Genomic DNA, 72089 nt, shown 5'->3' on the forward strand with positions numbered 1-72089 from the left:
GGAGGCTTCATTTAAAATCTTTCTTACACTTTGCTTATGTCGGGAATTTCATAGTGCAACAGTTAAAGTGCTAAGTTACATGTTTTAGTGTTTAAACTTTCAACAAAGAGACAAATCTCTTTTGTTCAAATATTCATACAATACAGGATCCTTGTAGACATTAGGTTCATTCAATGTGAAATCAGCTGAAACTTCCCAAAGTTCCCAGATTCATGATTGGAGCTTCTAAAACAAAGAAGTACTGCCAACGTTTTACTGATTTTCCTGCAAGTTGAGGTTTCAAGATTTTTACCAGATGTCCAACAATATAAATGAAGTATAACATATTTTAATAATAATAATTTAAAAAAATTATAGAATTAAGAAAAAAACTGTTCTCAGCCAGTTAAGATTTGGCCACAAAGTCAACAAAACTTCCACATAGACCTCAGTAAAAAGATATGTGCATGTGATTGTAATCTTCGATGCAAATTCAACACAATTCTGCAATATTTGTGTGGGTTAACAATTATTTTATAAATTTGCCAGTTTTTCCACATTAAACTATTTTGTTCGATGGGATTTGAATGTTGTCTGATTGAGCTAAACGTCACCTGCAAACCAAAGTAATGTAAAAGTTGCTTTCTTTTGTCACGACCTGCCATTAACTCACAACGAATGGCTTTAAAAACACAGCAGTTCATTTTGGAAATTGTTGTTGTTTTTTTTTTTACTGTCTATTCATTGACTGCAGCACTCACACAGACACTGAGATTCAGGGGGTTTGTTTGAAAGTAAAAATTAGTTATACAGATAAACAATCTTTGGAATTTAAAGGTTACCATAAAAAGTTCAACTACAGTATATCAACCCTGGTTTTATCACATTCTGAACACAAGTTTTTTTATTTCTTAGTTGGAGTGCACAAACTCGCTTACATTTTGTGCTTTTAGAAGATATATAGCAGATTTTCATATATCTGTTATTTAGACGCCCGCAGATATATGAGAGAGGGTCTAAAGGAGAGAATGTAATAAGTGAAAAAAAATTAAAAATCCATCCAATCACTCATTTTAATACCAATATACTGAGTAAATGATAAAACCAAACACCAGTGAGGAACGAGAGACATGATATGAGAAGGTTAAACATCCGCATTAGAGAAAGTTTCATATATAATTATCTGTTCCTTCACGTTCACCTTCACAAACTGAAGATAATTAATTGACTCCCGATGAATGCACAAGTACATCAAAGCTTAATACATCATACGCTTCACAGATATTATTTCCTGAGATGAGAGAGCACCTCTGCAGACATACATTAAACAGAAAAGCCATTAAACTGCAACTGATTAAAATTTAAACCTCGCTTTCAGTGTCTTCACACATCTTCTGCAGCCTTGAGATCACAAGCCTTTGTTGTCGAATGATCATTTCCTTCACGTGATTCATTCATACAAATGTTAGGAAATTACCAAAAGCTTGTTATTTCCTCTTTTTTTTATATTGTTTTGTTTGTACAAACACACACAAGAACTCTACCACCGCTCCCTTATTTAGTAGGACAGTGCTGCATGATGGAAATAGTCACACAGAAACTGTGCAACATAGAGTTACTTCAGTGTCTTTCATTTCCACACCTGCCGGGTGTTGATTTCCTCAAACTGCGTTGTGTTTGGACCCGGCAGATCCGGCGCTGGACGTCATGTGGGTGGCCAGCGCTGAGCTCCCCTCTCCGTCTGCGGCCTCGGCCCCGATCAGGCCCTGCCTTTGTAAGTTGAGGATAGAGTCGGCGATGATGCGGGCCGTTCTCTTCTGGTAACCCCCAGACGTCACCATGAGGATGGGGATGCCCCGCCGCCTCGCTGCCCTGAACACAAGCTCGTCTCTCTTCACGATACCCTGCCAGAGAACAGTTGAAAGACTCCGTCAGTCTGTTGTCACCTGCAGGTGAAATCGTATCATACGTTCTGTTAAATGGCTGGCAGCTCTCTCTATCTTCTTTAAACCTCTTTCCATTGACAGCTTCAAGCTGAGCACAATTGCAGAAACAGCCACTCAATCTGAATTCATTCGAAACAACAGAAAACCTGTCCAAACACTGTATAAACCACAGAACACCAGCCTAGACCTGGTCCAACACTACAAAAAACAGTAGAAACCAATCCAAAGTGACAGAAAACCAGTCTAATCCCAGTCCTTACTCAAGAAAACCAGTCTGAACCCAGTCCAAATCTAAATAAAACCAGTTCAAGCCTCATCTATCCTCCTGAATACCAGATGTAACTTCAGAAATACAGTCTAAACCTGATCCAAATGAGAGAAGACCAGCTCAAACCACAGCTAAACTCCAGAACACCAGTCCAATTCCAGTCCAAATCTAAAGAAAACCAGTCCAAGCCCAGACTAAAACTACAGAAACCCAGTGTGAACCAGGGCCATGTTGTAACATCAGGACTGACTTCAAACATTATCAGGAATCACATAAACACATGTTTCACTACAACTTTAAACAATTACCAAAGCTGCACTGTGTTTTCTTCTTTTCAGACCATTTAGCAGCGGAGCATCATAAATTAGCTTGACGCCACACACTGATGTACCACCCCCAACAAACACACTCTGCAGATTCACCTTCTTCGCTCCGATAATTTCCTGGAATTTATGGGACCGCTGGCAGGAAATCTCTGCACACGGTGAAGCAATAAATCCACATTTGGCTCATTTGGATTGGCTCTTGAAGCACATTAGCTGTGTGAACTGAGCAGCTGAACAGGCTGGTTTTACAGTCAGAGATGCTTCTAGACTTAAATTAGCATTGAATAGACACTGCAACAAACTGTATTGACAAATCATCAAGATTGACATCTTTATAGAAACATGAAGTCAAGGATATATGGAGCAGAAACCTGAGGCGTTAACTAAACTATAAGTTGATAAACACTTTAGCCTATTTCAATGTGTGGGACACCAAACAGTCTTTAAAATGGACTCTAATCTAGACGTTTGATGTAATTATGTGTGACGTGATTATGAAAAACAAAGTGAGACATTGACAGCTAAACAGTCTGTCAACTAAAGTCTGGTTCACCTGAACGTTGCCTTTCACCGAAGGTGATCAATGTAATAAATCTCAAAACCGCGAATGCAGCCAAACACAATGATGAATGAATGAATGAATGAATGCTTTATTTCGGTTAAAATTTTAAAATAAAAACAAAATCATGTTTTTACAAAATAAACAGACAGCAACCGAAAAAGGAATAGGCTGAAGCCTCAAGGCTTATTTGTGCCTATCCTGTAACATCATAGGATTAACTGAATAATTCACAATAAAACATCACTAATACTCCATTACTACTGAAAAATCAAATTCAATCAAATTTCATTGTAACCTTTGATAATTTTAGACTTTAAAGTCTTCTTGAAAACATACATAGAATTACACATCTTTATTTCATCATTAAGTCCATTCCATAATTTTACACCCAAAACTGACACACATCTGTACCTGATATTAGTTCTTACTTTGTGAGTGTCAAACATTAGCAAACCCCTTAGGTTATAAATCCCCTGCCTTAGTTTAAACAATGTTTGAATACAACCTGGAATTGTCTTATTTACCACTCTAAACATAATTTCTAGTGTTTTTGAATATACAATGTCCAAAAATTTTATTGTATGTGATCTTATAAACAGCTGATTTGTGGAATCACGATATCCAACTTCATTTATTATCCTAATAGCTCTTTTTTGCAGTTTGATTATTGAATCTAGGTTTGTTTTATATGTATTACCCCAAATTTCAACACAATATGTCATGTATGGCATCACAAGTGAAAAGTACAGCAAATGTAGGCAGTTCTTATTCAGTAAATGTCTTGTTCTGTAAAGAATAGAAATAGATTTGGATAATTTCTGTTTTACATATTTTATGTGAGGCTTCCAACAAACTTTATCATCTATTATTACTCCCAAAAACTTAGTTTCATATACTCTTTCAATTTCAACATTGTTTAAATTCAGTTTTACCTCAACATTAGGCCTTTTACCACCAAACAAAATGAATTTAGTTTTACTTTCATTTAGTGACAGCTTATTTGAAGCAAACCATTTGTTTAGATTCATCAATTCTATTTCTACAGTTTTTAACAACTCCTTTATGTTCCCTCCTGAACAAAATAAATTAGTATCATCTGCAAACATAACATATTTTAATGTATTACTGACTGTAAAAACATCATTTATATAAAGTATAAATAACTTTGGTCCCAACACTGAGCCTTGTGGAACTCCACAAGTTACACGTTTAAGATGAGATTTAATATCATCAATGCTCACATATTGAAGCCTATTATTCAAGTAACTTCTTAACCAGAGATGGGCTTTCCCTCTTATGCCATACCGTTCACATTTCTGCAGAAGTAAAGAGTGATCGATCGTATCGAATGCTTTACGCAAATCAATAAAGACACCTACTCCAAACTGCTTATTATCTATAACTGTTGCAATGTTTTCCACAAATTCCATCACCGCTAATGATGTTGAGCGATTGCTCCTAAATCCATGCTGATGGTCATTCAATAAATCATATTTCTCAATAAAGGAATCAAGTCTCTTTACAAACAATTTTTCAAGAATTTTAGAAAATTGAGGCAGTAAAGAAACTGGTCTGTAATTTGAGACCAACTGCTTGTCTCCTTTTTTATGAATTGGGATCACTTTGGCTGTTTTCATCTTTTCTGGAAAAACACCAGTTTGAAAGGATTTGTCACAGATATATGTTAATGGCTCATGGACACAATAAATAACCTCTTTTATAATTGACATATTGAGGTCATGGCAATCAGTAGATTTTTTGCTCTTAAATTCTTTTACTATTTCTAAAATGTCGCTTTCAAGTACTCCCCCAAGAAACATTGTGTTACATTTATTGAAAGTTAAATTAAAGGTTTCCTTTTTTCCATCTATAAGGGGAATCTCTTTTGCTAAATTAGGACCTACATTAACAAAGTAATCATTGAACTCATTAACCATGCTCTCAATACCCTCAGTCACTGAATTGTCACCTTTAACAATGTTTGTTGGAAAACACCTGTCGTTACGATTCTTGATCACCTCATTCAATACACTCCAGGTAGCCTTAATATTTTTTTTATATTTTATATTTGTATATATGATGAAAGTGCTAAATGTAAAAACAGGCTTACATTCCTGGAACTGTCTTAATTGCTTCAATGATTAAACTTTGAAAAATGTATCAAATGGATTAAAAACGGCTAAAAGTAAGGATGGAGGATGGATGGATGGATGGATGGATGGATGGGTGGATGATGGATGGATGGAACATTACAGGTTCACCAAGAGCTTAAAGAAACTTTCTCAAACTGCTCATCAGAATTTGAGTTTTACTGCACATTTTAATTTTGACCAGTTAAATCAGTTTTTGCTCGAACTTTGAAATCATATAAGGCCATTGATACAGGGAGATTAACATCATACAGGTACAGCTCCATAAATTAGAAAAGCATGAGAAAGTTCAATATTTGTCAGAAAGGGAAATCAAGTGAAAGTGAAATCAAAGCATCCTGGGCTTCCAAGCCAGCTGAGCAGTGCCACAGGCTGATGGCCTCCGGGCCACATTGATGCAGATGTTTTGAATGCATAGAAATGAACTTTGTTTTCAGAAGCCTGACATTTGTCTTTTTATTTAAAATTTATCTTATGTAATATTCAAATTTTTTGAGACACTGAATTTAGTTTTTTCATTATTTGTGAGTCACAATCATCCAAACTTGAAATAATTATTCTATGTGTAATAAATCTGGCTTCTTCACAGGTTGGTGGAGGCATAAAACTAACAAGTGTTTTTTCACTTTCTGAAATGACTGACAAAAAATATGTAACATTTTCATGATATTCTAAGTTTTTGAGATGCACCTGTAAGTGAAAAAACACTTGTTAGTTTTATGCCTCCACCAACCTGTGAAGAAGCCATTGACATAATTGCCCATTTAAACTCTCGGAAAGAGTAAAGACGGGTAAAGGGAAAATAAATGTCGACTTTCATGGATTTCAATAAAAGTTTTTTATGCTCCTGAAGTCTTGTTTTATCTCTCCAAACTTATTGTCTGGTTGAGCGTCGTTCACTAAGGTACAGCTAAAAACACTAAACATTTCTATGGGTAGTTGAATAGTACCAAAACCTTCATGTATTATTTTAGTTACTGTTCACAATGATCCGTGCTCCACTTGCTGGAAGTATTCTGTAAAGACAAATAAAAACTGTTTATTTATCAAATGCTCTTGTTTTTAATTGTATGATTAATTCCTCTGCGCCAGCACTTTAAAAGGAAATAAATAAATAAGAGAGAGAGAAGCCCTCCTACAATCACACAGCAGCAGTTTGACAGGAAAATATATCCACCAATTAGACAGTTCAACAAACCGGCCTGACACCAGTTTTAATGGCGGTGATTAGTGGAATCAGCTACGTTTCTGTCTGCATTTCAAGACGACCTTGACCCGCAGTTATGGGATTCTTTGTGCGAACATAATTTCTAATGCTAATGAAGTGTTTTCAGGAAAGTTCAGAAGTGATGTGAAGAATATCAAGTATCTCAACTTAGACTTTTGACAGGTGGGAAAACAGTCATTGCTAATCTGTTGCAGCCTGAAGATTTGGTCTGTATATATTGTGTTTATATTAATTCATCGATCAAGACAGAAGCATGAAAACCAAAAGCAAAGGATAGAGGAAATCAGTGTCTGTTGCCATGGAGACGCTCCCTGTATTTAACTGACCTACATAGTTAGCATCTATATGAGCTAACGGCTATCATGCTAGCGATGCTAACTCGGTTCCACAAACAAATGTGGCACTGTCGAAGGTCTGCGCTCCACCCAGTGCCGTTCTACTTCCTCTTGTTTTTCTCAATACATGTGGCCATGTTGTACTTTTTATTGACAAGCATTTCCACTCTACTGCTGATTGCCGTGTTTATTTCGCCTCCTTGAAGATGTGAGGAGAAACTATGCTGAAATCCTTAGAGTGGACATCCTGAAGAATCCTGACATGAATCCTGACATTTGATTCATCTATAAAGGACTGTAAATGAAGGATGCTGGTGTAGAGGTTAGGATTCATCTATTTTAAAGCATTTCCAAGGTGTGTCACGGTGCCAGGTAGCATGTGGCAGATTGGGGTGGGAACCCTGTTCCTGCATGTGATCAATCTTCCTCTGCTCCAACACACCTGATTTTAAAGAATGTGCCATGATGAAGCTCTGCAGAAAGCTTGAGGACGAGTTGTAGCAAGACACCCCGGTCCTCTGGGGTTCTCTGCTGCAGACGATCATAGAGACACAGCTTCCAGTTTCACCATTTCATTGAATCCAAATACTGACCAAAGCGGCTCTGCAGGATCAGGACTACTCATCCGTCTGGTAGACTCATTTTACCGTGTTCACATGGTTCCTTCAGTGGTTCTGCTGGAACTCTTGGCTCCTTTTAACCCCACTTAGCATTATCTGTTGCACCTACGGACTCAGCTTGGCTTGATAACAGTGTGAGGAATGGTCTTTGATATGACTTCAAAACAATTTCAGGTAGCGTCTATCTACACACTGCGCTATGTATACTGTAGGAGGAGACTGAAGAACCAGGCTCGCTGTTAAGGAATGTTAGACTTTTATCATGTTTAGCATGTAGCGTCGCTGGTTTGTCAGACTGAGACTCTTTAGCATGTAGCATGTAGCACGGCTCGGAGTAAAATCCTCCTGATCCACTGAGCAGTTGAACCACAGTGTCATCGTTTTAACTCTGCCGGTCCAAATGTCTCTGGTGATGAAGTTGCTGGTGTTGTACCAACTATCTTTCTCTTCCTCTTGATATTTTGTCAGAACATCATTTTCAGTCTGTTTAACATTTGTCATTGTCATCAATATTAAAGATTCTTTAAACTGTACACATCGCTCATGCTCTCTTGTCTCCCTGCGGATGGAAGGATGACGTCATGTAACACCCACCGGTTTGTATCAGGGATCTTTCCTGTGTATCAATATGAGTACTCCATACAGTATCGGGCTGATACCCAATACTGGTATCAGTGCATCGCTAATTTTAGGTAAAAAACAAGCCAAGAAGTTTTGATTGAAGAAATGAAAGCATTTTTCTTTTTCTTAAAGATTTCCTTTTTTTTTCTTTTTTTTTTACTTCACAGTACCTGTGGTGTGATGGAAAGTCCCCCCAGTGGGTCTCCTTCCAGTATGTCCGTTCCAGCATTGTAAACGATGATATCAGGCCGGACCTCATTGAGCGCTCCCTCAGAGTGAAGCTCCACCTTCTGAAGATACTCCGAGTCTTCGGTGCCCCAGTCCAGCTCAACCTTCCTTTTTATGGCTCCTACAAGAACAAAATATAGAAAATAAATGGGACACAGTGAAACCACACAGCATACCTCATCGATAAACCAGTAGTAACTTCCATGAGGAGCCGGATTCTCACAATTTCCCATGAATTGTAATTCTCTCACAATGTTCAGTAATTAACTTTCTCTACCTGTATAAGAATGGGCACATTCTGCAGTGGTGCTTTAATTAATTACTGTGTACATTTGCAATAATTAATGCACATGATGAAAAAGGTTAATTAGGAGACCTTCATGTTTCAAGGTTCAAACAGAATTAAGCTGTAAAAGCAGGAAAGAACAGCGCAAGAGCATGTCCAATGAACGAATGAAGTTCTTGGTGGTTTTTCAAGAACATTTTCAAAAAAGTTTCAAGGTTTGGTCTTTGAAGGTGCTCGGAAAATAAATTTGTGCTATCTTTAACACACCAGAATATACATTTATTAGACTTTCTAATGGAGAGTCAACTGAAAGATGTTTTGAATTGAATAAATTGCAGAGGTGCAGATAAGTGAAGCAGGATTTTTAAAGCGGGACTGTGACATTTGATCTGCACCATGTCGTCGTGTCGGCACTGGCGCTGAATGGCAGGCGAGCGTTACAATATTCACAGATTTATTGGTGAAAGTGTCATTAAAATAGTGATGCGGGGGCTGCATGGTGGATTTCCTGCTGAGTGACAACAGAGCGAGTAAAACACTGCTGGAAAGCACAGCGTAAAAAAATGGCACTAAGAGATGGAAGCACTCCAGCTGAGTATCGGAAAAGCAGACTGTTCACCTGAACCGCACACACTTCTACTGAACACTGACAGCTGAGCGCGGCTCATGTTTTCATTATGGCATTGTGGGATGTAATGGGCAGCATGTGAGCAAGTTTACTCCTGAAGTTGATGTTGCAAAAGCAGGAATCGGAATGTATCCATAGTGGTGCTAGGAAGTGAAATAATCAACGTCAAAACAGTGGAGGAGTGTGTAGAAGTGTCACATAAGGTCATACAACACATGATGTAAGGTTGAGAACAGGCCAAGGACGGATCTAGATGATAACATAGATACTGAAGGAGCCGCATGGAGTGCGCAGCTGTGAGAGCTTTGTAACTGTGTATCCAGTGACGTGTGTTAACATGACAAAATGTACACAAATGTAATTAAATTAGTGACGTCAAAATAACAGATCTGTCAGGCCATCATCACATAGCGGATGATGTTACTTATTTGTTGCCTTAAAAAACTGATATCCTGAAATCCAATACAGCTCTCAACATGAAGAAATAAAGAATGTGCTGATAACATTCTCACATTGAAAACTGAAGACTAGACACAATGTCACACATCTGAATGTTAGAGCTGACGGGTGGGAATGAGTCAGTTAAAGGAGTCGTCACCTGGTATTCTAACATGTCCAGTTTCCTGTAAATTGTCTTTGAATCATTTCTTAAAATTCACTAGGAAAAAAAAAGATCAAACATAGAGCTCTATCAGATCCTTTTTCATACCACAACTTCCTCTCGCTAGAGTACCAGTGAGGTTTTGACTGGTACGGATGTCAGGCGAGTGTTGATTGGCCGCAGAAACTGCCAATCATTGATAGCATAGGATAGCGATGGCATCGCAGTCCTTTGCTGACAGGAAAGATAAAAATAACAGATTGTGGACATCCACGCTGCGGAGCAATAAGCAGCATTATATAATATATATATCAAAAAAAAAATTCTACCATTTTTCAAGCTGAAGTAGGACGGCTAAGATGAAGACTGATGGCACATTCACTCACGTTTGGCAAACCCGTCCCCGGGGTAGATGTAGCGGTTGTACATGTCCATGATGAACACTCGCTTGTCCTCCAAAAAGTCACGCTCGTGTCCGTTTCCCTGAAACAGCAGAGCCACAACTTTGTTTTTAAAAACATGCATGAAACACCTGGATACTGTTTCTTCAAACACAATCAAACACCGTCACAATGGGTTAGGTCACTGCTTTTTCACCTTGGAGGATACTTGTAACAGTGCGCTCTATCACTGGACTGTCAGGGTCCAGGTTGGCGTCACTCAGACCCCTCGGATCTGTTTACGTGGGACTGTCAGTGCCGACTGACGGCTCCACAGGAGGACTAACTAGCCCTGTTGTTTGAAGCCATTAAATGTTGAAAACACTTATGAAGGAATCACAGGGGGTCGATCGTGTCTCATTTCCTTCACTCCATTCGTCATCCAAGCTGTCTGCCGGCTGTCAGAGGGAAGATTAGACTTCATACCAAGTTAAGTATTACTGAAGAGGATATTCAGGCCGAACGGGAGAGGAAGTTAATTGATGTAGGTGTGGCTCAGCACAAAAGAGAGGGATGATTCTCCATGTGAAAAGATTTAAGTGATATCGAAGGAACAATGATATCAAAATCCATAAAATCAAAGTAGTTATTCTAGCTCATCATCCTCCTCATAGCTAATAGAAAACATCACTTAATAAATAAGATTTCAGTCAGATATACAGACTTGTTTTTCCTCTAAATCAGCGGATCTCAATCTTGGTCCTCGAGGGCCGGTGTCCTGCATGTTTTAGGTTTCTCCCAGTTGCAACACACCTGAATGCAATAAGGCCTCGTTACTTGGCTTTTTCACAAGCCTGATGATGACATCAACATTAAATTGAGGTGTGCTGAAGCTGGGAGAGCTAAAACATGCAGGACACCGGCCCTCCAGGACCAGGATTGAGAACCTCTGCTCTAAATGAACAGTTTTCATTATTTATAATGATCACCATGACTGTAACTCACCAGAAGTACAGATACTAATAGGAATAACATCTTGAGATGTACTTGACTTTTAACAGATATCCTTGTTTGAAAAGCTTTTTGGCCTTACAATGCTATATGGTACTGTACTGTACTGTACTGTATTTAATTAAATTTGATTGTATTGTACTGTATTTTATTTTCTGGTACCGTATCGTATCGTATTATGGATGAGTTATGGGGCCCACCTTCCAGCTAAACTCATGATAGACATGTTACATGTTACCTTTGTAATTCATGTAGGGGCGGTCTATGTTTGTTGCTTTTTAACCACTTTTTCTCAGTAAAGAAGTGACATGGCAGGAGATTACATGTGCACAACCTTTTTGGAGATGGGAGAGAGGAAAACAATGTTTTAAAAGAATAAAGCATAAAGAGAGAAACATGTGGGGGATGAAGTGTAGAGTGAACTCACTCCGGAGGTTGAATCAGGGTTAAGGGTTAAAAAAATAAGGTGTAAGAATGGAATAATTCAACTGAGGCTGCGTCATAGACTTCATCTTCTTATTTAGTCTATAAAGGCCTCTTCATACTCCATAAGAACAAGACGAAAGTTCGGCAGTGCGGGGTCCTGTCGAACAAAATGACGTAATTTCCTTCGGACAGCTCCTTCTGGCCGAACAAATTTGTTTCGGCTGTGCCAACCGCCCTGGTCGAACTATGTGGAAGCCGCACTGCCGAAACTTCTGCACTGCCGTGTGCTGCGCATGCGTGTTCTAGTTCGCTCATGACTATCGATAATATTTTAATCATATTTAGCTTGTAACAGCGCTACTGTACGAGCGCCGCAGCTCGTTAATATGTCGGAGTGTAGGCTGACGTGATGCACCTGAACGCATCATGAACAGACGTCAGCTCCTGTAGTTAAAACCGGACTAACATGGCGCTCGGACAAAAACCTTTTCATAACTGAAAATGTTCAGAGAAATGTATTTCTGAAAGCACTGGAGGCCAGAAATAAACTGTGCTGTTGAAAAGTTTAAACGCCGCTTCACAGACTTGTGCCTGCTGCGAGGGGGCGTGGCCTGCGAGTTCGGCAGCTTCTTATCGGAGTATGAACAGTCCTGCCGAAAAAGCTTTTTTTTTCTGCTGCTGGCTGACGTCACTGCCGAATTTTCTTCTTGTTCTTATGGGTTCAAAAGGGAGTATGCAGGGGCCTTAAGCTGATGCTAGTTTCAGAACTAACTTCTTTATAGTCAATCGCGGCACACTGCTCGGCCTGTGACTTGAGGCACTGGAGCAGCAACTGAGACTAAAATGGTACATTCACTGCCAGTTTAGTTTGTAGGCTTAGAATGTCCAGTAAGCACCGCCTCGGCTCGAAGAAGGTATTAAATGACCAGGATTTATAAATCCATAAAAGTATTGGATTTCTTTATAGCAGGGTAACAATGAAAATATATGTCAGTGGCGATTTTTCTACATTCTATTTTCAATTCAGTTACATTCAATGATCATACAAATAAGCTTTCCGCTACTGTGTCATCACTGAGGACAGACAACTCTGATAATTTACAACTGACTGGAGCGGTTAGCTGAGTTTAGTGTCACATTCAAGAGACAATGGGTTAATAAAATCATGACAAATCACCAGAGGAGCATCAAATCAATCCAAGAATGGACTGTTTAAGATAAACTTAAACACCAATGCCAGTGTGTTTGAGCAAATTCTTTCGCCCCTTTGAAATCCTGCTGCTACAATCTGCCATCTCATCAATTTTGTTCCCCGGAACAGATGTGTAGATATTTAATAACCCAGGTGTCAAAACACTCCAAGACGGATTCGGCTTTCTGGCACATTAATCTCTACACACAGCGTCTCTCCCACAGTCTCTGTGTTACAGAGGAACAATACGTGGGAGCCTTCAGGAGCTTTTAGAAAATAGTTTCAAAATGTGGGTGTCAAGGAGTTTTTCTTCCTGTGCAAACCAACAAGAGGACAAGGACATAAACAGGCCAAATGATGAGCATTAACACTTTCATTTATTGACTTCTAGTGGGGCTAAAAAGTACTAGGGCGAACATTAAGCAATCTATTACACGTCAGACGTTGTAATCGACCTCAGAGCTGCATTGCTACTAATGAATTGTTCCATCAAGCTCCATGCAGATATATTCCATCTAGTTTGAGCTGTGGGGCAGTAAAAGTCTTTCTCCATCTCCTTTTATTAGTCAGCAATGTTATTTAGTATTCGTAATCAAGTATCTCATCATCCATCAGCAGCACATATCGCCATAACTTTAAGACTGTGAAAAACAAAAACAATTCACAGAGAGAGAAAAAGCTCCATATGATGGGATTGTGCTGACTCAATTGTCCCTGCTACCATTACTGTGGCAACAAAGAGCAAACATTAAATATTCTCATCACCACAATAACCAAAATATAATGAAATAGTGCTGCTGGTGTCTGAGTTCACAGTATTTCCGGGCTGGATTTAATCAGTTGTAGCAGCAGGGAGTTACATTATGCACTCAGCAGCCTTTTAATTAGGTCCACATGTTCAGGCTCATGTAATACGATTCAGATTGTCCATAAAGTCTGCTGTCATCACAAAAGCCAGTAATGTTCAGTTTGGTTTGAGATCTCCGAGAAGCTTTGAGCTGCTTTGCATTTTATTGTGAGGTCTTGATTATTCTGTCAGTTTGAAGTATGAAACACGGCGGCCAAAATATTAGAGTCACCTCTTCAATGAGCTCCTGCAAAACTGAATGTTGTTATGATTGCAATGGCAGCATTTATGGCAGAGTTGTACTAGAAAAGATCAAGAGTATCCAGTAGGTTTTTACTGAGAGATTTACCTGACTTGTATATGTAGGATAATATCTTAACATCCTGAACACAACGTGTGGAGTGCATGATGTCAGAGTATTGATACATATGGAGATTCACCTTCACTATTCAATGTTCATGGTTTTTATTGTAAACAAGATATGGCAGTACTACCAAGGCTTCATTTTGACACAGTATGCTCAGATGGGAACAAGTACACTCACAGTGGTGTTGAAGCTGGATGGAAAAAAAATAAACTTGTAGTACACTAAACTAGAGTATTTTCTTAGAACAGAAATTGTTCTTGTTGAGGAACTTTGCTAGACAGCGATACACCCGGAGGTCAACAGGTTCCCTCAGAATGCAACAAGCGCTGAGGCTGCTCTTATGCAGTATTTGGTTGTCGCCACTAGTTAACTGAGGCCCAGTCCACATGATCATGGGTAGCTGCAGATCCTTCACGCGACGCAGTTTTAGGAGCCTGAATATGGCGTTGTTTTGAAAATGAGTGCTCGAGTGGAGACATTTTTAAAACACTGCCTCAGTGTTAAGGCATGGGCAAACAAGACGCATATTTGTTGAAAATGATGATGTCATTGCCCCACCTCTCGACCCGATAACCCCGCGACCCCCGCAATGTCACTTAACAATAACAACACGGCGGACTACCTGCTCCAGATGGAGCTGCAGAAGCTACTTTATTAAGGCCAGATGTCAGATTTGTTACTATCTCTGTTTTTGCATGCTCTGTGTCTTCTTCTCTGTCTTTAGTGTATTTCTGTGGCAGAGTTACTGCACCACCTATAGGCCTGGTATATGTATTACATCGGTTTGAGTAGTTTTCATGGTGTCATGTGGATGGGAAACTTTATATGAACGACAGGTAGAAAAAATATCGATTTGGCTTGTGTGGACAGAACCTCAGTTTCTGTTTCCTTTCTATCATTTCCAACTAATCCCATTAAATCCTTTGGCCCCTGATATCAACAAAATATCTTCACCCAGAAAACTGCTGCTTACTGAACAGTTTTTCACTCTGTGGAAACCCGTCAGTTTGTGAACTGAGAAACATGCTTCCTGAGTCTTTTCAGTGATCCTTCTTCTCCGTTCAGATGCTGTATCTTCAGACTGTCTCAGGTTTCCGACATTTGAAGATCAGACATTTGCTCCAAAAAGGAGATGGAGAAGCATAATAAATTTTAAAGCGACACATAGTTTAATACCTGTTTTTCTTTTTAACCATTTCCTTACAAATACTTGTGACTTTTTGGTTTTCGCTCAAGAATCAGGAGCAGTTAGCTTGGTACCATGGTTAGAAAAGCATCTGACTGATATATACGAGCACTGTGGCAGTGATCTTGATCTCATAGGGTGGATGACCAGTCTCATACCATTGTGACCTTTCTAGAACCAAACACCTGATGTGAAGATGTTGGTAGTTCCTTGTAAGTCATTTTTAAAACGAAGCACAATCGGAGCGGCAAGATGAGACGGACATGGACAGCTCAGACGAAGGGAGATGGGAAAAGGAGCAAAGTTCTCACATCATTGTTTGTTATGGCTAATCAAAAACTGCTAATGAGTTTTGTTTTTGAAGGCCACTGACAACAGGAGACGTTACAGCAGCAATTTGTGGATCTCAATCAACATCGCAGGAAGTTAGGTTTTTCCACCGCACAAAACGAAAGACACAGGAACCATTTTCCAAAGCAGTATCTAAAAATATTGAGACTCATGAGGTTCATCTGTAAATCTGACAGTTTGGAGTTTTTTTTAAATAAGACGCAGGGTGTCCTTGTCATTTCCATTGGTTGTGGGGATATTAAATGGTAGCTATAATCATGACATATCACAATCGTAGGAGGGCTTCAAAAGTTTGGTCCTCCAGGAGAGACAATGAAAACTTTTAGGCCGTCATGATGGAATACTGTTCGATTTCAACAGTCTTATATATTCTCTGCTCTCCACACTGTACCACATCAATCTAATACACTTTAGGCCACAACATGTAGTTTGCTGTGAGCAGCACAATGAAAACAAGCTGAATTGCAGCCAACAACGACGTGAGTCGACGTGATTGCTCAAGAATAAAATGTCATAAACATAAACGAAAGGAGCCTCGCCGTTGTGACATTTATGTGTTTGGAAAGAAATCCCTAAAAAACTGGAAAAGGAAGAGAATATGGACTTGTGTACTTGTTAGCATCTAATAGCATTTACGTTAGCATTTAGTGATATGGTCTTTCATTTTCCTCACACACTGGAACGTAGGACCACTGACTTAGAGCAAAGACCAAAGATAATGTCACGATTCGAACACGACTGCCATCTTTCGTCTGCAACGGCTCAAAATCATACTGTGTCGCAGCCTTGGTAGCAACGCTCATCGGTCATGAGACGCAGAACATGCACTGCATGAAGAGCCTTGCTTTATTAACTAAAGTGCTACAGCTCAGAGCGTCCTACACGTTTCACTTTCCTCCAAACGGCCACTAATGGACGCTTGTTATCAGGTCAAATCCCTGCCAAAACCTGGGCAAATAATAATCTAATAATTGGTTATAGTGCTCATAATTTATGATTGTTAGTGACCTTTGTGTCAACAAAAGTAAAGAAGAAAGCTTTTGTATCTTGAAGTTTGCTGAGAGCAACTTGATATCATAATTCAGGAACAAGTTTGTATCCTTCCTTTAGATTTGAGAGCTGTGAAATAATCTACCTTGGTTATTATCGTATTATAGTACAAGCCTTTATTGAACAGTATGTAGCCCTGTCATATGCTGTTGATCGAATCATGATTACGTGTTATTATTAATGTTCGTGTGAACTTCCAGCACTAAAACACCATCTTCTCTCCACTTTCTGTCGGTTTTGTTCTGACTTAGTCCTACTTCTAAAGCACATATGCCATAATATGCAGCACGCTGCAGAGGAAGAAGTGGACATGAAGAGAATCGACAGTATTAGTTTGTAATGTAGGGCTAACACACTGAACTCACACTGCACCAAGAGCTTATTTGAGACAATGACTAAATCAACATGTAGGTGAACGCTCTGTCCCTCTCCAGCTCTCAAGAACAACCAGAGACTATCAATCAGATGATATTCTGCCCGGGCTCCTGCTGTCTGCAGTCCTATTAGCTACGTTCTCGCCCCCGTGTCTCGTACAGCACGATAAAAGACTGCTGCATCGCAGTCATCCTTTACTGTCGGCCCGTATCGTCCCTCACCAGGTGAAAACATCTGTATCCAACATTACAACCATCTATTATCTTTTAGCAAACGTAATCAGAGGAGCAGATAAGAAAAATCAAGAGGTTTGTTTGTTTGTTTTCAGGGTTTTTGCACCCGATGATGAGACGTTACCGGTGAGTGATGATCAACGCATTCACCTGAAAGTCACGCACGGTCACAGGGTTTATGCTCATTTATTATCAGTGTTTAATCCACTCTGTAGTAATATATTTCTAGACAGGCACATGTAGCATATTCAATAAAGAAATTGGTAATGGGGAAGCTTTACAGATGAGTAAACCCACTGTCATCATAAAAGCAAAGGTGGAATGCAAATGTTGTGAAAGCAGTAAACAAAAGAAATAAATATTGAAACTGAAAAATTATGAATCAAGATGTGCTGTAGGTGACACAGTGGTAGAGGTTACCACATGCTTCAGCGCGAGGAGGTCATTGGTTAGATTCCGGGCCCTTCTGTGCAGATGTTACATGCAGGGCTGGGGGGCATATCAAATATACTCCCTATATTGCGGCTTGTTCTCTGTGTGATATAGAAAATGATCATGAATATTCGAGTTTCACACTGTAGCGTTTAGTCGCAGGCATTAAATTGCCGGCCGCAGCTGGCAGGCTCTCAGAGACAAATCGAGCGCTCCTCCAGGCGTCCCGTACTCTCGTAAGAGCTACGTCATACACCTTAGCTTAGCAGAGTGCTAGCAGGTAGCGGAATGTGCGAACAGACACGGAAGATGGTTGAAGACGAGTTAATAGAAGTTAACAGAACAGTGACCGTGTGTATCTCGGTTTACACTTTGATGAACTAATAATCTGTTCAGGGACTTTCAGAACACAAAGTGAAATTTTAATAACAGCCACACACTCCATGTTGAAAAGGATTCAATATATTCAAAAGGACAAATTGGCAGATTTTGAACAAATATGGAAACCTTTCATTACGTTTGTTATGTTTTGAGGGCATATTTTCCACCGTTTTTCTCCCCGTTATTTTTCTTAATACAGTTAATATATATTAAGCCTATTTTTTTAGGTGAGTCTATTTCGTTCACAGTAGTATTTTCTTATTCTCTCTCGCTCACCAACAGACTCGCTCACTTGCTTAATCTCCGCTTCCTGGGTCACGCCTCGTCTCCATGCACGCTCCCGCCGTCAACTGTGCCTTGTCGCTCTGTTCTGACTTCCCGGTAGCCGGTAGCCTTTCTTTGTTAGCAGTAGTTTTGGCTTGGCTGGACCGGCCGTCCTTTTTTCACTTTCATTTCAATCTGGGTCTAGTCTGGGGTTTTACCTCAGCCCAGTGTCGGTACTGGCTCCTATGGCCCTGTACAGGGTTGGCCCAGTACCACACCTGTTTGTTTTGTTTGTATGGCCCGTCACGCCCGTCATTCAGTTTATACTTTTCTTTTATTCCTGTGTTTTGGGGCAGAGGTGGTCAAGCATTTTGAGCGTACTCCTCCAGCGTACATTCTTCAACAACATCACAAGAAGAAGAACACAACCTGAGTGAAACATAATAATAAATTGAAAGTTAAAAATGATCTTCTTGTCTTCCGTGTCCATGAATAGATTCACTCTTCCACTGAGTCATAGCAACGTTTTTAACCGTTGGTTAGTAGATGGATTGAAAAGTTGGTTATGTTATCACCGTCTCCGTCTGTTTTTGTGTTCAAGTTTGGCTGAACGAAGCTATGGCATCATTTGAAATGACATGTAACTATTCCTTGGCTTCTTAATAAAAGCATTTAACACAAAGTGAAGTTTGACCAATACATTTGTTAACAAGTGCTGAAATAATATCAAAGCAAAAGTTTCAACATATTTCTTAATTTTCTTTTAATGTGGAACATATTTTGATTGTTCATGATTGTTTATTCGATTATATATGTCATTTTGGTTGCATTGCTGACCTTTGGCTAAGCCCCGCCCTTCTTAGTTACTGTTGCTAACTCATGTCTTCGTTCAGCTATGAAAAAAGAAAATAGTTGGAAATAGTTGGAGCAAATTAACTGAATTGCTTCAATTGGTATCATCTAAATGATGTTAATGAATTACATTCAGTTTGAAGAACTTGATTCATTTCGATGTTACCAATTGAAGCAATTCAATTAATTTGGTCCAACTACTTCCAACTATTTACTTTTTTCAGTCCATTAGTAAATCATTCTTGGAGCTCCTTACCAACATGTAGAGACAGCTCTACATTCTGCCTTCACATGTAGACTCCAGTCAGGCTTGTTTCAAATCCAACATGAACAGCATTATGGTTTGGTTGTTTACTGGGTGAGTAAGCAGCTGTCGAGGACATATTCTTCATTTATGCGTGGACAACAGAGCTCTGTGTGTCATGTTTCAGGGTTGCAATTAGAATTTTACTGCACATCCACAACATTTTCTCTCCGTCCAATTATCTGCTGAGAGGGCCTTCATGCAGATTTGCTCTATTGTTCTTCTTCATGAATTATTCACTCGGCATCTGTATTGATCCTGTTCTCGTGTCAATAGGTAAAAGTGCATCAACGCCAACAAACCATAGCCCGAAATGAATAAAGGCCTATTCCTGGAACGCGGGGGTGGACCCCAGGGGAAGTCGTAAGACATCATCAACATTAACACAGTTCTCGAGGCTAATTGGTGATGGGTTGATTCATTAAGCTGAAAACACAACAAAAGCCCCGACTATGATAATCAGCCATTCAGAAAGGTTGAGTCATTGTTTTCTGCAGCAGAGGAACTTTCATTGCGTTTGGGCTTTTTGTTCACACGACAGCGGTGCTGGGATCCACTGCAACCGTCACTTTTTTGTAGTGGCGCCCAAAGTGGAACTTTCTCTTCATGCTCCCGATTTGCTTTCACACTCTGACATGCTTTAAAACGTCTGCAACCAACCTATGTAACGCCATGGTGTCACACTGAATTTGTGCTCCATCCAACCAGTGATCGTTCCATTGGTAACTCAAGCAAACAAGCATGGAAGCGATAGTTTCCTCATTGGAATGCTCCTGTTTGCAACCATAAGCACAATCTATTTGTGTGAGAATGAATTTAGCATGCTTTACATAGGATTCTCGCCAATCAGGCCTGATGATGTGTTTTGAAATGCAATTAGTGACGGTTTGTCTTTCAATGAGTTCATTGAGAATCATACTTTAATAATCCTTTTTCCCCACACTGACCAATCCTATTTCTAGGATATAGAGGTGCAACCACATTATGATGCTCCAGGAAGATGATTGGGGTCAAGGGTCATGCTCAGGGAACCACAGCGGTGACCAATCAGCTCTGGGATTCTAACCTCCGAACTCCTGCTCATTGTCAGAGAGCGATACGATTCGATGTTTCCATTATTAGCCCAGGAAGAGATGCCAACGAGCCCTAATGCTGAAACAGTAGAGTTAAAGCCTCTACTGCTGTGATCCCTCATCGTTTATGTTCTTCAGGCTCGACACTGAAGCTGAATGAGCTACCGATGAAGGAAAGAACAGTCACTTTATAAGTGTGTGAATATGTGGATGAGACTGACTCACACATTTGCATGCCTTCCAAGGACATTTGTACTGACTTACATTCATCTGATGTGGATTTCTCCTACACCCAGCTGTAACGACTTGAGTCCTGACCACTAGAACATTTCTTTACCAAACATGTAAACAAACGCCTTTTGGAGAGGCAAGTGTGCTGTTTGTCTCCATAAGGATACAAGAGACTGTACACAGATCTAAGTCCCCACAATATCAATAAATACAAATTCCCTCAACACACATCCACACCGTTCTTTTCTTCAGTTTTTACAGCACAACAGACACAAAATAAGTCCCATTTTACAAAGTGTACAGCCAAAGACAAATATAGAACAAAAGACATCATGAAAGCAGATGAAAGAATCTTTTTAGATTTTATCTTTAGATCCTCACCTGTATCAATGATTAACATCACTATAATCACACAGCACAGACTTTCACAGCAAATTGCTTCAGATATTACTGATAACTTCAATAGTTTGTTTCTCATAAACAATAATTACAAAATCTCACTGGTGCATAAGGTTAGGACATAAAGCTTAGTACTCTCATCGATTAAAGGAATAAAAGCAGCCAGAGACAGATCAATACTCTGCTGAGAACAGACACAAGACGTGTGTGGTTTTGGCTTTTCTATGAAAGAACCAAATTAGCTGCAGGTTCTGTGAGATTCTCTGATCCAGGATTGTGAAACCATGAAACACGTTTTGAGTTTTGCTGGTTACATGTCACATGTTATTGAAGTGTTTGGTTTGTGCAGTTTATTGCAAACTGAAAAGGACGAAAGCTTTCCAGTGAACTCTGATTGTAGCATGAATAACTTGTATTGAAGATGATCCCCCTGAAGTAACTGAATCGCCTCCTGACTAAATATCCTGTGTGTTTCCTGAAGTTAGGTGGGATGTACAAATCTATTAGACTCCTCCTGTGGTAATACCTTGAAGAAAAAGCTTGACTTTAGTGAGATTTCCTAGATTTTACCCACTGTTTTCTTTTCTTTTCAAGCTTGTTTGAATTCTTTGATTCAAGGAAAAAAAAAAAAGTAGAAGATTCACTTTTTTAAAAAGGTCATGCAGAACTGTATCTTCCTGGATTGATTTCCAGAAAAGTCTGGAGAGTGTGAGGTCACCCGGCAGCTGTCTGTGAATGGAAATCGTTTTGAGTCTTTGTGTGCCTTTCAGCTCAGCTGGTTTTGCACATATTGGAGTTACATGGATGTGAGCCAGGATGATTTAATAAGAACTCTATGCAGAGTCCAAAAAAACCTAGAAAACGCTTGCAAACATCAAAAGATTCTTGGAAAGTGAAATAATAGTGTTACACAGCAAGCAAAATGGCTTTGAAAAATGCTTCTTTTTCTGTACGTTCTTGAGCAGAGACCACAGAATACAACGAAATAAATTTTGGAAATAGGAATGAACCTGATATCATCACTCATAGGCTGTTTAGTGTGATTTGACCTGAGAGAAGGAGGTAAAGAGGAAGGAACCCCAGGCTGTTGTGAATCTGAATAATGTAGCCCGAGTGGGACTGCATCAACTTTATGGCCCCAGCAGATAACTGTGTAAAATAATAAAAAAAAACCTGAAAGGATATTTCAAACACCCACATAAACCGTCAACAAGCTGAGAGCCCATCAGTGGCTGACGTTACTGCAGATACCCTGCAGCGAGTCCGATACCATCCGAGCTTCATTGCTCTCAGCTATTTGCTAGTGGAGATGTTTTTAGATACATCACATCGAGTATGACAGTAAGGGCCAATTTCACCCGCGGGGAGCCTCATTGATCGGCGCGGTGATAAAAGGGGGGGGTTATCTTGTCATCAATGGCAGCTCCTAAGCAGTGCTGTGCATTGACACAGGGAGAGGGTAACGGTATTGGCTCACCTGATGAGCATCCAGATCGATGATGGTCGCCCGGGAGACGCCTTCCACCCGCTCAAACAGAAACTGAAATGTGAAGGGCCATCAGTTTGATTCCTCTCCAGAAAAACAAGCAGACGTCTTCACACAGAGGGACACCAAAGAAAAGCTGTCAGCTCTGAGATATAGTGACTTTTAATGAAAAGACAGACGTTTCCAAAACGTCACACATTCACACCTGTTACGTCTTCAGTGGAAAGAAGCCTGGAAAGCAGCTGCAGTGAGGATGTCTGAGGTCATCTATTCGTTTTAATAGTGGAATTCCAGTCAAATTATCCTCCATCAGAGCAAAGTCACTTCAAATGAAGTGTAATAGTCTCTAATCGTGGAAGAGAAACTGAATAAATGACTTAAATGTGTTAAAATCAGTTGAAATTAAATTATTACTGAACCGTCCATCTTTTATTCACAGGAACAAAACTAGGAATCCCACAATATGGATCAACTGTGCTGAGGTGAAGAATCATGTGAGTTCACACTAACACCAGATCTATAGTGACTGGAAGCTCTGCTGAGGTCTTTTATGTCCTACACTTCAGTATTTTAGAGTTTAGATTCTTCATGCACCTGAATTAAGTTAATTTCCATTTGTTGATCATCAGTTTCTCCTCATGAGGGGATTTTCTGGGGAAACCCTAAAACCAATGACTATAAACCTCAGCTTATCAATCCTTTATATTTCAGAACAATGCTTGTCACTATATTGACTATATAATCATCAATCAAGTGAAATAAAAAGATCTATTCCGCCTGACAAATAATTATTTAGGACCTTACATTAAATGAGCTACATAAAAAAGTTAATGCTTGTGTTGTTTCTCCATAATTGTTCCCACGCTCTCACTGATTCAACTATTTGCTTGAAGTAATTTGTTTTGTGTCGACCAAGTAAAAACTAAACTTCAGCCAGTGATCTGCTGTCTTTAGTTCTAAAACTTGTTTTGCTGTTATGTCATGATTTCCTATCATACCTCCACTAAAACATTCAGTTAACAGTTATTGACTCTATCTTTAGCAAACAGCAGAGTAACTCCATCAATATAAGCAACAAAACAATGATCTGTGTGCTTGCCTTCAGCTGAACTAAATATTTGATCAATACAACATTTGTTGGATCAGTTTCCAACAAAACGTCACAAGAGATTAGTGGATATCTGGGAGGTGAACTGAAGGGGTTATTGTAGCTGTACATCAGTAAACACAACTGTGTTTTTCTATCTGATCAAGAAGTAGTAGCGATACATCACGTTAAAGAAAGTAACATCAACATTACATGTGCTTCTAAACTTTTCCGCTCATGGTTGGGTTTTTTAAAAGTATTTCTTGGGATTTATCACTACTAATGTAATCATTTGGATTATTTGTAGAATCAAAGAAACTATAAATGTGAGTAATTGTGTTTTTTTACAGTTATGATGCAAAAATAATTATTCTTTTTTCTCTATGTTTTTCCAGACTCAGTGAAGTCAGTTTCTCATGAGTCTTCTGGAATGGAAGTACGACACTGAACACAAATATAAATCCCTCACTTTTGTTTTTGCTCCCATTTTTCATGCGCTGAAAGGAGAAGTGCTCAATAACACACGTATAAACACACTTGTGAAGAATATTTGAGAGAAATTGTTCTTTGGGGGTCTTCTATCTTTGAGTTCTGTTCATGAAAAGTTGTTGAGTGTAGTTAGACACCAAACGGAGGCCAGCCGTCCTACCTTGATGGCCAGAGTGATGTCTGCATAAGCACAAAAGCCTCCTCCTTTCTCGCTGGAGCAGTGGTGGAAACCTCCTCCTGTTGAGAAGAGAGAAATCCCCCGGCTCAGAGTGAGAGTCGGTACAAACAATGAGCAGGTCACTGCACATCTGAGGAGTCTATTACTCAAAATGCTTTTAATTGGCTATTTCAGAATTGGCTTTTATTGCCCCTTATAAAGATGACAACTTGTTCCCGGTGGTACAACAATGGCAGTATTGACACCAGAATGGGAGCACTCGATTGCTGCTAAAATACTTCAAGAGCAATAAGAACTGACACGGTACAGAATCAGAGCTTTTGTCTCAATTTGGATGACGGGCATTCATTTAAAGCTTCCTCTTCCTGCGATGTTTCTGTTCAGTGGGTTTTTACAGCGACCACAATGATAATAAAGAAGGCAGATTAAATAAAAGACTTCAGAATAGTGAAATAGGATTCTCATCTACTGCCTGTTTCCCCTACAACAACCTTTAAAAAAGATTCTACAGTGTTGAGACACACAAGATGTCAGTGTCTGATTGGCCCAGTCCTTCCTGTCCTCATCAAAATCATGTTTAGTGATGCAGAACAATGTTTTCTCCTGATTCATCAACAGACGGTGTGGAGAAGCTGAGCAAGCAGGACTTACCGTCTGATGCAGCTATTTTTTATTTTTTTGGTTTGTTCCCTGCTTGGCACAAAAATAAAGGATGGCCCTGTTTTTTCAGCCAAAGACCTCCCACTCAATCAGTTCCGGTCTCTGGTGGCAGCAGAGAAAACACTACAGCATCAACCCCCCCGATCTCAACCCCGTCATCCCCCAGCAAAGATGTTATCAACATTCATTATACATATTAATATGCTCTTCTAAACCCTCTCTAGAAAAGTTAAACCGCTCACAATCTAGATGTCCAAGGACACCACTTTTATCTGAACCTGGTGAATCACACTGATAATCAGCTCTCCAGCTTATGAATGCACAGACAGAGATTTGGCGGCGACAATGACATCAACGATTTCCTGCAGAAAAAGACACATTCTGCGATAAGGATGAAGTAACAATGTCAAAGCAGTGTGGTTTGAGGACGAGGGTGTAAGGGTGTATCAGCATGACAGCATAGATTACAGCCGCAGATCTTCTCACTGTGGGAAGGAGCGCTTTGAAATTGGAAATTGTGTGAAAAAACTTGGACTGGAACCGAAACCCAACCTCGACTCCAAAAAATGAAATTCACTCTGAACTGTATGACGCACTGAAAACGAGCTTTTGTTTTTTTTAAAGAGTTCCAGAGTGGAGAAATTTTGAAACACCCCCTCAGCGTTTGACATGTGGATGGACAAGGTGTACATTAGGTGAAAATGATGATGTCATCGGCACACCTCTTGACCCGATAACCACGCAACGCTCTCTGTGACGTCACTTAACAACAACATGGTGGGCGACATGCTCCAGATCGGGCTGCAGAAGCTACTGATGCTCGTTGCTTTGATAATGCGGGATTTTGGATTTGTTGATTTTTTACCGTTTTTGCATGCTCCGGGTCTTCTTCTCCACTTTTGGTGTATTTCTGTGGCAGCGTTACAGCTCCACCTATAAACCTGGCCTATGTACTACATTTTGAGTAGTTTTCATGGTCACGTGGACGAATGGGGGAGAAAAAAGATGGTTTTGGCTCGTGTGGACGAGGCCGTAGTGCTGATATATTAACTCATAATACATTTGAAGGATTACTTTGAGCCTGTATGAACACATTTTACACATACCTTGTGAGAAACAGCGTGTCTTGATGTTGTGAGGCTGAAACCAAATCTACCAAAGCCTCTGACAGAGATTTACTATGTTTAACAAAAACAAAATGAAGCCAACTTTTCTATTAATTATTCAGGCTGAATCTGGTGTTACAATACTTGTCCTCCACAGGAGTTATGATCCAAAACGCAAAAATATATTGGAGTACTGTCAGCTGTGTGATGTATGGTAATGTTCTCAAAATCTAATTTTAGGAAACTCATGAAGAAATTTAAGCTGCAAGCAGCCTTGATCGGGACCTTGCACTCTGGCCTCTGGCCCGTCGGGGTCTAAACATGGCCTCTGGCCCATTTAAACATTGATGAAATATAGATTTTGAAGGTTTTTACAAAAAAATACTTTTATTTAAAAAATGTCCGGGGCTTTCATTTTGAAAGTCAACAAACCTCTAATCTAGCTAATTGCTAAATATCAATTTTTTTGAGTTTTGGTGTCATTTTTAATAAACAAGGACTTTTATTTTTTTTTAAAATGGGAGATTTTATTTTGAAAGTCGGGACATGCAAGTTAAGAGGTCACAGTTTGATTGACATGGTATTGCGTAATTCTTGGTGTGAATGATACAACGCTGATAGACGTAGCTGCAGTTAGTGATGTCATCAGAGAGGAGAGAGGATGGATTTTATCTACATATTTTGGAAACAACTCCTCTGAATTCAGTTTTCAAGCAAATATTTTGAAAAATGTATTATTTCTTGAGAGCAAAATTTGTTGTCTTTCACTCTGTGCGGGTTTCGAAGCAGTCAGACATAAACTTTAGACACTAGGAGGCGCAGGTTGACGCAGACGCACGACTTTGCTCCATCTGACTCAATTATAAATGTCGTTTGAAATAGCGGGAACAAAAAAAAATGACAGCATTGATCTCTTTCATCAAAAAGGTTGCGTTTTATGGAATTGTCCCCACATGTGTTACATCGTCTTGTTCGGCAGGTTCTTGTCGCACTTCTGATCTGCTCCTTTTGTCGATCAGAGTCACGGTTTAGCCAAAGTCGCCACTTGTTCGAGGTGTTCTATCAGGGGAGATTCTTGAGAGTTTTTTTCTTTTTCCCATGTATTTCAATGAGAGGAGGGAGGCGGCGGGAAGCGGCCGGAGGCGGCCGGAGGCGGCCGGAGGCGGCCGGAGGCGGCGGGAGGCGGCGGGAGGTGGAGGGAGGCAGCGGGAGGTGGCGGGATTCTCCGTCTGGAGCTTTGACGGCTAATAAAATCGAAACTGCTCGACTACGTAAAAATATGAACAGAAGTTTTGAGCAGAAGCGTTTCCTCTGTCATTTAATCGTGTTTCGAAGCCAATACGATATTCGCCTTCAGAGGACATAGCGTTTGTGTGAGGGCCTTTTTTGGGTGAAAATATTAATTTGAAAGGCAAATTGCAGACTTCCTGTTGAATTCAGGTCAGGGGTATCAGCGCGTGATTTTTAGGCCTTGATGAGACGAACAATTGAGTTCCAGAGGAGGAGGCCTGGCCTGTCGAGCTCTGTCAAGAAAAAATACATTTGGGTACATATTTTTGTGTGGTCAGAGTATTTATGCCTGGCTTTTAATTTCACTGTCTCTGTCATTTAGGGAAAAGAAAAGGGAAGGTGGCAGAGTTGTGATCTTTCCTCTGTTTCTTCTGGAGCAGAAAGGATAGACCTGTGACAGGAAGTAATGCTGAGCCACGCCGCAGGCAACATCCTATGAATTAAGATTTAAATGACTGCACATATACGACTTCTCCATACAACTTCTTAGTTTGGTCTGTGTGGACATCACATCAACTTCATCTCAAAGCATAATGCATTGTTTTCCATCCTGCAGAGGTTGCAATAAAAAAAAAAACTGATATCATTTACGACTGAAGAACTGCACAACCAAGGTACTCTCTGCTGCAAATACTTTAGTTCTCCCTACCGTGTTTTTTTTTTATTTCATTTAATACATCGCTATTGTATTAAATTTGTTGTGTCCAAGCGACACCATGAAAACTAGCTAAAATGATGTCGTACATATGCCAAGCCTATAGGTGGCGCTGTAACGCTGCTACTAAAATACACCAAAGGCAGAGATGAGGACACGGAGCATGAAAAACCCAACATCTGGCCTTATTAAAGTGACGAGCATCAGTAGCTTCTGCAGCTCGATCAGGAGCAGGTAGTCCGCCATGTTGTTGTTGTTAAGTGATGTCACGGAGAGGGTCGCAGGGTTATCGGGTCGAGAGGCGGGGTGATGACATCATCACCTTCAGCTAATGTACACCTTGCCCATTCACACGTCAAAGCCGAGTAAACTCACTTACTAACTGAAAATTTGTTCGTTTGTAAGCATATATAAACTATCACCAAATATAACAATGAGTCTTTTCAGTACATCATTCCTTCCTTCAAGTATGTAATGAGGTTTTCTGTTTACGATACACTGCATCACATATACTGTCGAACACGTTTTCCTCCAAACTTCTACAACAGATTAGAAAAGTAGCCTCAGCCTTTCGCTTCATGTCCATTTCACTGATACCACAATGAGATATTATTAAGCCAACATCCAGCGCTGATGTCACAGAATAATGAGGAATCAACTTCCCTTTTCACATCTGACATTTGACTGTTTTATGTAGACGGGAGGAAATAATTATGCTGAAAGAGACAGAAAACAGTGACTTTATTCCACAAGCTCAACAGAGAGTGTAGCAGTGAGGGGAACAAGTCTTAAAGTTCAGTCTAATCTTTGTCCTCAAAATAAAATAAAAAAACATTGAATAATCTTTATTCATGTCTCAAGATGTGAGCACCATGCACTCTTTTATTAAAAATTATTTGTAGAACTGTGCAGTAATTCAAAAGTCCATACGGGAACTGCTGAGGCTGCTTTTTGTTCCACCTTCAAACACACACAGGTTCATTGTCTGCAATTTCACTGTGAGATTCTCAAAAAGAGGGAAGAGGGGGGCACAGAGGTGTACTATTTGCATGTCCAATACAATCTCATGGGATAATTGAAGTCTGTGTTTCACTTGAATTTACTGACATTACAGCCTGGATAGAAAGCCAAGGGTGTGCCTGTTGCAAAATCTGCTGTTGACATGTCCATGTGCAAAATGGCTGCTCAACGCAAATAAAACAACAACCAGAAAACAGATAAACAGATGTAAAAATCCCTAAAAATTACCCTTGAATTGGGAGATGAATTGTTTGGCTTGTTTGTGCAAAATATTTGAGCATTGGAATTAAGTGACAACAGGTGTTAAACTAATTCTGTGATCCATCAGATTATGTGACTTGAATAGTTTCTGCAGTATTGTGTGTACTTATAGTGTAAATGTATTTATATAGTGTGGCACATTTTCACAGCTTGCACACATAGCGCAGTGCATAGCACCTATTTACGTACTGCGCTATAAGTACTGTAGACTGTAGACCGAGCTCACTGTTAATGTATATCAGTCTTTAATCATGTTTAGCATGTAGCATCACTGTTGTGTGAGCCTGAAACCCATTAGCATGTAGCATCGCTGGTGTGTGAGCCTGAAACTCTTTAGCATATAGCATGTAGCATGTAGCATGGTTCGGAGTAAAATCCTCCTGATCCACTGAGCAGTTAAACTGAGTGACATCGGACGAACTCTGCTGATGATAAAGTTGCTGGTGTTGTACGAACTATCTTTCTCCTCCTGTTGATATTTTGGACGAATATAATTACAATCTGTCTTACTTTTGTCATTCTCATTAATATTCAAGAATCTCCAAGCTACGGACATCGCTCGTCCTCTCTTGTGTTGATAATACTGACGAATGATGACACATAATACTCTCCGGGTTGAATCAGGGAGCTTTCAGGAGTACGAGTACTAGTATCAGACCTGATACCTGATACTGGTATCGGTGTCAGTACATCCCAGGCTGCAGCCGCAAATGTGGAAGAGAGTAAAGTACTTTCTGGAACTCAAACAAAAAAGAACCAGGAAAGAATCTTTCTTCTGCTCAAACTAATGTAATTCAACAACATGTCTTCAAATACAAAAGGAGCTGCTACTACCTACAGAAAAATGTGAGCGGTTCAACCAAGCTCATCAAAAACATTCATCCTACCAGCAATCAACTCTTACATAACTGTGTGGTTTTTTTTGCTTAAAAAAGAAAAATTACATTGGTTTGATGCAAAAGTTTTCATGTCAATTTAGGGAATTCTGGCATGTTAAGTCGATAATAATTCAGAATTGTGTTTAACACGGAGGGAACTCTAAACTCTAAATTAGGGGTGCTCAATGCCGGGCCTCGAGGGCCAGTGTCCTGCATATTTTAGGTTTCTCCCAGTTGCAACACACCTGAATCCAATAAGGCCTCGTTACTTGGCTTTTTTACAAGCTAGACGATGACATCAACATCAGATCGAGGTATGCTGAAGCTGGGAGAGAGCAAAAACGCGCAGGACACCGGCCCCCGAGGCTGGGAATTGAGAACCCCTGCTCTAAACGGTCCGTATACATCAGAAGTGAGCAACCTGCGGCTTTAGAGCCACATGTGTCTCTTCAGCCCCCCCCCAGTGGCTCCCTGAAGTCCACAGAGAATTATCTGTAAATCCAGATTTTGCTTACATCTTTATTTTATTTGCATAACACACTAATTTTCAAGTCTAATCTTGGCTAAACGTGGCTAAATACAATAAAACAGGTCAGTCAGAACAGCGAAGATTGTAAAAAAATATAAAAATAGCTGAAAATGAAAAACTGTAAAAATGGAAAAAAGCAGTGGTGGCTGGCCACTAGGGGGCGCCAGATTTGCCCATTGCCAGACCTGCTCAGTGATTGGCTTAAAGTCACTTCTGGTTTGTTCTCTTGTGTTTCTATGAGAAGTTGAGATGAAAACAACAAATAGAGTCTCTGATTATTAACTCTGTCACATCTCTTCTATTTTACTGTTTGAAAGGAGAAATTTGGCTGAAAAGCTGCAGGTCCGGTTCAACTTTCTCCAGAATAGTTATTTTTAAATGAACACAAAGAGAAATGTGTTGAGAATTTATCAAATGTGTCCAGGTTTGTTAATGTTTATAAATGTTTAGATGAGCTCATATTTATTAATGAAGGAAAATCTAAGGGCTTGAAAAAAGCACAGTTTATTATGCAATTCTTTTTTTGAGGTTTCAAAGATGGATTGATATGTTCTTTGAAAATATACCTGATATGCCTTTTGTTTTCCCTAAACTCAGACTAACTGTCATTTGAAGTAAACAAGCCCCAAAACACATCCATTTTCTAAAAGGGACTAATGATGCATCTGCTTGTATTTGTTTACAAGTATGTTAATAAAAGAGTCTTAATAAATGCTCTCTATTCACTTGCTGTTTAAAAGTACAATATGTTTCATCACTAAGGCCTCTCTCAATCTAATAAGGACAAGATCGTTATAATGTGGTTTCTGAAGGCACTGTATTTAAAAGAAGTTAACATTAGCTGAAATCAAATAATAATGAAGCCCCACCTAAGAAATGTATCACCAGCCGCCACTGGGAAAAGGGAAAAAAGAATGAAGGAAAGGAAAACAAAGAAAAACAAAGAAAAAATACAAAGGATCAAAGAAAAAATAAGAAAAAGGAACAAATGGAAACTAAAACGGTTCTAACGACGAGGAAACGCACAGCAGCTTTAAGTTAAACAGCTAAAGTTGCTAAAATAGCTATGATACATGAAATAGTTAAATCCGTGACAAAAAAGAGGAAAAAAAACGCAAAAAATGTAATAAAGTATATCTAAACAAGGACACTTTATGAAAATAAACTACATTTTTGTTTGCATAGTAATTTTTTTAAGATCTTTTTTCTTCCTTCATTTCAGAGAATTGACATGTTTTGTGGCTCCAGACACAATTTATTTGGTGTAAAATTCTGAAAACAGTTCTTTTGGTCACAAAGGTTGCAGACCCCTGGTGGACATAGACAGCAGGTAAAAAAAAAACAAAAAAAACAAACAGTATTCAGAATAAAATCTAAGCATCATTTAAGTATTTGCGTGGCGATGGATTGATTGTGATCACTTACCTACGTTAATGGCCCATCCTCGGTCTATGGCTAGTTTTCCTGCCTGTGGAGGACAAGGTATTTGAATTCAGCTTTTACTATCAAACAACAAAAATACAGTAATTGTGACTCTGTGAATATTTCAGCATTTCAATCTATACTTTGTTTTTTTTACAAAAAAACGTATAAAATGCAACAACAATAATCAAGTGTGTTTGCAGTCCCCATGAATGATTCATGTTGACTGCAGAACAGAGGAAAACAGCAATCAGAACCAATCAGAAGTGCGACTCAGGGCAATACATTTAAATGTTGCATTTCTGCAAAGGGCAAAGGCTTTGATAACCTACTGCTTCAGTTGTGAGTATGACCTGCAGCCATCCCAGGCACTCTCTTTGTGATTTTACATCCAGAAAACAACAGACATTACGGATGCCGCGGCTCCGCGGGCGGTTCCGTTAAGCAGCTATGGGCTTGAAAGGAAATCTAATCACTGATTTTAATGTCGCAGCACTCTTTCATTTCCCTGTTCCTTCGGTGGTGTGACCTTTTCCCCTGGAGCCCCCTTCGTCCAGAGATCTGGAGAGCGGCGGCAGATCATTAAAGCACGGCGTCATTTCTCTCTGTCCTGAAATAAATCAACTGAACAGGGCGGAGGTGCGTGTGCCGATCAAATATCGAGACGTAATGTTTAGAAAATGTAGCTTAAGCATGAAATGACCGAACGGGTCAGAGAGTAGCTGCAGCAGAAGGAAAGCCTCCATCTGTCTTTTTTTTCTTTAAAACACAGAGCATACCAGGTATTTGTTGGTGAAATGCATAAAGCCGGACTAAAAAGCTCGGTGGTTGATTTAGTTTGAAAGCCAAGTCAAGAGAAACATCGCCTCAAAACATGTGCAGCATGTTTTCAGTTTTCATTCTTCACAAAACCAATGCTGGTTCTAATCTATTTCAGGGGAATTCAGTCCAGTTTGACAAAAATGTCATGATCCAAAGGTCCGGAAGATCAGAAAGTATTACCATTTACATTTTATAATACCCAAGATATATATACACGAACACTGTGGTTTCCTCCCACAGTCCAAAAACATACTGTCAGATTAGCTGGTGACACTAAAGTGCCTCTCGGTGTGAATGTGAGTGTGTGGTTGTCTGTCTCTGTGTGTTTGTCCTGAGATAGACTGGAGACCTGTCCAGGTGGATCCTGTCCTCATCCAGAATAAACTGGGACTGGTTCCAGTGTCCCGTGACCCTAACTAGTTTGAAACCGATTAGAAGATGGAGGGATGGATATGTATTGAAGTAGCCTCATAGTTCCATCAACATCTGCATGTAATCAACAGCTGAATGTCAAATCAAATGAATTACAAACTGCTTCTTCAGGACACACCTGCTTGGAGGTCAACCACCAGCACCAGGAGAAGCCCAGCATTTACCCTTTGAAAGTTCTGTGTGACTTCTTTTGAGAACCCCCTGATGTCTGTGATGAGAAACGAATCTGATTGAACACAGTGAGCTGCTGTCCAAAGCTGAAGCTGTCAAAACAGTTGATGAAGTTGAAAATCAGCCAAAACAACAACAAAAAGCATCTCAATTAACATAAATGTGTGTTAGGATGCTGGTGAACTGGTCATACTGGACTCTCAGACCACTGTTTCTCATTGGAGTGGGATAGTCTGTTCAAAAGCTTTATGTTTTGTCTCATAATTTCGTGCTGTCAGTGGGAAGAAAGAACAGAAACGACTCCATTCTGGATTAAATGCGTGCTTTTCACTGTCAGACTTCTTTCTATGGAGAGTGTCATCTCGTCCCGGTTTTCCCTCAACTTCCTGTTTCATCCTTTTTTTCTCTCCTTTATTCTTTTTCTCTCACTTTGTCCATTGTAAACTGTCTCCGTCTCTCAATGCTTTGCCCCTAAAATACACAGATTTGATTGGCTGTGTGGTTTCATGTGTGGCGGCTTAACTCACATGCGGTCTGTGCGCTTCCTCATCCAAAACTATTACCATAAAGACTATAATAGCTGCGCCGGTTAAAAACGAAGCGCTCCGTCAGGAACCTTCTGTTTGGGCTGGAGGTCGGTCCGGGACCCTTATCAGTGATGTTGTATTTATGCTGCCTCATTTGGTCTTCCAAGTAACAGTGCTCTTTCTCTTGCCTTTCATTTACGCAACCATTTTTGTGAAATCACAATATGTCATACTTTTTTTTATTTAAAATTCTGCCACTTTTTACTGGCATGAATACACAGTAAACAGAAGCATAATTTATTTAATCCTAAGTCTTCTGGAAACTATTGTGTTTATTGATTTTGTTTTGATTGTAGAGCTACTCTGGAGCATTACATTTAGAAGTGGACAGAAAGTGTTAAAAGAACATCAGTTCCTCTGGTGGGAGGAGCTATTAGTCTCAGCTATTAGCATTAATTCCTTGTTTGGGAGTAGAAGCAAGTGCACTTTATGAAATATATTCAATAGCACAATATCATATTCTATTCGTCACCTGTGATGTGTTCAAGGACGGGTCAAAGCGTCCGTCACCAGTGTTTTACAAAAGATCAAAGCTCAGTGTGCAGTGGTTGAGGATATAGAAAAATTGGCTGCTATCCATCCATCCATTTTCTTCCACTTATTTATTTCCGGGTCGCGAGATCACATTGCACCGATTCAGAACCTCCAGGAGCCCTCGGGAAGGTGACGTCCGGCGTGGGACATGAACCCTCTACCTTGAGATTATGAGTCTCATGCTCTACCAACTGAGCTAGCCGGGGCTAAATTGGCTGACTACATAAACATATGATCAAATGTTTGGTTTAGCCTGAAAAGCGTTGCAGTTTACATGATACATTAAGAACACTATTTAGTTGTTTTTTTTTAAGTTCATAGAAAGTTTTAGAGTGTGCAGGAAAACTCCACCGTTCAGCACTTTTCCAGCAGATTTTGCTTCGCCTTTGATTATTTCAAGAAAAGATTAATCGGCATGTTGTGACGACACACAGTTCCTATATTTTAAAGGAGTCCTCACCTGGTATTCTCACGTATCCAGTCTCCCTTAAATTGTCTTTAAATCATTTTTTTGTATTTATTCAGAAAAAAAAGACAAACATCAAGCTCATTGTGACCCTTTTTCATTCCACGTTCCCTCGCGAGAGTACATGCAAGATTTTGACTGGTTCGGATGTTAGGCACTTGTTGATTGCCTGCCAAGAACTGTGAATCACTGAGAGCATAGAATAGCGATGGCGTAGCAGTCTTTTGCTCACATTCAAAATAAAAACCAAAAACCTTGTCTCCGCCCCCCCGAGACTTAAAATGGAATACAGGGTCATTTGTAAATCACATGGTGGCGGAAAACCGCTAAATAGAATGCTGAAGAAAAGCTTCCCTTTGACAACCTATAGTGAGGCTGTAGACGTCCTGAATCGCAGCTCAGAGCAACCTGCCTTTTCCTCAGAGACGGCAACCTTAAAACAAGGCTAACTGCTAGCCACGGCTAACAGAGGTGGGTTTATGATATTAGCCTCCTGTTTTGGCGACAACCCAGGAACACAATCAAGACTTCTCGTTTTGGGGTGTCACCCCCTTGTGGATGATTTTTGCCCAGAATGAAAAATACTCAGCCACTTTCAAACTCCAGATTTTCAGTTTCAACTGAGGTCCAACACCAATGTACATGTTTTACAAGGAAACAAGGGATTTCCGGGTGATGAGTCCTATAAAAATCTTTACAAAAATATTAATATCACACAAATCATACTTATCACCAAATCTAATATCACACTACCAGTGGTTTACTTACTTTAGACAATGTGAAACCACAACTAACTGGTCACATTGAGAAAAGTCCCATATGATCCCCTGTAATGGGTGAAACTTGACCATAAAACACAGAGTTGTTGTGAGGTTTGCTCACTGTGTGCTGGTTGTACTGCTGGGAAAAAAATGAAATAAAAAATCAAGCTGTGTTTGTCTCACATGTTCATCAGTTTAATCCTGACGCGCATGGCTTCTCATGAGGAAGGTGTTATTTCACTCCACTGCTGCAGCCGCTTAAGGACCGACTGAAGGACGATCTAATACTCGACAAACTAAAAGGATATGCTGGGATTGTAGTCTCACAAACTTCAGAGCTTCACACTCTACTGGTGGACAAAACGTTGTGTTACACGCCGAGCTGCTCCTTTCACAGGCAAGTCGACGGCTTTCTGCAGCGTGAAAACCGAGGCGCTGCTCCGACGTGTGTTCCAGGAGCTCAGCGTGTGACAGAGATAGCACGTGAGTCAATATGGGCCTCTGACAGCTGAGTAATAACACGTATTAGCATGTGTGCACACACTCTACACTCCAGTCTGTCAGGAGAAAACAACGACGCTCGAACAGAGACGAGGAGACACGTTTGACTACAGCCTCCTGATTTCATCGGCCTCCGATCCCACAATGCCTCTCTCTCCACAAAACATCCTTTGTGATTATATAATCATATGTTGAAAACCAAACTGTACACTTCATGTTGCATGATACTGAACAGTGCACATTCAAGTGTGCAGAAACACTGAGAGCCCAATTATTTCCCATTCTGCCCCCCCCCCCCCCCCCCCCCCAAACACACACACACACACACACACACACACACACTCACACCCCACCCACCCTCTCTCTCTCTCACTAACAACAAAGCCGGCTGCACAAAGAAAACACATCAATCACAAGCTTTAAAAGGGAGGAAACCAGCCCTGTATTAAACGCAGAGTTCACAAAGTCACATTTAAGACTCATACGACTTTTAACACCCATTAGAAAGCAATTTAAGCTATCATCCCAGTGAAAATAGAGAAAAAATTAAATCAGTAAAAATGAGCCTCATCAAGCCAGTTAATCAAAATGTATCCTGGCTATGTACACTGAACTGATCTCGAATAGAATAGAATAGAATAGAACAGAACAGAACAGAACAGAACAGAACAGAACAGAACAGAACGGAATAGAATAGAATAGAATAGAATAGAATAGAATAGAATAGAATAGAATAGAATAGAACAGAACAGAATAGAATAGAATAGAATAGAATAGAATAGAATAGAATAGAATAGATGGGAAATGCAGGACAGTCGTCTGGTCATATAAAGACGCCTAAACTTGACGAATATCTAACTTTGGGTCAATTCATTTCAAAATTACAGTTACAGTCTCTCATAGGGAAGAAATGTTATTCAACAGTCTAAAAGTACCAGCTACTGGAAAGTGACTTGTTTGAGATAATAACTACACTTAACGACCTCCATATCTCAGAAACTAAAAAAGCACATTTCCCAAAACATAGCCCCCCAATTGTTGAGTTTCATTCATGATAAAGTATAAAACTAATCTGTTTATCAGTAACACATTGATGACGATACAAAAACTGACCCAAAACCTTGTTGATAATAATACAAGGTGTCAAACACAAATCCTGAGCATGATGACATTTGAACGTTTCGAGTAGAGCCCATACAAGTATGAAACATCATCACTAGACTCAGGCTGATAATAAATATCTCCTGTTTTATTTGAACAAGAGTTTAGTGAGAGATAAATGGACAAGTGCTCACTGAAAAACACATTCAGGCCCGTTTACACAACATTGTTAAATGAAAACAGAAAACTTTCACCTGGTTTTGTATGCCTGTTTACACGACAACGGTAATAACAGCCACTGAAATTCAACTTTTTGAAAATGGCTACCAAGATGGCAACTTATTGAAAATGCTCTGAGCCTGTCTCCGTGGAAATGGAGGAAAAGCGGATTCTGGTTATGAGCACCACGGTTGTAATAAATAGTTCCTTTGCACATGCTCAGTAGCTGGCTAATCAGAAAAATGATTCCTCCATGGTGTCATGACTCCCAGTCCATATTCTCCTGGGACTTGGTAGTTTTATTTTGACAGTCACCATAATAACAATCCAACTTGGTCGTCTGTCCACGATAATGTCTTTGTGCTTCCATTGTTATGTTTAGAGCCGATTGTTTTCTGCTGCATATGTGTGGCTTCATTACAGAAAAAAATAGCATCCGCTAGTGGTCCAACATGAAAACTACATCCTTTTCAGTGTTTCTGCCGTTGTCGTGTAAACAGATATCATTTTCAAAATGTTATTGTGGAAACACATACCTTCTCTGAAACAAAAATGCAAAAACAATGTTTTCACTAGAAACATACAGTAGTCATGTAAACAGGGTATTAGGTCCCGCTATCTTTTCTGAATCACTTCTTTGTTTCTGCTTTTGCCCACAGCTTGGACTTTTGAGCAGTTATCTTCCATTTTTTTACATTTCTTCTTTCTTTCCCAAATTCAAAGACGTGTTTTCTCTTGAAAGGTTGTGTAAATGGGGCCGAAATGGCTAAAACGAAGCACCCACTATTGGCCCAACATAAAAACAACATCCCTTTCAGTGTTTCTGACATTTACAGGAAAACAGACACCATTTTCAAAATGTCGCTGTGTAAACGTGAAACTTCTCTGGAACGAAAACACAAAAAAGAACTTGAAAAGCTGCCGTGTTACTTACTATGGTCACTTTCCCAAATGTCCAAGATGTCATTGCTTGATTTCCTTTCAGTGGTTTCTCAACAACAACCGTCTGTCTGATGTTAAATTCATTGCAAAATAAGAACTAATAAAACAAAATCATTTTCAGTGTTACTGCCGTTTCCATGTGAATGGAAGTCGTCTTCAAAACGTTGCAGCATAATCACGACACTTTTCTCAAATGAAAACGCAACATGCTTTTTTACTTGAAATGTTGTGAATTTCCCCGAGAGATTAATCAAGTATTTCTATTCTATTCTATTCTATTCTATTCTATTCTATTCTATTCTATTCTATTTGATTCCATTCGATTCAATTCAATTCGATTCTACACAGATGCTGCTCTCTGGACTTTCCTGCAGAAGAATAAGTGTCTGAAAGTCGTCTTAGTTGTGATCTCTGGTAGAGTGTAGCAGAGAGGCAGCAGGGGAAACATGTGAAATATGCACAAGCTGTCTTTGTAGAATCTGGATCAAACTCTGGTGAAGAGTTGAATGATGTGAACAGGCTGAGCTAACAGGGACACAGCTTCCTTGTGAACGATAGATAACAAAACATGAAACAAGATGCCTACCATGATGGTGCCCCCGGTCTGCGTCCGCAGCGGCCTCAACACCTTCCGCTGCACCAGGAAGTTCGGCAAAAACATGAGTGGAGGGATTTCTGTGATCGTCGCCACAACCAGAGACCACTGTGATGAAGACAGACCCTGTTAGATACAACTCACACATAACTCACATGAGGAAAACTAAACCAGCACAGAGACTTCAGTGGATGAAAAGACTGTATAAGAATGTCCAAATAAAATCGAGCACAGTTTGGATATAAATGTACAGAAATGCTGAGTAATCAGACAAACAGGAGAAAGCTGCCAGAAGACTTGAGTTTGGATTCTCACATGAAAACAAAGCAGAAGGAATCTCTCCTCAACCTGAAACACGGAATGAACCCTCACACTCTGTGTGTGGCTGAACTGCTGTTACTTGCTCTGCTTCAACAATAAGAGATATAAGCCCTGTCCACACGAGCCAAAACTATCTCTTTTTTCCCTGGTGTTCTCCCAAAGAAGTTCTGTCTACACGTCACTATGAACACGGCTCAACACAATGCCTCAGGGCATGTAGTACATATACCAGGCCTTTAGGAGTGCTGTGACTCACCAAATACACAAAAAACACAGAAGAACACACAGAGAACACAGAAATCTAAAAGTTGACTCCTGCTCATAGACATCTATAAAACTCTGAGTTCTATAGGCCTATGCTCCTCCTCCTGCTCCTCCTCCTGCTCCTCCTCCTGCTCCTCCTCCGGCTAGCATCAGTAGCTTCTACAGCTCGACTGGAGCATGTAGTCCACCATTGTTGTGGTTATTAGGAGACATCGTGAATGTGGCTGGGGGAGAGGGAGGACAATTACAGATGTCTTTGCCATCCACACCTCACAGCCGAGCCGAGGTTTTAGAATTTCCCCTCTGGGACGCCAGTTGAAAAAAAACAAAAACTTTTTCGGCCTCCTAAAATGCTGCCTTGTGTGTATGATCGGCCAAAAACAAAGTGTTTACGTGAAGCAGCGTTCTAGTCCCCTTACAGCAGAGTGAGTTTCATCATTCCTCAGATCCACCGACAGCCCCAATTCACTGCGGGGAGATCATAATCCACTCTTCATAATGAGAAATGAAAAGCAAATACCACCTAGTATACTCCCAGGACTCCAGTAGGTGAGATGAATATGCTCGACATGACTGATTTAACCTGGTATTGACGCCTTTCGCGGGATAATTAACTGCAATTCTGCGCTGTCTGTTTGCTGACACAATAGTAGAACATTAATCCGTCTCCCTGGGATCTTCTTGTCTCTTATTGGAAGAACTGAAAATGAAAAAAACGACAATACAGACTGAAAATTAGCTGTGAATGTGATTAAAGGCTAATGCTGGAAAAAGTCTAACTCTTCTAAAATGATGAAATAAAAAAATATGGTTTCTATGACTGCAACTCTAAAACAGTATGAAATGAAACGTGTTCTTTGTAATGTGACTGGTGATCACACAGGCCAGACTCAAGCCCAAAATGAGGCGGTTTTGGCTGTTGAACTGTATGTTTGGATTTCATGGTAATTTGAGTAACTACATATCAGTGAACTACAACAATACGAATGTGAACGTTTTAACTCACTGTTCTCAGTCTGTCTCCTGAAGCTCTCATCCGCGATGGTTTCTCTGCCTTCATATCTATTATTTATTAACATTTCATGTCCATTAGGTCAGTCCATATTCATTTCACATACAGACTAGACCCTTATTATTTGTGCTTCTTATTATATTTCAGTGCCCAACTATGTAATTCAATGGTTTTTTGCTCTACTCCTGCAACATGAACACTTTTTCTTAATCAAGACGTGTGGTCACAGTGCCACGTGGTGCAAATAATAGAAAAATGTCTGTGCTGAGGAAAACAAAGCTACCTTCAGTCTGTTGAGGTAGCGTTTGGTGTGAACCACCAGCAGATCCTCCTCAGTGGCTTCACGGGCCTCCACGATGTTCCCGTCAGTGATGAACTGCTCCTCTGAAACACAGTTCATCAGGTCACATCAGCGGACGAGTGCTGCAATAAGGGAGACTATGACCATGGATGGGAATTGATAAGATTTATTAATTTTTCCAATTCCAATTCCATTTTTGATTCTGCTTAATGAGTCGGTTCTTTATCGATTCTCTTTTGGAAATAAAACCTTCAGTATAAACAGCAGAGGACGTGTTAACATTGCTGCCGCTGCTGCGCTGAGATTCACTCCGGAGCAGATCGAAAACATGACATTCATTAAAAGTTAGTGTGTCATTTGGGCGCCATGTTTCCTGCTGGCTGCACTGGCGAATGACGTCGCCCCCGCGTTGCATGGCTTGCGTAAGCTATGCAACATGGTGGGGAGGTCATTCGCGCCTGTTGGAATAAGGGAATCGTTTGCAAAATTGTTATATGATTACAAGGACCTGAATCGGGTCTTGATTCCCATCCCTACCAATGAGAGGACCATTCATAAAGGACCATTTCTGGCCCAAGCTTCTGGAGGACCTAAACATAAGGTCGGGTTTACAAATAAAAGAAAAAAAGCAACTCTATAATAAGAATTCAAGTGGAAACAATCAACAAAGTTCAAACCGAATCAAAGCATGAGAAGCACAACAGTTTAACTGAGAAGTTACAAACCTGGGAAAACACTACAGAATATACACACAGAGAAATGAGGCACAGCTGACAATCAGCAGAGAATCAGGGGAGAGTGAGAGGAGTGAACATAACAGCAAACATGGAATAAAAACTAGAAACGATCAGAGCAACATGAGAAAAAAATGACATCACAAACTAACAAGGTGGGAGGTGGTACATTCAACGGTCTAAACAACACATGATGAACCAGCATTAGCAGCAGTGTCGCATTTTCAGCTTATTGTCCTCTGAGTGTTAAAGTGACTGGAGTTTTCACCCAATGTAGATTAGTCAACTTTATTTATGCATAGCCCATTTAAAAACTACCACAGTGATTTACAGTTGAAAAGAAAAACAAGACAATACGTGAGGAAATATACAAAGTGAGAAAAACAAATCCATGTATCAAGGTGCAGTACTGTGACCTCGGTGTAATAAAGGTATATATGACTCTCTCAAAGTTGTTGTGGAAGAGATAAGACTTTACCAAATGAAAGAATCCGGTTTCAACAACAGAACTGATTTGTTTGTCAAGTTTAAAAATACTGTCAAAAATCACCCCCAGATGTTTTGAGGAGGGTTGATTATACATTTCCAGAGGGCCAAGAGCACTGGCGCAGTCAACAGGTTGATGTGGATGGATAAAAACAACAATCACTATTGTTAATTCATTGAGACAAAGGAAAGGCTGCGATGAGTCTGCAGTTTTGAGTCTGATTGGTAAGTAAATCTTGACATCATCAGCAAGACAGTGTAAGGAAACATATCCAGGGGAAGCGAGTATGAAGAAAACAGTAGTGGGCCACGAATAGAAACCCTGGGGGACCCCGCAGGAGGGAGGCGCTCCACCACAGAACAGAAACAGCTCTCTGTATAATTCAATACTCAAGCGATTCTTTTAACAATGTTCATGTGCAAGTATGTCATTACACCGAACACAGTAAAACCACCTGACTGGTACAGACACACTGGAACATTTGCTCACTTTGCTATCAAAGCAGTGTCGTCTTCAATCTACTCATGATGCCAAACAAAGGAGCTTTGTGTAGCTTGGGCAGATAAGAAGTGATAGAGCTTTGATTTCTATTGGAACAATGTGCAGCTGCTGCAGCATCTTTTCCTGCTTCATCTGTGAATAATGGAACCATGAATATAATCTGCCACTGATAGAACAATCGCTTGTAACTTTAAGAATATCATGTCCACCCCCTCCTGCAGTCCATAATGGTTTGGTCCAGTTTCCTGCCTGAGGATCAGTGGAAGTGTGTCCCAGTAGAAATACCTGATCTCTATGAAGGAACTAATTTATAGGAAACAAGCATACTGTACATGCCGATTTAGGTTAATTCTCCTTTACTAAAAAATAAAACACATACTTTTCCACCATTCTTCAAATTATATCAACAAATGACTAAAATATTTATCTTTTGTAAAAATAATATATCTATAAGTACTATTTCTGGTATTTACCATTACAATTAATAGCCAATAAAAAACATTTGACCATGCTGATAAAACTGTCATAATTTAAGTCTATATCTACCAATTTAACCAGAATACAGTAAAAAAAGTGATGAGGATACCATTTATTTGTTTTGTTGTCCCCATTGGTAATAATCCTCAAAGACTACTTCAAGAAATTAAAGTGTGTTTTCCAAAATTCAATTTCTACCTTTTGTCTCGTATTTCTGTAAGAACAAACATTTGAGCTGGTATTTTTTTGTTGTAAGTTTCTTATAACCAGATAGCGAGGAACATCATTCTATAGCTTGGTGATGACAGGATGACAGGGTCAAGGTTTTAACAGTTTTTAGTCTTGGCTGAACTCGGTGGCCAACATTTCTGACTGATAAAGTCGTTTTTTGTAACTTTACAACAAATCAAATTTGTCTGAAACTTCAAAACTTGGTTCACCTTCAAAACGAAGATGACAAAGCTCATAAACCTACTACTCACATATATTTAATAAAACTGTAACTTATGTTGAATTTATTAGATTTGAGAACAAAGAATATTTCACCCTTTCACCAACTTCCACTAGTTGTTTTAGTCGTTTTCAATGTTTTAGCTGCTGTTATTGCAGTTTTTGACTTTTCAACTGTTTTTGTAATTTTAACTGTTTCCCCCTTTGTTTTAGCAACTTTTATCAGTTCACATTGTTTAACATTTTGAATGCCATTTTAGCAGTTTAAGATTTAAACACATCTAGCTGTTCCTGCATTTTTATGGATTTTCTTGTAGGAATTACATAATTTTATCCATTCATCATTAGGTTTCAGTCAGTTTAGTTCAACTTTTTTTCATCCAGTAAACCTGTGTCGTGCCTGCATACTGAATGAAACTCAATATTTACCATCTGCACTGACAAGCAGTGACAAGGGAACACATAATAACTGACAAGCTATTGACCTATCTCATTTAATTGTCACTTTAAGCTGTGAGATAAGAGTTACTTTGAAAAATTGTTCACAGAGCAGGCAAATAAATTACAATAAAAATGTTCATTCATACATGAAAGCTGCAAAACGTGCCGCATAGTAACGTAAAGTAAAGGAAACTGCACATATCCATCTTGCACCAATCAGACTGCATTTTTTGTTTTTGACCTTTAACAGCATGAATCCTAATAAATTCTTCAAAATCAAGTCATGTTATGGATGTGATTTTTTCAAACTTTGCAAACTGCTTGGTCCAGACTCAGCGTTTGACTTTGAATGTAACACGCAACTTCATTAAGATCTGTTACTTGCTTTGTATGATGCTTTGCTAAATCTGCCACATCACCCACTTTTTCTCCAATTACTGCCGGGGTGAATTTAGAAAACCCTGAGTTTCTCTCTGTCAGCAGAGGCTCTGTTCTTTTTTTGCACTCTTAACTTCTGGAAGTTTTGGGAATTCATTACGGCCGAACGCGACAGTCGGCACGCAGCAATCCGACAGCAGCTCGGTGTGAAGCTGTGCCAGCGCCTGGTTTTTTTTCTCTCCCTTGGCCTTGGAAAGCAGCTCTGGGCTCTCGTCTGCGTTACCTGTGCACCTTCCCAAGAGGATTTTAGCCTCTAATTACCTGTGCTCTCCTGCTCTGCCCCCCCCCCCCCCCCCCCCTCCAGCTCCACCCCCTCGTCCCTCCGCTCCCATGTCTTTGTTGTCTGCTGTTCTTTACCTCTTCTGATTCAGCCTGAGTGATTCAGCTCGTATGTCCGCCGCCTTCTGCTTACCTCGCAAGAAGTGGATGACTTTCCCCCATTTCCCCGCATCGAACGGATGCAGCTTCTCCATGCCCATGAAGGTGATGTTGTAGTCGGGGTGGTACACGATGGGCAGGCATGTTGGAGGGACTCGCAGGTACAAGTCAGAACTGGGAGAGCTGAAAGTCATGGAAGTCAGGTAATGATGATAATATAGTGTAAATAACAATATGATAATTAACTTTTAAAAAACAAGTCAAAATGTACTCTCGTATGTCTGTGCAAAAAAATCTGTACATTAATTAAATATCTTTATACAAACCTTGAACAAGTTGAATGTGTGCAGTTTGAATGATAAGCCATTTTCTATTGATGCTGTTTGAATTTTGTTGTAGTCTCTAAACCAGGGGTCTCAAACTCGCGGCCCGTGGGCCAAATGTGGCCCACAGGACAATATTTTGTGTCCCCCGCTTTGATGTGAAAGTATAATATTAGTGGGACCACGAGGGGAGTGGACCTCCGACATTGATGGTCGGGACTAGGCTAAGCTACGCCACCCCGGTAAGGCGATTGCTACTGGTTGCAGCAACAGCCTGAAATACATCAACCAAGTCAGATCAAGATGCTTAAGGCGCAGGAAGTTCCGTGCTTTTTTGGAGGAAACAGAATGGAACAAACTCACAACCGCTATAAATTTGAAGGGAGTAATGTGAAAGAAGAGCTCAAGGAGTTCAGCTTATCTTTTATGCCAACTGTAAGCAGCACAAACTTTTATTTTGGCACTAAAATCAAGAGGAACCTACACACACAACCCTCTTCACTCCCAGATGCCAACTTACAACTAATAAACTAAACTGGATGAATTAACTACCTACATGAACTAAGCAACAAAAACACAACACAACACAACCATTACCAACCCTACAAACCTAATATAACCTATAACCAATAATTACATCTAAAACACGACAAACAGAAATTCCCATCATGCATTGCAGCGATCAGCTCCGAGACGCTACATATTATTAAAACGGCGGATATATGCGGGAGATCTGGGTTTTTCTTTAACCATGAGTGTGAGTGGTGTGGCTTTCAATGTCATTTAGTGGTTGTGTGATTCACGATTATTTAGAGTTAAGAGAGTATTTGCTGCTCTCTGTGGCTGTGAGCATTAGCATGAAGCATCAGTCCTCCACAGTAGTGACTATCGTACGCCGCTTTGTACACACTTGTGGTTTTGTTGACTTGATTTATTAAAATGTGGCGCTCCACAGCTCCGCGGTTTTCCGACACGGCTGCCTTGAGCTGCGGCCACAATTCTACATTCTTGGCGCCACTAGTGTTGCGTAATAACATTACATCCCTGCATTGTTCTCAACCCCGCCTACATTTCACCGCACTCTCTGTCGTGGAACAGCGCAACACGGTTGGTCTGGGTGCGCTTTGCCTTACTGTACCATACCGTCCGGCCCACCGTGCTCAGGGATATAGCCGCAGCCGAGGGACCAAAGAGCCGTGGGTTGCCGACCCCTGTTCAAGACTTTCTGAGGGTCTCAACTGCTTCCTCTCTCAAGCCAAATGTGGCTCAGATATGTGAGAAGAAGCGCTGCCAAGTCTCTGGCAGCAAGAAGTAGGCAAGAGAAACCATGTTCAGAAGAAACGTTCATGATCTTCATTCAATGTTCCATTCTTGTTCAGGACACTTCATGTTCAGAAGAAATCCTTAAAAATGTTAATAATGACGTTTGAGGATTATTTGTACAACATTTTTTGTGGAATCCCTGATACGGCCCAGCCTCACCCAGGTCAATTGTGTTTGAGACCCCTGCTCTAAACAAATGACTAGTTTTGGTGCCGTATTAGGCCAATCTGCTGACAGACTAATATTGCCAAAAGTCTCCTCAGGACACCCGATTCATATTCTTTTTTTCACAAATGCGAATGCTACTTCGTAGTCAATAAGGTTACCAGCTTTGTGTTGAGTCCACTAGTCTTAAAAAGGCCCCGTCTCAACGACAACATTTCAAGTGAGAACGCCACGGCTGTTTCAGAGAAGCTTTGAGTTTAAACGGCAACAACACTGAAAAGGATGTAGTTAGCATGTCACAACAAAAGGTGGTGCTGTTGCTTGTTTTTGTACTGAAACCACACGTGTACAAAGAACAATAAGCTATAAACACTAACACAATGGAAAGTACCTGACATTCATATGGACAGATGAGGAATCGGATGCTATTAAAGTTGAATCTCAATTATGAAACTAGTTATACCAACATGGACGATAAAACTAGAATACGGACTGTAAGTCGGGACGCTCTAGAGGCCGCCATATTTGCTACTGGTGCATGGGCAAAACTGTTTACCATGGCGGTGGTGAACATGCGCAGTAACGGCGCTCCGTAGTGTTAGGCTGTCTCTACTGTGGGGAGTCTGGAGCGTGAGAGAAAAGTTCCACTTTGGAAGCCGGTATGAAAATGTGACGGTTGCAGTGGATCCGAGCACTGCTGTCACGGGGCCTAAACAGTGCAATTTCCATTATATGTGTCAGAAACTATAATCACTTTTACTATAATAAGAGGAGTTATATTTTTCCCTTCACAAGGTCATCCTGTGGGCAGGTGTCATATACTGGGAAAATATACTTAACTGTACTTAAGTCCAGGGTCAAACAACATTGCAAAATCCTTCCATATTGAGATTAATCCTGTGGAATTAGTTGTCCAAAAATCTGAGTTGATCCCAAAATAATGAGGTATTTCCACAAAACATTGCTACAAAAAAAAACTTAAAACATACATGTACCGTATGCAATTACACAATTTTGAAAACACTCTACAGTACAATATTTAGAATCCATACTGAAGAAATTGCTCAACTACCTAAACCCAAGTTTTCTGAACATTTCACTGTATTTTGCATCAGAAGGTTTTATTAAAACTGGCTTTATGTTGAGATGGTCTGTAGATACCCGGCTCGCTGTGTGCAGTATTACATGCTACATATCTCAAACTTAAACACCCAAAATACTACAAGTTTCCATGTTGGTCTTCCTGATATCCACCATCTTAGATTTCTCTGCTTGGCCACCGTATGCAGGAAGCAATCAGTTTATGTTTTGTGTGTCTGCATAAATGAAGATTACCAAACACATACAGACAGTGCAGAATCATATTAGAGTACATTTTTGTTCACAATTTTTGTTTCGGCCGCAAAATACAGTGTCTAGGAGACGACTGTAGATTCTCCTGCTACGATTCTTCTAAAGTAACTATCAACCCTGATTAAATCATGCATACTGGGGCTAATATGACTCAATTCCATGATAACTTTGTTTGATTATGTGCAAATGCATCATAAACGGGGTGACAGGGTGTTTTACTGCATTCAACATCACTGGACATTAACATACAATGGGAAACCATGTGTTGTCAACAATGACTGTCTGTGTATGATCAATGCTGTCAATCAATTAGACAGTTGTTTGAATGTCTCTTTTCTTTTCCAGATTTACTGTTGTATGATATTGTCTTGTTTTCAGGTGTAAATATTTGTATATATCATTGTTTACATTTTCATTTTTTACTTTTATTATGTACATATTTTATTTTGTATTATTTTGTATACATTTCTTTGTATTGGTTAAGTTATGTCTTTTGAATGAAAGTATGTTTCTTCCATAACATAAGTGGTGTTTGGTTCATTCAACATCAACTGGTCCTACGATTTGTCCTCATGACGTCTGAAGAGTGGACTCCTGGACTTTAGGGCGTTACAACATCACGGGTTTTACTGTCTGTGTTTTATGTTTAAAAATCTACATAATAGTAATTAATAATTCAGAAATACAAGTGTGTGTTTGTGCATCTCACCTGTTTATGCTTTCATTATCTGCTCTCTGAGACATGGCTTACAGACATAGCCGCTTCTGGGAAGAAAACAAACTGCAGTTATTAAGAAGAACGATTACACACTCTGGACTTCAATAAGTACACGCTAACATTACAAAGGTGAAGAAAATTTTAATGTATTTAAAACATTTTGAGCGTCAACGTTTATTATGTGAGAATGACGCGAGACGCGCCTCCGGCTACTGCGCATGCGCATTTACACGCTAGAAATGGAACGACGCAACAACAACACAGGGAAAGAAGCACAGCTGATGTCTGCGCGTGTCTGTGTTTGTGCGTCTTTCTTCCCCAAACACCGCTCCTGCGTCCGTGTTTCACACTGAAGATCGTAAAGAAACGAATCTAATGTCGCTGAAGCCGCTGAAGTGACGGCATGTCTGAGACTGAGTCAGCAGGAAGCAGCCGCCAGGACTCACCTGCAGGAGGAAGAGGATGAAGAAGAGGAAGAGGAAGAAGAGGAGGAGGAAGGTTGCAGGCCCGTCTGTGGGCCACGTCCCGTCCAGTACCAACCAGCTAACCGTGGCACTACAGTAGCATCTTTTGTTGACAGCGTGACTTTGATACTCCGCATTCTCTCATTCTCTCCACGGACAGTCGCTCCGTAAATGACGTACGTCAGCGGCGTACGGCGTGCGCTCTGGTGGCCGACGCTGGTTACGTTTTTAGCGTACGCAGAGATTTAAAGTGGAAGAAAATCAAATATCAAACTGACACACTGCAGAGTTTCAGCTTCATTTCACTCCTGTTTCCTTTTAAAACGTATTTAAGGTTATGTGCCAATGTCAAAATGCTTTATGCAGAATGGGAAGGAATCAAATTAAGTTGGCGGTGCAATAAACTCTGTGTGTGTGTGTGTGTGTGTGTGTGTGTGTGTGTGTGTGTGTGTGTGTGTGTGTGTGTGTGTGTGTGTGTGTGTGTGTGTGTGTGTGTGTGTGTGTGTGTGCGCGCGTGCGTGTGCGTGCGTGTGTGAGTGGTTGGATAAATGTTGCTGTTACCATTTGGAAAACATATGAGGATTTGAATACTTATTAATAATGATAATAAGACATCTATAAGACATACCCATCAGCATCTTTCAAGACACCCATGGCCATTGAACATAATGAACATGTTAAAAGAAGTAAACATATGAACAACATTCCAAAACATCCAAGTATTTTCTGTGGACCAAAACCAAACTAAACTGTTTTGGTGTAAATTCTAACAATCTAAACTGCACTTAAAATGCTTCAAAATAATTTTGAGTTAAATGATTCTGAAACTATATGTATTTTATATACTATTCGATCCCTTGATTAAGGTTATGTTTCTGATTTACTTCCTGCAGGATGTTTCTTTGTAAGAATAACATAAAATGTATGAAAGCTATCTTTGCACTTTTTTCTGAAGCAGCAGTCATACATTGAAAGTGAATTTGTAAAAACATCCATCTTTTTCAGGTATTTACAAAGCTGTGGAACTTTCTGATGTTTTAGTTGCAAGAATTTAAAGACAAAATACATCATGAAAATAAAGGCCATGCTTAAAGATATATTATAGATAGATAGATAGATAGATAGATAGATAGATAGATAGATAGATAGATAGATAGATAGATAGATAGATAGATAGATAGATAGATAGATAGATAGATAGATAAATAGATAGATAGATAGATAGATAGATAGATAGATAAAGCTATACATATATATATATATATATATATATATATATATATATATATATATATAATTTTTTTATTTATTTTTTCTGTGTTAAAGTACTTTGACTGTGTAAGAAAACAATGGCAGGTTTCGACTTTACCAGCCTTCAGTGTAGATTTACCAATTAACCTAACAGGCATCTCTTTGTGGGAGGAAGTCAGAATGCCCAGAGAAAACGCTCACCATTAATGGGACAAACATGTAGAGCCATATTTCACACCTAGTACTGGGCTTTCTTGTTGTCTGTGGTTCAATTGTGTCACTCCAAAAAATCTTCATGGTACAACCAAATGATATTATGGTTTATTACAGATGAAGATGTCCTGAGTATGTTGGCATATCATGGCGATAAACAGGAATCAATCATGCTATTCTTTTTTTTGCCTTTTGCTCATGTCAAAAATAAACAAGCGAAACATACCATAAAACAACTGATAGATGGGGAATAATATAACCTTCAACAATTCAATCAATTTGTGAAATTAGGTAAAACTTTGAAATGTATCCTGTAAGATTTTTTTCTATTTGACCTCCTAGTATTTTACACTTACTATTGTAAGCGTTACATCTGCTCTCCATCTACTTTTTGGAGTTTTGGCAGTTGGTTTTATCCTCAATAATTACTGAAAGTAGGGAAGCACCGATACTGATACCAGTGTCAGTTATCGGTCCGATATTGCACAGAGTGCTCGTACTCGTAAAAGCTCCCCAATACAAACCTGCAAGTATTACATGAAGTCATCCGTCAGCAATGTCAGCAGCTGGTATATGAGCGATATCAGCAGTTTGGAGATTTTTTAATATTAATGAGAACTTCCAAAAAATAGACAGACTGTAAATGACCCTCATAGTTGAAGCTACTGTTGCTATTTGGTTTACTAACGCCAAATGTCGGATTTCTTGAATACGAGGATTTTTTTCATGCTCTGTGTAGTCCTCACCATTTTTGATGTATTTTGTGTGGCAGCGTTACAGCACATTCTATGCCTGGCATATGTATTACATCTTTTTGGGGTATTTTTCATTGTGCCATGTTGACTGGAAACTTCTTAAGAATTGATAAGGAGAAAAAAGAGAAGTTTAGCTCATTTGGACAGGACCTCAGTCTGGTTCTGTAGAAAGTCTACACCAGTCTGGCTCTGCAGGTTTCTTCTTGTTAAGGAGTTTTTCTTTTACTCCGTCTCCTCTACTTGCTCATGTGGAATTGTTGGTTTTGCGCTGTAACAGTGCCTTTAAATGATTGTGTATCAGATGAAATAAAATTGAATTGAATTGAATTGAATTGAATTAGGCTTCATGGCATTTAATAAGTACACGTATTGGTACTCAGTATCAGCAAGTAGCTAAAGGTTAATATTGGTACTTTAAAAAGTGGTATCAGTACCTCCCTAACCCTGTGTTTTCTTCAATGTTGCATCCACCAGGGTCAGCCATTTTCTTGCAATTGGAGAGTGAAATGATCGTAGAACGAGTCAGTGCATCATCTTGTGTCACATAATTGGAACAACTGAGGAAACTTGGTTAACGTGCCAGCGTCACTACGTACACCCACCATACGATACAAAGATGTTTCAGCGCTAACTTCGTCACTGCCACTTTGTGGGCGACGGCAGGATACACCCTGGAAAGGTCACCAGGCTGTCACAGGGTAAACATATGCATGTTTTTGGACTGTGGGAGGAAACTGGAGTCGTGAAGGGAACCCATGCACATGCGAGGAGAACAAGGTCATACTTGAACCTACGACCTTCTCACCGTGAGGTGTGAACACTAACCACAGCGCAACCGTGTGGCTCAACTCTCGATGTGACTTCATGAATCATTTAGTCCAAGTTATTTTATATATTTAGATTTGAACAGTGTAACCAAAACATACCTTGAATTATACCACAAAACTCTTTTTTATTCTCTGCTTTTGCTCTTTCCTGCTGAATTCCATCTGGCAGGTCTAATTCTGTCCCCTCTGCTTCAGAGCGAATGATTGACACCAAGAGGTCCAGATCTGACAAAAATTAGATAGTCTGCTGTGGGCAATAAACACCTTGCCAACAATAGTGAGCATCTGTTACCATGGAGATGGTCGAAATAGAGATGACAGCCACCCGTTCTCCCCGATATGAAGAAATCAACCTCAAGCAGAGGGGCTGATAGAAACTGGTCGCCACTAAAATTGTGCTCTCATCTCCAGCTTCATTTCATGAGTCCTTGTTCACTGAATCTTTGTGTGTTGAGATTGTTATGACTTTATTCTGGTGAACTAATCACCCAGGGCTGTTTTTTAGATGGATGAGAAAGCAGCATTCCCGAAAGACTTCAGGGAGGATCTTAGCGAGTCAAATAAACTGTTTTCCGTCTGCACTGCTAAAGCCAGAAGGAGCAATTATCTCAAGCAGGGATCGCATATTCCTTTACACAGACTTGGGAGATAATTTCCCGCCAAGTTTGGGCTGACGGTTTAAAGTCATTTGCTGTACTGGACTTGAGGCTTTATGAAATCAGATAGATTATTGCAATATGTATGAGTTTAATGACTTTAAATTCTGTTTATAATGAGTAGATATTAAAGTTCAGATATTACTCCCGAATCCTGTAATGTTTGGTGTTGATTGTTGTTATTTCTTCACATTGGCAAGAGAGAAGGTTCTTAACCATTTAGGAACACTAACCTGTGATTCCATATCATATTCTATACCCACGTTATCCATGTTACTGTAGCTGGTTGTGGGTTTTGCCATTTAGCAAGAGGTAAAGAACGTACAGTAAAACCTGGGGTGTAGCAACATCCTAAAATCCAGGGGCAAGTGTCCCTATCTTCAGACAGGAGTCCACTCTTCAGAAGCCATAAGGACAAATAGTAGGAACAGTTGATACTAAACGAACCAAACACCAAATATGTTATGGAAGGAACATACTTTTATTCAAAAGCACATTACTGAATATGGGGGACTAAATGTGCCAAAATGAAATAAATGAATACACATTTAAATCATCAAATACATTTGTGAATAAATAATTGAAATTGGAATTAAATATATAATTCATTAAAATACCAATTAACACATTTATTTTATGGTCCAGTGTTGCAGTGCTCCATGAATTTATTTTATCTGTCAAACTCACCCATCATATTCAGTGGGCGGATCCTCACACCTGATTGGTTCGCCTGTACATCAAGTCAGAACAGATCGATGCCCGATAATGGATTGATGGAGAGGAAGTGAACATATTCTGATATACTGGGTGGCGCTATATGTTAAAGTCTGCTCCATACACACAGTAAAACTCCAGACTTGTCTTGTTTCCACCTGACAGGAGAACAACTTTTATTTCTTTCTGCGTGTGAGGCTACATTCAGTGTGGTCTGTTATCCCAGGTGTCCAACTTTTAGTCTAATACAGCTGCACCTTTGTGGCAGTGCTAAGGACAACTCCTATTTTTAACAGTTATTGGTAATATCTGGGGGAATTTCGCTCAGACTAATTTCTGGCCAGTTATAAATACAGTTCTTTCACAATAGTTTCTTTGCCTCCTTGCCCTGAAAAAAGACCCATCAGAACTATGCCTTACACCCGACTCCAAAATACACTCAATTGAGGCATTTGAGTGTGGTCAGCTGGACCTTTCTTGCCTGATTCATGTGCTTTGTGATGCCACGTGGTGCTGGAACCAGTCCCAGCTGGTGGAAGGCTGCATGTATCTGGACAGATCACTTGTTCATCACAGAGACAGTCAGTCACATTGTTAGTTTAGAAATAATAATAATGGTAATAATATATTGGGTTAGAGCAGGGGTCAGGAACCTATGGCTCGCGAGCCAGGTGTGGCTCTTTTGATGATTGCATCTGGCTCGCTCGCAGATTTCGGCTTTTCAGATAAAACATAAAATATCACTCGTTTTAATCCATCTATCGATGTTCCACTGCTCATGTCCTGTTCAGGGATGCAGTTGGCTGCAGGAGCAATTGTCCTTTATTTTAATTGGATGATAATTGCTTACGTTGGCCGTTGCTGGGTAAACAGGTAAACGCACCATTTTGAATGAGTCCACTAGGTTATTAGCTCAAAGCTAACCCTTCGACAAAGGAGATGGCGAAAAGAAAAAAAGATGATGAGTATCATACATTTCAGGACGAATGGACTGAAGAATTCGCCTTTGTGGAGAGAGCACGTGCTGCGGTGTGCCTAATTTGCAATGACAAAATTGCATCGATGAAGCGGTCGAATGTAAAGCGGCACTTCGACACACGTCATGCTACCTTTGCATCAAAATACCCTGCGGGAGACAGCAGGAAGAAAGCGTGCCAAGAGCTACTGAGCAGGGTGCAAACGAGCCAGCAGCAACTCCGCGTATGGACCCGGCAAGGTGACTATAATTCCGCTAGTTTCGCTGGATCTTTAGCAATAGTGAAGAATGTAAAACCATTCACAGATGGCGAGTATGCTAAAACGTTCATGCTGGATGTAGCCAATGAACTTTTTGATGATCTTCCGAACAAAGACAAGATAATCAAACGGATACAAGACATGCCTCTGTCGGCAAGAACTGTTCATGATCGTACCATCATGATGGCAAACCAAGTGGAGGAAACGCAAGTGAAGGACATAAATTCAGCGCCGTTCTTTTCCCTGGCGTTGGAGGAGTCAACAGATGTAAGTCATCTGTCGCAGTTCAGTGTGATTGCAAGATCTGCTGCTGGTGACACACTGCGTGAAGAAAGTCTTGCTGTTTTGCCAATAAAAGGGTCCACAAGAGGTGAAGATTTATTCAAGTCTTTCATGGAGTTCGTTCATGAAAAAAATCTGCCTATGGATAAACTTATCTCCGTGTGTACTGATGGTGCTCCGTGTATGGTGGGGAAAAACAAAGAATTTGTGGCGCTTCTCCGTGAACATGAAAATAGACCCATCCTAAGTTTCCATTGCATTCTACACCAGGAGGCACTTTGTGCTCAGATGTGTGACGGGCAGCTTGGCGAAGTGATGTCGCTGGTCATTTGTGTGATCAACTTTATTGTTGCTCGAGCCTTAAATGATCGCCAGTTTAAAACGCTGCTGGATGAAGTTGGAAATAACTATCATGGTCTGCTTTTGCACAGCAATGTGCGTTGGTTGTCAAGAGGGAAGGTGCTCAGCCGTTTTGTGGCTTGCCTGAACAAAATCCGGACTTTCCTTGAAATGAAAGGCATCGAGCATCCTGAGCTAGCCGAAACTGAGTGGCTCCTCAAGTTTTACTATCTCGTGGATATGACTGAACATCTAAACCAGCTCAATGTGAAAATGCAAGGCATTGGAAATACAGTGTTATACCTTCAACACGCTGTGTTTGCTTTTGAAAACAAGCTGGAGATCTTCATCAAGGATCTGGAAACAGGTCGTTTACTACATTTTGAAAAACTGAGACAATTTAAAGATGCATGCACAGCAAGTGAGCCCACTCAAAACTTTGATCTCCGCCAGCTAGCTGGCTTCACATCCGGTCTCCTACAGTCGTTCAAAGCACGCTTTGGAGAATTTCGTGAGCACACTGGTCTTTTTAAGTTCATCACCCATCCAACCGAGTGTTCACTGAACACAGCCGACCTGAGTTACATTCATGATGTCTCCCTCAGAGATTTTGAAGCAGAAGTGGCTGACCTGAAGGCCTCAGACATGTGGGTGAATAAGTTCAAGTCACTGAATGAAGATTTGGAAAGAATCGCACGACAGAAAGCAGAGTTGGCCAGCAAGCACATGTGGACAGAAATGAAAAAAACTTCAACCCGAAGACCAGCTGATTATCAAAACTTGGAACGCGCTTCCTGTCACATACGACACACTGAAGCGTGTGAGTATTGCTGTATTGACCATGTTTGGATCTACGTATTCATGTGAGCAGTCATTTTCACATCTTAAAAACATCAAGTCCAACCTACGATCACGTTTAACGGATGAAAGCCTCAAAGCCTGCATGAAGCTTAACCTCACCAAGTACCAACCAGACTACAAAGCCATCAGCAAATCCATGCAGCACCAGAAGTCGCATTAATGGTGAGTATGATGACAATAATATTTAAAAGAATAAATTCAAAGGCTTATTATACTCACATTTAGTTGATGGTTAGGGGTTTACTCAAAGACGCTTTACATTGCATTATTCATTCACTCCACACCGGATAGTGGTAAACTACATACTGTATGTAGCCACAGCTGCCCTGGGGCAGACTGACAGAAGCGAGGCTGCCATTTTGCGCCATCGGCCCCTCTGACCATCACCAACCACTCATTCTCACACTGCATACATACAGGCAGCTCGGGTTTCAGTGTCTTGCCCAAGGACACTTCTGCATGTAGGCAGGCAGAGATGGGAATCAAACCTGCAACCGTCCGATTGGGAGATGACTGCTCTACCAATCGAGCCATGCTGCCCAGATCACCAGTTTGCCTCAAAAAACTTCTTGTCTGTGGGAAGAATCTGGAGTCTCTGGAGAAAATCAGTGCATGCACCGGGAGAACGTACATAGCCCAACCTGGACTCCAACCGGGAACATTCCTGCTGTGAGGAGAGAGTGTTCACCAATATTCAAGGATTCACTCAAGCAAGGTGAAAGTATCTTGAGGAACAAGCTGGGATTCAACCGCAAAAGTGTCTGAATTGATAACCACAACAAAGTGACAAAACAAGACTAATGAAGCCTCAAACTTTCTTTCACGCGTTAAATACATCCACTACCAGTGACAGCAAAGCAGCCTTACACCATCATGGTGCCTCCACTATGTTTTGCAGTAGAGTTCTTAGCCCAAAGTCTATCAAGTATCTGAGCACTTTAGGTGCTTTTCCACTAGCTCCTACTCAGCCTTACTCGACTTGCCTCTTCTTGCCTTGCTTCTACTCGACTCCGTCCTTTTCCATTACAATATAGTACCACCACGGCATGGGCAGAGTCATTGGAGCTTCTCCCAGTTGTGCACAAGTAATCACCCTGATATGATGTGGAGCGAACATGCATTGGATACTAGCGTAAATAATAGATTAAATAGTTTATATTTATATACATTGATTGATAATAATACAAAATGTAGATTGTTACAATCGTGCTTCAGTGTCCGGTGTTTGAATTTCGCTGGTACCCCCATTAATTGGTGACTTCTGTCACAAGCAACAGCTGATGTTAAAAGAAGGTAAAAAAAACTGTACATACTTTAAACTTTGATGGAAATGTGGTTAAACGCCATTCGCCAGGACAGCTATGGATTTTTGTCGGGTTTTTAACATCTGCTGTGAAAAGTGGACGCTCAAGGAAGCCAGTCTCCAGTTAACAGGGAAACCAGTTAATTGAAAACACTGTGGCTTGGAGACCTTCTGATCCTCGTAGCAGGTCGCTCCTGGTCGGCCACCAGACCAAAAAATGCCTGCACATCATCGCTGCACCACGGGGTTTATTTCTGTCCGTCTATTTCTGTTTTTGAGCATTTTTGTCATGATCTGGTTAAAAAAACGGTGGGGTGAATGAGCCGCCATCTGACTCATCTGTGTTTTGACGTGCCGGCCAATCAGTGGCCTCCCATGTGACAACGTCAAATGTTGTACTCGCCTTGGCTCACTTGGAACCTCGATCGAGCAGATATCAGGAAAGTACCTGGTCGCGGGGACTAACAAGTAGTGGAAAAGCTTCGATAGCAAATAGAGTCAAGTCGAGTAGAGCTGATTAGGAATTAGTAGAAAAGCGCCAATAGATGACTGTAAAACTTGAAGATGTTTCAAAGTGTAACAGATTCTAGAAGCTCTGCAGATGTACCTGAAGTCTTTAAAACTCTTTTGTGTTTTGATAACCGCATTTCTGATGCTCTCCCACAGTCCTGATCTCCACCAAACAACTCGCCAGATTTAATGCTGTAAAAACTATCTCGTGCTGGTTAATGTTACATGAACTGAAGATTACTGTAAGCTGAAGAGATTCTCATTCATTTTGATCTCATTTTGAAAAACTAATTTGATTATCATTAATCAGTGCCAATAACTTTGAGCAGTACTGTACCCTCGATTACATTACTTCACAGTCTTCTCTAATAAAAGTGTGTCTGAGTCTTTTAACTTCTGTGGATGTGGAGGCATGCCAGTGTGTGTGGTAATTGTAGGTATAATTAGAGCAATAAATTAGACAGTTAAGTGGACCAAGTCTTGAATCACAATGAGGTTTAAAACATTCATTTCAATTGGACCTCCTCTGTTGCTGAATAGTTCTCCACCTCCAACCAAGTGACACATTTCATACCACGTATTTTCAGATCGTTGTCGCTGCTTCGTATTGACTGGTGTTGGTAGAGCACCGCTCTGTGTACGGGATCATTCTTTTGGACTCTGCAGCTCTGGAGAAAGTGAGCACAATTCATTTCCATTCAGACAAAGCCTCTCAGTTTCTCATCCCCTCAAAGGGAAGCAAACATCATCTGATTCCAGACCGGAGGGGTGGGGGTTGGGGGCAGGGTCTCATGAAACGCTGCTTGTTTGTGTTCATATTAGAGAGGCACCATATTGGATAAGTGCCAATATCCCATATTTTTGGTAAATAGATTTCAACTGCTTGTGCAGTCCCAAAGCGACTTACATCGTGAATCATATTTTTAAAACAAAATACTGCAGATACCAATATAATCTAGAGTAAACAGACGTGTCGGCACATCAAATCACATGTCCACAGGACCTGTCAATTTCCTGCTTCCCATTTATTGTCTACGTGAAATACACCACTTGAAACACTCCAGCGTTTCAAGCTGCGGCACATTTCGAGCTGTGCCACAGCGCGCTGCCCCAAAGTCGTTCTCAGCTCATTTGCATAAAAGTTCAGCTAACTTCATGCAAATTAGGTGCGGGGAGCGGAAGTCTGACACATTGCGAAACTTTTGTATAACTAGTAATAGTGGAACCAAAACAAGCAGGATTCAGAAACCACACAATTTCTTTCTTGTCTAAATGTTTTCAGAAATACTTTTCGCTGAACCGTTTTAGTAATAAAAGAGAAAGTTTGAGACCGAGCCGCTATCTTGATTTGGTTTGAACTCCAGAACCAAACAGACCCGAGTGACACTCCGAGCCATGCTATATGCTACATGCTACATGCTACATGCCAAAGACTTTTGGGGCTAACACACCAGCGACGTCACATGCTAAACATGATTAAAGTATGTCTGATACACTCATTAACAGCGAGCTCAGTTCCTGAGCAGTGGGTAGATAGACTCTCCACACCGCTACACTCTGTCCTGTAAAGTGTTGTGGTTGAAGGAAAGGCTACTTTCACATGCAGTGTGTTTCCAAGTGAGAAAAAAATGCCCTTATGGACCCGTAACTGACGCTCATCACCTGATGATGTATCTCTTTTTTTCACCCTGAAAGTCCAGCCTGCTCATGGTATCAGTATACAACCATCGGTGCTTCATGCCTCTTCCAATGTTTAACTTTTTGGAAGTTACACTTTTTTTGCCAAATTAAACATCTTGTTATCTATGAGCCATCAGCTATTGACTCTAAATGAGAGACAGAATCCATTTAAAACAGTTTGAAGAAGCATATTTGAGCTAACTGGGGTCAGATAAGGTCACACTGCAGGATGGACATCTCACAGGTTTGCCACCGTCAAACAACTGTAAGAATGTCAATGCAGTTTCCTGCCCTCGGAAGTAAAAGTACACCAGTTCACAAAGTGATAACAGCAATATATCCTCATCATGGATCAAGTGTCTTGCCATCATTCAGCTACTTTGTTTTAATAAAATGTTGCAGATTATGGGCGTTCTCATCCGTAACTCAACTCAAGCAGCTGAGTGTCTGTGCCACAGGACTGTGGCAGAGTAATGGTATCTGTGGCTCGTTCTGGCATCGCTGTTCCTCTGCTGTCGATACGTTTCTGGTCTGGACATGTGTTCACATATTTTAAAAAAAGGGGGGAGGGGGCTGTATTTTGGACATTGAATAGTGCTGAAATGGTGCTTCTACTTAAGGGCTCTCCTGGCTAGTGTACGTTCCTTTAACACAGATTTTTTAATCACAGATATTTCATATTTCCAATTTGTTCAGAGTTCACAATTACTTTTTTGGAAAACAGTTAAGTTCCTGTCACATTTCCATCTCTGCTTTAGGCCTTTAACACCATTAACATGGTTATTTTTCTTTTCAATGAATATTACAAAAATAGTCTAACATCCCCTAAGTTGGAACGCACCGAGTTGGCCTGTGATTGGCTGAGAGTGGAAAAGGGGGCGGATCAGGTGCATGAGAATGAGGAGACTGCCTGTGTGTGTGTGTGTGTGTGTGTGTGTGTGTGTGTGTGTGTGTGTGTGTGTGTGTGTGTGTCTGCGTGCGTGCGTGCGTGTGATAAACTCATTATTTCTTCCTGTCAGCTGGACTCACCACTGGCACCAATGGCACAAGGATGTATAGTTAATTTATAAAATAAGTTATTTTAGCCAAGTCCACTATATTGCAGCATGTAAACAAGTAAAACAGCACAAGACAATGCCATAAAAACTGCTTTCAATGGTAATCAAATTCCTACATGCACTTTTATGACATTATAGTGAAGATAAAATATCAATTAGTGTTAACTACCTGTGTCCGTGGAACATCCTGGGTTTAGTATGAGTAAACAGCATATTACTAACATTAGGCTGGGCGAGGCAGAGGTGGTTTTATTTAAACAAGCAAACTCCATTAAAAACCACATGAAAGTCTGGCCTTGGGCATTTGAAACGGTCATTAAGGGGCCTTGTGTGCAGAATTGTTTTATAATAAATGAGGCTGCTGGCACAAGGCAGCACTGTACTGCCGTTCCAATAGGCGGATTTACCTTGTGCAGCCGTATTTAAAACTAGTTACTGATGTCAATGAAATTAGAATATATCTTTCCAGCCTCACATCGTGCTGTTCAGTGTGGGGTTTGAATAACGTGCCCAGCATGCCCCTGTGTGTCCTGTGGGAGCCCCAACCACTGCCATCGCAACCCGACGGTCCTGACAGACGATCGGAGAGAGAGGAGTGAGAGGAGGACCCCACAGCATGGACATCAGTGAGCTGTCACAGCGAACACACTCACTTCTCTTATCCGGCCACACATCTGACAGCTGCTCCCACGTCACCATAACACTTGACAGGAGAGTGGAAGTGCAGTGCGATGCGATGCGAAGAGACACTGCTGTAGCTTAGTTTCTTGAGAGAGGAGATCGGCACACACACACACACACACACACACACACACAGGAGAAATGAGCAAACAACTTAGCTCGCCATTTACTTGATTATTTGTGTTGATAAGATCGTTGTTTGAGCACTCACTTCAATTTTGAAATGTCTAAATGAAAATAAGTTGTCAGGGTTGTGCAGGATGGACCCAAACGCAGACTCAGCCAGTTCCGTAAAAATCAGGTTTATTGAGACAAAGTCCAGGGAACACGAGGAAAACGCAAGAACACAGGAGCGACGTGACGAGAGGAGCGACAAGATGACAAGAGGCGAGACAAGTTGACGAGGAGACAAGACGATCCGACAAGGACAACATAGGGAGAGGAGTTTAAATACACAAAGAAAGGGTGACACAAGTGGAACATTGGAAACACGAGGTGAGACACACAGAGACCTGACAGAACTGAAGTGTTTGGAAGTCAGATGACTGAAAAATATTGCTGAACATAATTTGCTAGGTAATTACATAAAGTGAGAACTGATTTTGTGAAAGACTCCTCCATCCATCCATCATCCATCCATCATCCATCCATCCATCCATCCATCCATCCATCCATCATCCATCCATCATCCATCCATCATCCATCCATCCATCCATCCATCATCCATCCATCCATCCATCCATCATCCATCCATCCATCCATTAATCCATCCATCCATAAAGTACATATAATATTTAATCCAGTACTTTTAAACATATATAACACATACTAAAAGAAGTTTAAAGAGCTCAGTGCTCAGCAGAGGCCGTTCTTCCAGCAGGATGCTTTTGTTCCAAATTGAATTGATCTATTTATTAGTTTTCTTCATTTATTTATTTCCACAATTATATTTCCACAATCAGGGAGTTTGAGTTGTGCATGAATATGTGAATATTGTGAAAAACTGTAAACCCAAAAGAGTTTCTCAGACACTTCTTCTGGAGCGCCACGGACAGAAACCTCCACCAGGGCTGGACGGTAGAGTAAAGTGAAGCTGCACTACAGCAGGAAGAAAGGAACAGCACAGAACATGATGCTTCTTAGTTTAGGAGGGAAATATGCTGAAAGAAACAGGCCTTCTTTAGAGGCAACAAGCCCAGGTAGCGGTATCCAAGCTCAGGGGTCGGCAACCTTCATCACTCAAAGAGCCTTTTGGACCCGTCTTCCACTGAACAATCTCCCTCCTGCTCCTAAATTGTCTCAGTAAGTTTTGATCTTTAGAGTTATACTATGAGCATACTGCACAGCCCTGAAACTAAAGAAGCTATTTTAGAAAATAGATATCATTCATTTTTGTTATTGTATTATAATCAGTTATTTCCTGTGGTGACATTTAAAAACGTCTTCAGGGGAGGAAAAACCTATTACGGCCCGTTAAAGTTGCAGCAGTATTTGGGTATTAAACATGTTCCCACTGAGAAATTCAGGTTTGGGTTCGCACAGGTTTGGTCTGCTACAAATGCTCTAACAGACTGTTATATCAGAATCAGAATACTTTAATCACCCTAGGGGAAAATATGTTGGCACTGACAGATATTTGTAGAGTTCCACCAATTCAACATTGTGCTCTTGAACATAGTGGACCTCCACAGCACAGTAACCCTCTGGAAACCCTCCAGAGGCTCATATTGATAAGATGGAGAAGAACTCCACTGCACGTCAAGAGAACATGTGGGCTGACATTATCAAGGGAGTTGCAAGACTCAGGCCTGTGGTGTCAAACCTATTGAGGAGCAGGTTTAACGCATTGGTCCGATCCACACTTCCATCAATTCCCCCTGAAGACAGATGCTGCTCGTCATACCTCTCCAGACTCCCCTCCTCTTGTTCTGCTGATGTTTCCACTCGAGCTTCCTTCTGTAGTTAACTTTAGGTTCCTCTAAACGGATGCCAGCTTGTCCCTGTTTCCAACTCTGACAGTTTCTTTTTCATCTTTCTTCTTTTTGTTTCTTTGGTTGCCCACACCTTGTTGTTTGGGAGCAACAGATGAAGCAGGGATTGCACACTGTATGCAGATTTCTAGTCTGTGTCAGCCTGAACAATCTGAAATCCCTCAATAAAGTCTTTTGGGAATGTCTGTGTGAAGCCATATATCTCAGAGAAAATCATCAGACTCCACTCACAATTAGCTGTTCTCATTCTGACGAGCACTATTACCTCATCCATCGTGTTCTTCAGGAATCTGGAATTTCCTGTGACTACAGAGTTGTGGCTAGGTACAGTATGTCTCCTTCTTGACTGTATCCTGTTGTTTGGTGGATTTGTGTGTTATCTTCCAGAATCCTGTGAAGTACAGAATTTGAAATGTGGACATATGGATGCTGCTGTTAAACCAGAGGCTCTTCTATGGGTCCTAATCAATTCAAAATCAATGTCAGTGTTTTTAGCTGACGAATAATGGCCCAGTGGATAAACCACTTCCAACCAGACAAGCAGTGGCAGCTTCTCAACCTTTGCAGCCAATTTCCTTCAATTTGTTCCCAGGAGGTAACGACAACTTACATTGTTTTAACTTGTGATAAAATAGTAAATTCACATTTTTTGTGCATTTCTCTGAGTCCCAGCCTCAATGTGATTGATCAACGGTGCTGGTTGCCCTGCAGAGGGGCCTGCATGCCATTTGGAGCCATTGATGGTTCAGCACAGAAATACTTATACACACATTTACAGAAAGTGGTGAGATTGTGATCACGCCACCAACTCTGGGACTAATAATGATAATACTAATACATTTTATTTGTAACACACTTTGCATTTAAACAATCTCAAAGTGCTACAGAGAAAATAAAAACAAAATGTAGGTCAAGGAAAGAAAAAGAGTTTAATGTTTAAAAGGAACACATAAAACCAAATTAAGAGAAGGTTTTTTAAAAAAGGGACATTTTTAGTTTTTGTTTAAAAGCATCTGTAGTTTGTGGAGCCCTCAGGTGGTCAGGGAGGGCGTTCCAGAGTCTTGGGGCAGCTGAGGAGAAGGCCCCATCACCCATCGTGCGGAGGTTGGTTCTGGGGCCTTGGAGTGAGTTTTTGGCTGAAGAGCGGCGAGTACAAGCAGAGCTCTTGGAGGTAACGGGGGGCGTGGCCGTGGATCCACAGGTGGATGAGGAGGGAGACCTTATACTCATTTCTGAGTTGGACAGGGAGCCAGTGAAGGGATTTTGGGATGGAGGTGACGTGGCCGTGTTTTCGCACCCTCATCAGGATCCTGGCTGCTGTTCTGGACGGACTGTTGTCTTTGGAGGCTCTTGCCAGAGATCCCGATGAGTAGTGCGTTGCAGTAGTCCATGGTATCCATCCCGAGTTTAAATGACACTAGAAAGCATCATCAAGGAGGAAGCTGCCCACATCAACACTGACAACACAAGGTTTAACTCAAAGGTGCTGATTTATAATCGGTCTTCAATGGAGGGAAATTTTAATTTGACTGGAAAGTTTCATTGAAAAGATTAAACTGAGTGATGTGGTGTCAAAAACCTGTTTGACTACTTGTTATGTGTACATGCTGGACAGGTTGCTAATCAATGATTAGTTATTTGAATTCACACTCACATGCAATGTAGAGCCAATTACCAATTTACTCAAATGCAGGTTTTTGTACTGTAGAAGGAAACTGGAGAATTAACTCTTCACACTGATTGGAGCACAAGCGCAGACTCAAGTGGGGACCATTACTGTGAGGTGACCAACGCTCACAAACGCATATCCCATTTGTAAAAATACCATTTGCTAATTCATTTGCCATTTATGGGCTTAAATTAAACTCTGCAAGACCTAAAAATAAGTGGTTGATAAGATATTGCTTGATGAGTACTTTGCAAACAGCAAGGCTAATTGATAGCAGGTCAATATAAATGACACGCAAAAAGTTCATTTTGAAGCAGCAGTATATCCCAGAATAGATGCTGGAAAATAACATATGCTAAACTAAACTAAACTAACAACACAAACAAATCTAATTGAAACAAATGTACAAAAATGGTGGAAGTTTCTGAAAAATGGTCTTTGAAAAGTGTTCAAACTTTGAAGACCCCATCATTTACAGATTAATATAGAATAATCTGTAAATAGATTATATATCAACATAATTATAGAATCTGACAAAATCTGTATGATGCAAAAGGCAATATTGGCTAAAGGATTTTTGGTGGATGCCTGTTTAAACATTAGTAAAATATTCAGCCACTGAAAATGATTTTCTCTCCTGATGCTTTCTACAATAAGGTAAATTTTGAAATGTGAAATACTCACGCTACATACTTCAAGTATTGCAAAGTGGATGAGCCAGAATTGAGACCATGAGTAACATGAATTTAATTATAGAGACACTGAGAAAGTTTAGGTTTCAAAACCGCCTTCACATTTAGACACATTGTGGGAAAGGCTTTGACTGACTTCTGCATTCTTCTTTACTGCCATTGCTTTGCCACATGCGTATTAGAAGGTGCAGCCATCTTCTCTACTGTCACAGAGTGCTGGGGTCAATCCCAGTTTTACTCTGTCTGAGGGCAAGATACACCTGATCCATCACAGGACAAACACACAGAGCCAAACAACTACACACACTCACATTCACTTGAACCCAGACCTTCACGCTGTGAGGTGAGAGCGTTAACCACTAACTGTGAGGAGGTTAATTAAACCAAATATAATTGGGTAAAACAAGTTTTTCCGAATCTGGTTTGAGATCAACCAATTGCGATGTGTGTGTGTGTGTGTGTGTGTGTGTGTGTGTGTGTGTGTGTGTGTGTGTGTGTGTGTGCGTGTGTGTGTGTGTGTGTGTGTGTGTGTGTGGAATCAAATGGGATTTGTGTTGCAGTTGCAACATAAACCCAAGGGACACCCCACGATGGAAACCGATCAGGGCGAATGACGACCAGCCGGGCGAATGACGACCAGCCGGGCGAAGCCTCCCATTGCCGCAAGGTGTGGGTGCCGCTGGAAATATTCCACTGTGTGGCGTCGCTCCCTGATAATGGACTCCCTCCTCTATTCATCACTCACTGACCATTTTGCAGCGGGTGCCACGCTGTGATTGATTGTGTTTATGTTTTGAGCCCGCTGTGTGACTGATGATGTGATTCACGGCTCTGTGGACGAGCGCCGAGCTTCACTCTGCACACGCTGCATGCAGATGAAGCTGTGCAGGTCAAGTTCATGATGTCTGTTTTAGCAGGTTTCAGGTGAATACCACAGTCTGGTTTCTAGTTACGACCATGTCTACATTATGCAGCCACGGTTCAAAAAGAAGCTGTCCCTATGAGCAACTGCATACATGCATCTTGTTGGTTAGAATAAACTTGTCAGGGCATAAGTGTGGTCCATCATTGTTTATATGGTTGTGTGTGGCATTACTTGGGGTTGTTCACGGAGTCATCACCCAGAAATCACCTTTTTCTTTGCTAAACCATGATATGGTTCTTTACAAGACAAGGAACTCACCCGGTATTTTCACGGATCCAGTCTCAGTTAAATCATCTTTAAATCAATTCTTGAAATGTATTGGGACATAAAAACATTGAGGGCGTTCTGACCCTTTTTCATAACACAACTTCCTCTTGAGAGAGTACGTGTGACATTTTGGGCGTGCATTGACTGGCCACAGGAACGGATAATTGTGGATAGCGATAGCACAGCAATAACATAGAAGTATTATATAAAGAAAATATAAAGAATTACGGTCGTATTTTATTTCCCGATTTTTGTTTAAGAAACGCATATTGGGAAACGGGAAACCGTCCGATTTCCGTTTTTCGATTTTCAATTGTAAAACGAAAAACGGGAGACAAGCTGTCTCCCGTTTTTCGTTTCCCGATATCAAATCGAAAAACGAAAATCGGATGGTTTCCGGTTTTTCGTTCTCCGACATCAAAACGAAAATCGAATGGCCGGAAGGTACACGGACCCTCTGGACATAAAAATGAAGATAACACTGCAGATTTTGATTTTAACCTCAATGATATGTAAAAATACTGAGGAATGGCGGATTGAAAATAAAAAGAATAAGCAAGGCAAGGCAAATGTATTTATAGAGCACCATTCAAAAACAGGGTAATTCACAGTAGAAGAAATACAATTAAATATTTTTACTCATATAATCAGTCAAAATGAGTAACAGTTGTTAAAGATTTCAAAGGTAACATTTGTTTTTAAATCCATTAAGGTCTGTTTAACATTTCTTAAGAAACACAAAGAGCTCTATCTAATTCACTTTGAAATGAATAGTACATGTTTTTATTTATACCTCCTTATCTTCAGATCCTGACACTTTATCCAATGCACCACTGGCCCCCTGTTTCCAAAGAAACTCAACAACAAAAGTCATAGCACACTATTCCCAAACGTTCTACACGTTTTGATGTGCTTTTTGTGTCCGTGCTCCCAACGGTGCAGAACAAGAATATGCACCAAAAATCGGGAAAGAAAATGAATAAAATTAAACGACCGCTTAGGACAGTAATCTTTGCATTTTGCCACTGAAGCAGGCACAAGAATAAAACAGTCTGAACAGTCTGGCAAGTATCTGATATTTTTGATACTAACCCAGTATCAAAAAGACATGGTTGCTATGATCAACATGATCAAAGGAAACATATGACATCATCTGCTCAAAGCCACCCTTTGACCTTAAACACCTCTTTACGGCCCTATGACATCATAGCCCTTGCACTTACTGATCAGCTGAAGTGAACGCAGAGAGTATCAAACAGTTGGGAAACAAATTAATATTGATAAAGTTACAGAGCACAGGATGAGCAGCAGCAGTGTGACGCAGGACCATCTGCAGGTGCTGCAGATCTACCGCCTCCTGCAACTCGTGCATGTGGCAGATCAAGAGAACATTGAGAAGATGCTGAAGCATGGGGTGGACAACCTCATCAACCTGACTACATTGGAGGATGGCACGGGGGCACTTCACCTGGCCGTCTCACTCATCAATGAAGAGCTTGTCCGGTTCCTTCTTTCCCACGGAGCTAATCCCGACGTCCAGGATAGGAGAGGCCGCACTCCGGTCATGTTAGCAGCTCAGATGGGTAATGACATCCTGGTGGATTTGTTGATCCAGAACCAAGCTGACCTGCTGCTCCAGGACGCTGAGGGCAAAGGTGTGTTATTCTACTGCAGCTACCCCACCAAGGCCCACTTCCACTGCCTACAGGCGGCACTCAGTTTCCAGGCAGATCCCAACAACGTGTCAGCTGAGGGGACACATGTCTTTAAGCTGATATGTGAAAAAGCGCTGGAGTACCCCTCCATGTGTCTCGTAATGCTGGACGGTGGTGCAGACCCTAATGCATCAAACCAGAAAACTGGCGTCACTGTATTAATGGAGGCAGCTAAAGCAGGTTCAGTGGAGCTTGCTCGAGCCATCCTTCAGAGAGGTGGGAACCCAAATGCTCGGGATCAAAAACAACTCTCAGCTGTACACTATGCCGCCATGGGGGGCTTTCTTGAGGTGATTCAGGTGCTGTCTGCTTACTCAGCATGCATGGACATTGTCAGCCTAGAAGAATGCACACCTTTACACTACGCTGCTGCCTCAGGCAACGCCAACTGCTGCAGGTTCCTGGCACAAAGAGGTTGTAACCCCAAACTGAAGAACCAGGAGGGTTTGCTGCCTGACAAAATAGCCAAAGACTCCGGTCATGAAGCGGCAGCCAAGGCACTGCGAAAAGCAAAGAAGCAGCATGGGAAAGGCAAGAAACCCAGTAACACCGGCCTCATGTCTAATCTGTGGGCTGTGACACTGCATGACTGGTCCAACGAGTATCAGGCTGAACTACATCAAGCTTTTGGAGATGACTCAGACACAATTACAGCTGAGATGTTCATTTCTGTGTTGGAGGGTCTGAAGGCTCCAGTTGAAATAGAGCAGCTTCAGTTAATTGTCACAACTCATGACAAGGAAGAAGGGGGTAGTGTTAACATTAAGGATTTCTTCAACGGTGTGAAGTATATCAAGAAACCTTTCCGGCTCGCCAGTTATTTACTCAAGAAGAAAAAAGGGAAGAAAGCTAAAAAAGGCAAGAAGAAGAAGGAGAAATGTCCTCTCTCTATTTGTATGCTCCCACGAGATCACATGGCCCGGCGAGCAGATGGCGGCCCGCCCTACGTCATGATTAAGAAATATTGCTACTGCTTGGACAGCAACAGATCTGACAGTGATCATCCACCAGTTCATCCCATAATTGACGACAACGAGAAGCCAGAGAATGAATACATCAACATCAACTACTGTGTCAGAAATGAAGATGTTGAGTCGTTGGACCTTGCTTTTAGGCAAGGGGTTCCAGTGGATGTTCAGGATGAGTTCTACAAGACGCCGCTGATGGTTGCGTGCTCCAGCGGAAAATATGACATGGTTAAGTACCTCCTGGGCATGGGGGCCAGCGTGAACATGCGCGACCAGTTTTTCTGGACTCCCCTCCATCACGCAGCTTCGTTTGGGCACGTGGAGACTGTTGAACTCCTGGTGGCGGCCGGGGCAACAATAGATGAGCAGAGCTTGAGTAGAGTCACGCCTCTCATAAGGGCCATCGAGTGCTCTCACCCCTCCTGTGTGGATTTTCTCATCAAGGCTGGGGCCAACGTCAATGCAAAGAACAAGAAAGAACAAAACTGCCTTGATATAGCCAATGCTTTTGCAGACTCAAGAGTAATTGACCTTGTCAAAGACAAAATGGATTCTCTCCCACAACTACAGAAACCAGAGGAGGGAAAAAGAGGCAAAGCTCAAAAGTCCAAAACTAGAAAGTAGAGTGTTGCTGCTGAAGGTGCACAACACACAGTTAGTGTAACTACAGGATCGAATGATTCAAAGAGCAACATTCTCCTCCACCATTTCTTCTTCCTCTTCTTGTCACAGATCGTAGTGAACCCAAACACAGACTCAGACTCAGATCAGGTTGTTCAAGAGTTTATTATGAAAACAGGTGTCAAGAGTCAAAAATCCTGACAGTATTCCTCCTTTCGGGCCGGCACCCGGCGGTCCAAGATCTGTCCCGGATGGGGTAGGGAAGATCTGCAGGCAACACGACTACCAAAGGTGGACACCGGGGTGGCCCCAACTAATCCGGGTCCGGAGGGGAAGGGAAAAGGTGAGTCGAGGTAGCCGTTGTCATCCTCAGAGTAGTTGTTGTCACTGAAGACAGGATTGACATGACTGGGGCTTATGGGGCTGACGGGACTGATGGGGCTGATGGGACTGACGGGACTGACGGGGCTGATGAGACTGGGGCTGACGGGGCTGATGAGACTGGGGCTGACGAGACTGGGGCTGACGGGGCTGACGGGGCTGACGGGGCTGACGAGACTGGGGCTGACGGGACTGATGGGACTGGGGCTGACAGGACTGACGGTGACCGGACTGACGGTGACAGGAGGGGGTATGTAATAAAAAAGATAGGTGATAGAGATAGACCTTAAATGGTGCATTCAAATGCATTCTGGACTACCAAATACCACATTGTAATATGTAGATTGCTTCTTAAAAGTAATGACAAAATTCTAACTATGAGGGATAAAATTTAAGACTCACTGCCCAGTGCAGTCGCAGATCGATCAGCTACATCTTCAGACTTGTTAGTGGAGCTGGATTTCCAGCTATCCAGCTTCCACTCTATAGAAGTCCTTGAGTTATCCTCAGTCGTGGCTTCATCTAACCAACAACTTGCCTGCTGGATCCAATCAACACTAAACTGTTCAAAAATACTTTCCCCGTGATTAGTACATCAATACTAGATCAGATCAACATATCTTTAATAACAGGGTATGTACCACAAGCCTTTAAGGTTGCTGTTGTTAAACCTCTTCTTAAAAAACCTAACCTTGACCCAGGTGTCTTAGCAAGTTATTGGCCAATATCCAACCTTCCTTTTATTTCTAAAATCCTAGAAAGGGTGATTGCAACTCAGCTGTGTGACCACTTAAGCAACAATGACCTATTTGAGTCTTTCCAGTCAGGTTTTAGAGCTCATCATAGCACAGAGACAGCTCTGGTCAAAGTTACTAATGATATTCTCGTAGCCTCAGACAAAGGACTGGTCTCTGTTCTGGTCCTGTTAGATCTCAGTGCTGCGTTTGATACTATTGATCATAACATCCTATTAGATAGGCTAGAACACATCATCGGGCTTAGAGGTACAGCACTAAATTG

The 72089-nt window shown here is 40.8% G+C and overlaps 2 protein-coding genes across 2 annotated transcripts; one reads left to right on the plus strand and one right to left on the minus strand.

The window, feature by feature from the left end:
• Positions 1-711: 711 nt before the first annotated feature.
• Positions 712-49686, minus strand: hdac11 (histone deacetylase 11). The gene is made up of 11 exons (XM_080462495.1): positions 49457-49686; positions 49002-49057; positions 45163-45311; positions 41205-41305; positions 39316-39432; positions 32197-32239; positions 24355-24431; positions 22610-22672; positions 10165-10261; positions 8206-8384; positions 712-1883 (listed from the first exon to the last, which is right to left on the minus strand). The coding sequence occupies exons 2-11, from the start codon at positions 49034-49036 to the stop codon at positions 1641-1643; spliced, it is 1104 nt and encodes a 367-aa protein (XP_080318621.1). The 5' UTR covers positions 49037-49057; positions 49457-49686; the 3' UTR covers positions 712-1640.
• An 18998-nt stretch (positions 49687-68684) lies between these two features.
• On the plus strand, positions 68685-70691 carry LOC308108978 (ankyrin repeat and EF-hand domain-containing protein 1-like; the record flags this gene model as incomplete). Its single annotated transcript, XM_080462309.1, has 1 exon — positions 68685-70691. One exon carries the CDS (start codon positions 68685-68687, stop codon positions 70689-70691), a length of 2007 nt encoding a protein of 668 aa, XP_080318435.1.
• Between the last annotated feature and the right edge of the window lie 1398 nt (positions 70692-72089).

The sequence above is a fragment of the Lipophrys pholis genome, assembly GCF_963383615.2.
Source record: "Lipophrys pholis genome assembly, chromosome: 4".
NCBI classification, from domain to species: Eukaryota; Metazoa; Chordata; class Actinopteri; order Blenniiformes; family Blenniidae; genus Lipophrys; species Lipophrys pholis.

What these genes read in the sequence shown, in the direction of transcription:
- hdac11 (XM_080462495.1), bottom strand. Translation starts at nt 49,036, where the DNA reads ATGTCTCAGAGAGCAGATAATGAAAGCATAAACAG. An exon ending in AGTCATCCACTTCTTGCGAG is followed by an intron (nt 41,306 to 45,162) that starts GTAAGCAGAAGG and finishes ACTGTGTTTCAG; the next exon opens with AGGAGCAGTTCATCACTGAC. An exon ending in GACTTTCCATCACACCACAG is followed by an intron (nt 1,884 to 8,205) that starts GTACTGTGAAGT and finishes GTTCTCTGGCAG; the next exon opens with GGTATCGTGAAGAGAGACGA.